The sequence below is a fragment of the Grampus griseus genome (genome assembly GCF_964374135.1).
Source record: "Grampus griseus genome assembly, chromosome: 16".
In the NCBI taxonomy this organism is placed as follows: Eukaryota; Metazoa; Chordata; class Mammalia; order Artiodactyla; family Delphinidae; genus Grampus; species Grampus griseus.
The window spans coordinates 28,690,085-28,761,310 of NC_139010.1; the positions used below are offsets into that span (position 1 = coordinate 28,690,085).

At 46.6% G+C, this 71,226-nt stretch overlaps 3 protein-coding genes across 14 annotated transcripts in view; 1 reads left to right on the plus strand and 2 right to left on the minus strand.

The window, feature by feature from the left end:
* KAT6B (lysine acetyltransferase 6B) overlaps positions 1 to 13,663 on the plus strand; it is a 226,720-nt gene extending 213,057 nt beyond the window's left edge. For all 4 annotated transcript variants that reach the window (XM_082673136.1, XM_082673134.1, XM_082673137.1 and 1 more), the window contains 5 exons: positions 2,747 to 2,978; positions 3,296 to 3,455; positions 4,051 to 4,380; positions 6,645 to 6,936; positions 9,609 to 13,663. In XM_082673136.1, the coding sequence (XP_082529262.1) occupies positions 2,747 to 2,978; positions 3,296 to 3,455; positions 4,051 to 4,380; positions 6,645 to 6,936; positions 9,609 to 12,133 (3,539 nt within the window). In that variant the 3' untranslated portion in view covers positions 12,134 to 13,663. The remainder of the gene's footprint in view (positions 1 to 2,746; positions 2,979 to 3,295; positions 3,456 to 4,050; positions 4,381 to 6,644; positions 6,937 to 9,608) is intronic.
* Positions 13,664 to 15,243: 1,580 nt separating this feature from the next.
* On the minus strand, positions 15,244 to 53,551 carry DUSP29 (dual specificity phosphatase 29; the record flags this gene model as incomplete). 3 transcript variants are annotated; one of them, XM_082673138.1, is made up of 4 exons in its annotated part: positions 15,244 to 19,100; positions 28,093 to 28,364; positions 42,121 to 42,354; positions 53,478 to 53,551. In XM_082673138.1, the coding sequence occupies 3 exons, from the start codon at positions 42,318 to 42,320 to the stop codon at positions 18,871 to 18,873; spliced, it is 702 nt and encodes a 233-aa protein (XP_082529264.1). In that variant the 3' UTR covers positions 15,244 to 18,870. The 3 variants fall into 3 exon arrangements, with proteins under 3 accessions (XP_082529264.1, XP_082529265.1, XP_082529266.1); XM_082673140.1 differs by lacking the exon at positions 15,244 to 19,100 and adding an exon at positions 24,695 to 24,895; XM_082673139.1 differs by lacking the exon at positions 53,478 to 53,551 and having other exon boundaries at positions 28,093 to 28,313; positions 42,121 to 42,362.
* A 15,842-nt stretch (positions 53,552 to 69,393) lies between these two features.
* Positions 69,394 to 71,226, minus strand: part of LOC309834823 (dual specificity protein phosphatase 13B) — a 16,419-nt gene continuing 14,586 nt past the window's right edge. For all 7 annotated transcript variants that reach the window (XM_082673927.1, XM_082673930.1, XM_082673929.1 and 4 more), the window contains one exon: positions 69,394 to 71,226. This exon is cut by the window's right edge and continues 2,215 nt beyond it. The gene's annotated coding sequence lies outside the window, so the exon portion shown is untranslated.

Sequence of the window (71,226 nt, forward strand, 5' to 3'; positions counted from 1 at the left end):
TTAAGTCATGTATTACATCAACCTTGTGCACAAATGGAGTAGAGGAGACATGGCACAACTTTTCCTGCTAAGCTACTGTACATATTTTAACATATTACCAGTGATTGCAGTTAATTCGTAGGGAACCAGAAATTTGTCCTTGGTCATTTTGGTTGTTGAAATGGATTCCATTTAAACCAAAAATTTCTCCTTCAGGAGGAGACTTCGTGGGCTTACAAATGGCTCTTAGCATAAGTTTAAGTTCCTTCCACTGGTGTAAGCTCCTTGAGGGGCTTGTGAGTCCGAGAGGAGAAGGAAAAACTAACTGCAGGCAGTGCAATGATGCCTTCGGACAGTGGTGTTGTGGGGTCTGTAATGTTGGTGCCCATCATCCCTGAAAACCTGCTTGATGTTTTCTGGCTGGAGTTTGGGTTTGCAGTTTTTTCTCTCCCGCATCCAGGAAAGTATCACTTCCTGGCAGGTGTTGGTAGCCTTTGCAGCCTTCGCTAGCACAGTACAGACGTGTTCGCTGTCAGTGTCCGGTGGGCTCGGTGGGGCTCAGTCATAGACCACAGACTGTGTCCAAGGGAGTGTCCCAGGAGACAGCCACTTAACACAGTGGGAGCAGCAGGTGCTGAAAGGTCCATGCCTAGATGCTCTCTCTCCACAGACTCCAGGTTGCCTGAGAGTTCCAGGGGCTAACCCATCTGGTCTCAGACCCTGAGAAGGTATATGCTATTACCTCAGGGTGCAAAAGCTTGCACTGTGTAAACTACCTTTGGGAGGGATTCTGGCTGCTTTCTCTTAGCCCAGTGTAGGGATTGTGGGAAGAGAAGACAGAACAAAGAAATACATGTGCTTCCTGCGTAAGGTTGCTCATCACAGTGGGGACAGAAGGTAGGGAGGGCACATACTACCTTCTGACCACTTTGGTTGTACAGAGATTTTTTTCTGCTGGGCTGGGGTGGTGGCAGGGGGTGCTTTCTGTCCCCAGCTGTGGGGTTCAGATAAGAACCAACGAGGGACTAGGGAATTTCACAGTCACTGCAGGAGACTTTTAATGGCGGGGTCTCTTGGACAAAAGTAGATAGTCCCACATCTGCGATACTGTGGCTCTTTTTCCCTCCCCTCCCCCCCACCCACTGCCCCAGAAGTACAGAGCTGGGACCTCCAGCCGACGGAGTAAATTTCTCAGCATGTGCCAGGCACTTAGGGGGCAGGTGACAGATGTGCCAATTATCTGTGTTCTGAAGTTTGGGCACACTTTGTACTCTGGTGACAGAGAGCTCTTCTTCACATTGACAGGGCACGATCTGGGCTGGATTCTGCACGGTGGCCGTCAGCGTTAGCATTCCTGACATACTGCTCTTGAAAGCCTTGGTGTGCAGCCGAATGACGTGTCCACAGTGGTGTGACTGTCAACTTTTGCGGCGCTTGTTTGCATTCAATCAAATACTTTGCACTTAAACATGAGTTAAAGAGACAAGTCAAAAAGACTTCAACAAAACCTAAAGTTAAATATATGCCTATCCTTTATAATAGTGTTCAGATTAAAACCATCAAAATGCAAAATGTTGTGGTTATGCCGCTCCAGGGTCAGAGTGAATTTCTTGTTCTATATTTTTGCATTTACAGTGATTCTGAGGCAGGAAAATGCATCAGAGGCATTGATTTCTTCTAACAAAAAATCCAAAATTGAGAAAATCCTTGAAAATGCGGCCATTTTGAAAATGTAGATAAAGAAGAAAAATGCTGAAGATTTGGGTGGTTTACAGAGCAGCATGATTTTGTAATTGCTGCCACCTACTGTATGTGGTTGATGTTTGTTTAAATTTAGGAAGTTCATGAAGGTGAGGCTGTTGAAATAGATAATTAGAGCAAGGTAGACATCATTAGTTTATAACATTTCTTCTCTACTCCATAAGTGGCTCTTAATTACCGAGACAGCCGCCAGCTTTCATTCATTACCTTCAAGTGGGTTTAAAGTTTTTCTCATTTTAAAGTTCCTTTGCCAAGGAACCTTCACAGCAATGCTGTCAAGTGCGCGTTCAGAAGCATACCGTGCTCAGGGCTTTCCTGAGCTCACATGAAACAGTGTGTCTTAAGGAGGTTGTTTTGCTTTAATTTGTAGGAGCAACGGTTGGATTATAAATTAATTTCCATGAAAGAGGTGAAAATAGAGCTAGTGGAGCTGATATGAGTTGCAGCAGTTGACTTAAAAGACATTCTTTTATTAGTCCTAAAACAAAGTTTCAGATCAGCCGCTAGTTAAATGTAACAAGCAATATAGGATCTCAGTCAACAGAGGCCCTTCTCTTTTATTAAGACCCAGCTGTCAAAGGGTCATTCGGTCCTTCCTGTGGAAAACAACTCGCCCATTAATGTTTGGGGTGGTCCCTCGACAGGATTTCTGAGTGAGTGCCTGACATTTAGTTCTTGAAAGGATCTAAAGCTGGGGAACTTGGACGTTGAAACTTATCAGAAGTAATGTGTTCAACCTAAGCTTCGTTAAATATGCCACAGTGTATGTTGAATGCTGCCACCAGCTACGTGCGTGAATTGACTTACAGGGCTGCTATAAAAGATTCAGGAGCATAAACTTCGTGGAGATCAAATCACTGTAGCTGGGAAGAGACTATACATAAAATTAATGCACTTCTCTGATGTGATGTTTTAACCTTGTTGCTACTTATATTATTTCAAGTGGCCCCTGTTCCAATGTCTGAAAACACCACAGTGAGGTCCGCTTTTGCTTTTTCTGCCCTAGGCTATTTGCTTTCTAGAAGAGAAGGCCAAGCAGGGTCTCCTGAAAAGCCACTCTCTGATCTGGGCCGTCTCTCCTACCTGGCCTACTGGAAGAGTGTCATCTTAGAATATCTCTACCACCACCATGAGCGGCACATCAGCATCAAGGCCATCAGCAGAGCTACGGGCATGTGCCCACATGACATCGCCACCACGCTGCAGCACCTCCACATGATTGACAAGAGGGACGGCAGGTGAGTACTGGTGCCCTGGGGCGAGCCGGCTGCCTCTTAAGCATCTTACATCAGAAAGGGTCCCTAAAGTGAGGTGGATTCATTCCAGTTAAAGACAAGAGGTTCCCCAACGGTATTATCAAAACCTTTCCCCTAAAAAGAAAACAGGAAATGACACTTTTTTGCTGCCCAGATTTTCAGTTTGCTGTACCCTTTCATTGCTGAGCTTTCTGGCTTTTCCTAAACAGATAATATTAGTGCTGGCCTACGTCAGTATGTGAAGGTGAAATGAAATTTCAGCTTTTGATTGCACTTTGTTCTGCCTCCTCACATTACAGGTTTGTCATCATTAGACGGGAAAAGTTGATATTGGGCCACATGGAAAAGTTGAAAACCTGTTCCCGGACTAATGAGCTTGATCCAGAGAGTCTGAGGTGGACCCCAATTTTAATTTCTAATGCTGCAGTTTCTGAAGAAGAACGAGAAGCTGAAAAAGAGGTAATTCGGCTTCATCAGCCTAAGTTGTGTAACTTCAATCTTGTAGCATTCTGAAGCTCAGAAAGTCATTAACGTCATTGTCAAAAGCTTGGTTATCTAGAGAGAGCTCGTGAAATGATAGGGCACTAATTTATCCTAACTGAGGTTGTGTGGTAAGACATGATAATTTTATTGAATTGAGTATGAAAAATGAAACATTTATCATTGATCACAAAGCAGCATTTTTCACTACTGACAGCATGTAATCAGATCAAATTTGGTGCTGAGCTCCAAGGCTGCAATGTCAATCGATTCTTTGTGTTTATGAACTTGCTTAAAGTGCTCCATGCCAGTGAGCATGTAATGTAGTGATAAAGGACTCAAACCAATTCGCTGCATCATTAATACTGCTAAATATCCCATGAAACCCAATCTTCTTTGATTTGTTATCCTAACTGATGCAAAAGAGTTCTGAGATGATGCAGCTGGAATGCTGCTTGGCTGGCTGACTATCCTGATCAGAAACGACTTAGAGATCCTTTGCCTTTGATCCTTAGAGGCTCTGGCTCTGTAACTGCCCTCTCACTGGCCCGCTATTTTTACCCTCCCCCCTTAGGCTGAGCGGCTAATGGAACAAGCTAGCTGCTGGGAAAAGGAGGAGCAAGAAATCCTGTCATCTAGAGCTAACAGTAGGCAATCACCTGCAAAAGTACAATCGAAGAACAAATATTTGCATTCCCCGGAGAGCCGGCCCGTGGCAGGGGAGCGAGGGCAGCTAATGGAGCTGTCTAAAGAGAGCAGTGAAGAGGAAGAGGAAGAGGAAGAGGAGGAGGAGGAGGAGGAAGAGGAGGAGGAGGAGGAGGAGGAAGAGGAGGAAGAAGAAGAAAATATTCAAAGCTCTCCTCCAAGGTTGACTAAACCACAGTCAGTTGCCATAAAGAGAAAGGTATGTGTCTGTTTAGATTTTCCGTCTGAGTCAGTTTCAATCACATCTTATTTGTCATTGCAAACATTCTATCTATTAGTATTTGTTTCACTCTCCATTCTTTAGATGTAATTTATTTGTATCCAGTCCCACTGATCATGTATCGTCATTGTTTATCTTACAGTTATGATTGTGTTTATTCTTTGTGGTTTGTTAGTGCTGTGACAGGAAACCAGGGACAGGCAGGCTTGCTAGTCTGGTAGTTACTGCCACCTGCTGGTTCATAGGACTGGAGTAAATCAGGCTATGCCAACAGAAAAGGGCCCAGGGGAGCACTTAAACCACCCTTCAGTGAATTTCGATGAAAACAGCAAGGCTGAGAGAGGATAGGAGACTTGTCCAAGGTCACACAACTCTTTAGAGATGGAGGCAGAACCAGATGAGTGCTCAGACTCCAAGCCCAGCACTCCTGATGCTATTTCTTGTTCTTGGCATAGAATTGTTAGAAGGTATTTTAAGCCCTTCAGTTTAATGCTATTTTGCATTTATGCAAGTACACATTACTGAAATGTCTCATATCTTAGTAGCCTGGTGGTTCCTCTAGATACACATACCCTGTGCAGAAAGTAAAAAATTGGTTTTGTCTTTAGGTAACTGCTTAACCCAGAGCTGATGTCTTTGTCTTTAGTATCTGTCTGTGACATAGAGAGGGACCAGACACTGCAGGATAGCCAAGACTAATAGTGACAGCCCAAGTTAAGGCTGTGCCCCAAGGCCACCCTACGTGGTGTCTGTCAAAGAACCTGCTGTTCTGACTCCCAGCTTGGTGTGCCTTCATCTAAGCCTGGCAATCTTCTAGTGGAAGGGCAGCTGTGGGGAGGTGCTAGAAAGGAGCATCCCATAGAGTGGACTTTAGGCTTATGAATAATATTTCGATTTCTTACAAGGAAAATGTATTCATGCATTATGTATACAACAAAAGAAATTTGTTTTAAAAACATCAAAAACCAGAATTATCCAAGGCATGATAAATGCCTACTGTCATATAAATGGACTCAACCTAAAGAAAACCAGTTCTGTATATTGGCTATATTTATGTTTGGGAAAATTCTAATGGATTAGGGAGAGAGCAGGCCAGCTGGGGGGATTAATAATTATAAGTGTTAAATTACAGAATGTGACTGTCAGGATTTATATGTGCACTTCAGTGAACATTCAGGCAGTTAAAAATGTGAGACACAATAATTCTTGGATACAGTTTACTTAGAGTTTGAGTTTTAACCAAGCATATTGAACCCTTCTTTGCAATGTATTTCCAATAATTTTTCAGACCCATTATTGACAGATTACATCTTAGCAGCAAATCTGCCTGTTCTTATATTTGAATTTTGTATCATTGAGTACTTTTTGCTTGGAAAAAAAAAAACATTTTATATTTGCAATTATGGAGAGTCATTTGTGCCAACCCGTAGTACAATTAGAAAAAATATATATATCTTATGTAAATAAGACACTTTCCACATGTCTTTAGATTTTCTTTAGATGCCATCTATGTTGAAATATTTTGGGGAATTCCCTGGCGGTCCAGTGGTTAGGACTGCACGCTTCCACTGCCAGGGGCTAAGATCCCACAAGCCTCGTGGAACGGCCAAAAAAAGAAAAAAAGTAAAATTATCAGTGATATCCCTGCAGCCACCAATATATGACTCTAACATTGTAAACAGACTAATTCTTTCTTCAAGTACCCTTTCTTCTTTTGCATCATTCCTGACGTCCTATGAAATGGGGAACAGGTAGGCTAGTCTTGTACACCATCATATATCTTACAGTGCTTTGCACAGAGTAGGTGCTCCTTGAACAGTTATCAAGTATTAAAATGAGTGACCCAGTGGCTAGTTGATTGTTGAAACATTTATAGAAACATTGGTGTCCATGATGACTTAATCACTATGGTATACAGGATTTTGAAGCCAGCAGGTACTACTGGAAAATACATGCTAGAAAAGCAAACCTTAGCTTTTAAAATCTACAGTTCAGCTGCTAGGATGTTCCCTCTCAAAGCATCTGCTTGAATAAACAATTGTTTTATTTGGAAAGCACTTGTCTCTGTAGTAGGAGCCCGAGAGGGATGTTAAACATCAAATGGAAGGTTAAGTACAAAGACATTACAGAAGTTTTTGCGTGTAAGAGTCTCAGACACGCGTTCAGTACATGTTTGCTGCATATCGACTCAACACTGTAATTTCTCATGAGCTCTGATGTATTACGTTTGGCATTAATTTCAGAGGCCTTTTGTGCTAAAGAAGAAAAGGGGTCGTAAACGCAGAAGGATCAACAGCAGTGTAACAACTGAGACCATTTCAGAGACGACAGAAGTACTGAACGAGCCCTTTGACAACTCAGACGAAGAGAGGCCAATGCCACAGCTGGAGCCTACCTGTGAGATTGAAGTAGAGGAGGATGGCGGGAAGCCAGTGCTGAGAAAAGCATTCCAACATCAGCCTGGGAAGAAAAGACAGACAGAGGAAGAGGAAGGAAAAGACAATCATTGCTTTAAGAATGCTGACCCTTGTAGAAGTAAGTGGAGGAATTATAAAAACCTTACCCTTGTGAATATCTGTCTATTATTGCCAAAAAGCAGGCAGCTGAATTCTACCCAAAGGCACTTCTGAGGCTGTACCGACCCACCAGAAATAAGTGCTCATCTGTCCTTTCTCATTCATAAAAGGTTCTATCCCTTCTTGGAATTGGATTTTTATGTTCAACAACTTTAGAAGTTTAACATAGTCCAGAACATCCCTCTAGGTGGGTTCATCTTACTTTCCAGAAATTGGCTTATCCTCCAAAATTTTGAAGTCTGTCAATAAGAAACACATTGCACTTCCTTGATTCTAATATGTACTTTTTTTCACATTTAACATTTCTGAAATCAGGGTATATATTATTATTGATGTGAGCATTGAATGCAGTAGTTTCTTTCTTCCTGAAAAACAAATATTAGTAAATTGATGATGTGTCCTATAATCAGTGGTGTCTTTGGATATGTTCTTATCAAGAATCATCTAAAACCTACACACACCATCACTATTAGCTTTGATAATATAGGATAATGTGGAAATCAGGAGATTATCCTTCCTTTCAAATTACTGTTTTACAGTTGCTATTGGCAGGGACACCCCACCCCATCTTCTAAAAAAAATATTAAACACCATTGACTCCTGTTTGATGCCCTATTTAAAAGAAACCATCCCTTGCCTGTCAGGCTGGGAACTTGAGCTCCCAGCTGAATCGTGAGGATTTGTGGGACAGTCTGTACTCTACAATGGAAATGACTCTATTTAAAACCTTACTTTATTTCAGTCTAGAGAACAGGCCATCTCACTTTCCTGGAAACCACAGGTTATCACTCCTGCCTTTGAAAAGCCACTGTTTTAAGAACATGAGCAAGCAGCTCCTTGACTTTCTTAATTAACAAGGATACTATTGCCACATACATACTTCGCTGAGGCAGTGACATTTCGCCCTGGGTATAGAGGAACCAAGCCTTGTTTGTTAGTTTCCTTAAACAAATAAACATACGAAACAACTGCAGAAAGAGGTCATTTTTTGGTCTGGAATTTGAGCCTTATTTCCACTTCTTAGCTGTCTTCTCGGGAGCCTGTACATGAATCATCACTGCCTTCATGCTCCACTTTGTGCCACTTGCCTTTAAAAATTCCAAGTTGCCATATTATACCTGATTCCTTTCAGGATCTTCTTTCTTAAAAAATAATTATTGGAAAGCTCATCTTCTGACTTAGAGGGGTTTCCTACAAATGCTGATAGGTCTAGTAGCACGTGGAATAAGAATGTGGAATCCAAGGTCATTGGCATGCCTGTTGCCTGTCCATACGTATAGACATATGAACTTAGTGAGATGTCTATTAACTGGAGATTGTACTTTGCACTTCGGAAGGAATCAGTCTACAGCACCGTATCTTTTCAGCTAACCAATTTGAATGTAATACATTCAGGTAAGTTTACATGTAATCCTTTTATTACATAAATGAGCTAAGAGCTTACCCTGTTCTGCACTGATAGGATTAGATATCCAATCTGGCAAAAGGGATCTCTGTTCCACACTGATTATTAGATCTTGTTTTTGTTCTCCAAAATAGTGTTTCTAATAAGGCTATTTCTCTTTGTGAAGCTTTTCCTTTAAATTGACCCCTCTAGGAGATTAGTATAATCTTTAATTTTATAAATATCTTAAGACTTGGGTGTTTTATGTTTGTATTTATTCATATATTTACTTGTTTGCTTGCTTATATTTATATAAATATACTTATAATATATAAATATATTTACATATTTATTTATATTCATATATGCATATAGGTACAGTAAAAATAAGATTAGCTGAGCTAAAATGAACTTGACAGTTATGGTTTGCTTCTTATTTAATATTCAAACCATACCATACATTTGCACATTGATCCAAAATGCAATGTGGATAGAATTAGTGATAAAAAGAATACCTGTATTTTAAATGTTCAATAATTTCATGGTAAATACATTATAGTTTGTGTCATCCAGAAATGATGATCCTGGAGTAGATTACAGATGTATTTATGTTCTGGTTATTTAGTTATTTATTCATTTGTTTCAGAGGTACATAGTTTATTTTTATGCCAGAGAGAACATTCACATCAAAGTAAATAATGTCATCTGAGATCATTTCAATCCAGTAAATGTCCACAAGCTGAAGTTCACTTTCTCAGGATAAATATGCAAGTTAGTTCTATTCATTTCTCCAGTACAGTGGTGATTGGGATCTGAGTTAACTTTAACCCTTTCCCCTGCATTTCCTAATTTGCAAATATTCAAATTGATTCTCTTTACATTGTGGAATTCCAGGCTTTTGTATCAGACAATGTCTTGTTTGTCGAACTCAAATACGTTTATTATAGTGGCCTGTATCCATGTGCTTCCTATAAAAAGCACAGCTTTCTGTTAAGAGTGGGTTGTGTGTGGAGGTGTGTGGTGTGTGTGCCATATATTGTTTTCCGGGCCTAGGTTATTTACTCCATTTATACCACAATATTATTCTGTATTAGGTTTGACTGTGTCGTTAGCATCAACTCTTAAAATGCTAAATTGAAAGCAGTATGTGCTAAATTGTTTAGAAGAATAAATTCAAGTTATTCATGGTGATGCTTTCTAAGATTTTATTTTCCTTCCTCTCTCTTTCTGTCTGTCTCCTCACTAAGACAATATGGATGATGATGCAAATAACTTGAAAGAAGCCAGTAGAGACAATCCTGAACCTCTAAAGTGCAAACAATGGCCAAAAGGAACAAAGCGTGGTCTATCTAAGTGGAGACCAAACAAAGAGAGGAAGACTGGATTTAAACTGAACTTGTACACCCCACCAGAAACACCCATGGAGCCCGATGACCAGGTAATAGTGGAAGAACAGAAGGAGACTCCAGCAGACAAAACCAGCCCCGCTCCCACCAGGACTGAGGAGGAGGTCAAGGAAGCCGTGGAACCCCTGCTGCCTGGGGACGAAAACAGAAGGGAGGAGACGTGTGCACCTGTAAGTCCAAATAAATCGCCAGGTGAAAAACCTGAAGACGATCTAATCAAACCCGAGGAGGACGAGGAAGAGGAGGAGGAGGAGGAGGAAGAGGAAGAAGAAGGAAATGTAGAAAAAGACCCCTGTGGTGCCCAAAGCCAGGAAAAAGAGGAGCCAGAAGTCTGCACGGACAAAGAAGACCCCGTGCGTTTGGATGACCATGAAGAGGAGGAGGAAGAGGATGAAGAGCCATCTCACAACGAGGGGCATGATGCAGACGATGAAGATGACAGTCACATGGAGTCTGCCGAATCGGAGAAGGAAGAACGCCCAAGAGAAGGCTTCAAAGCAGTGCTGGAAACCCAGGAGGCTTTTTTAGACCTTAGTGTGCAGCCTAGTCATTCAAACGCAGAGGTCCTAATGGACTGCGGCGTTGACCTTACAGCTTCGTGTAACAGTGAACCTAAGGAGCTTGCTGGAGCCACTGAAACCGCCCCTGAATCTGATGAGGAACCCGCAGGAGAACAGGCACAGGAGCAGGACCAAAAGAACAGTGAAGAAGTAGATTCTGAGTTCAAAGAGGGAAACACAGCAACCTTGGAAATCGACTCTGAGACCGTCCAAGCGGTTCAGTCCTTGACCCAGGAGAACAGTGAACAGGACGATACCTTTCAGGATTGTGCCGAGACTCAAGAGGCCTGTAGAAGCCTACAGAACTACACTCACGCAGACCAAAGCCCACAGATCGCCGCCAGTCTAGACGACTGCCAACAGTCAGACCACAGCAGCCCAGTTTCATCCGTCCATTCCCACCCCAGCCAGTCAGTACGTTCTGTCAACAGCCCAAGTGTCCCTGCCCTGGAAAACAGCTATGCCCAAATCAGCCCAGATCAAAATGCCATCTCAGTGCCATCTTTGCAGAACATGGAAACCAGTCCAATGATGGATGTCCCATCCGTTTCAGATCACTCACAGCAAGTCGTAGACAGCGGATTTAGTGACCTGGGCAGTATCGAGAGTACAACTGAGAACTACGAGAACCCAAGCAGCTATGATTCTACTATGGGTGGCAGCATTTGTGGAAACGGCTCTTCACAGAACAGCTGCTCCTATAGCAACCTCACCTCCAGCAATCTGACACAGAGCAGCTGTGCTGTCACCCAGCAGATGTCCAACATCAGTGGGAGCTGCAGCATGCTGCAGCAGACCAGCATCAGCTCTCCCCCGACCTGCAGTGTCAAGTCTCCTCAAGGCTGCGTGGTGGAGAGGCCCCCGAGCAGCAGCCAGCAGCTGGCTCAGTGTAGCATGGCTGCTAACTTCACGCCGCCCATGCAGCTGGCTGAGATCCCCGAGACCGGCAATACCAACCTTGGCTTATATGAACGAATGGGTCAGAGTGATTTTGGGGCTGGGCATTATCCACAGCCGTCAGCCACCTTCAGCCTTGCCAAACTACAGCAGTTAACTAATACACTTATTGATCATTCATTGCCTTACAGCCATTCCGCTGCTGTAACTTCCTATGCAAACAGTGCCTCTTTGTCCACACCATTAAGTAACACAGGGCTTGTTCAGCTTTCTCAGTCTCCACACTCCGTCCCTGGGGGACCCCAAGCACAAGCTACCATGACCCCACCCCCCAACCTGACTCCTCCTCCGATGAATCTGCCACCGCCTCTTTTGCAACGGAACATGGCTGCATCAAACATTGGCATCTCCCACAGCCAAAGACTGCAAACCCAGATTGCCAGCAAGGGCCACGTCTCCATGAGAACCAAATCGGCATCTCTGTCACCAGCCGCTGCCACCCATCAGTCGCAAATCTATGGGCGCTCCCAGACTGTAGCCATGCAGGGTCCTGCACGGACTTTAACGATGCAAAGAGGCATGAACATGAGTGTGAACTTGATGCCATCCCCAGCCTACAATGTCAACTCTGTGAACATGAACATGAACACTCTCAATGCCATGAATGGGTACAGCATGTCCCAGCCGATGATGAACAGTGGCTACCACAGCAATCATGGCTACATGAATCAAACGCCCCAATACCCTATGCAGATGCAGATGGGCATGATGGGAACCCAGCCATATGCCCAGCAGCCAATGCAGACCCCACCCCACAGTAACATGATGTACACGGCCCCCGGGCATCACGGCTACATGAACCCAGGCATGTCCAAACAGTCTCTCAATGGGTCCTACATGAGAAGGTAGGCAAAATGGGCAGTCACAAAACCCCTGGGCATCACTCTCGGATTGATCTGCACAAATACCTTCGAAGAGTACGATTTCAAAACCAGCAATTGGTGTGAATGCAAAAACATTTGTTGGCACCATTTATTTAAAAAAAAAAAAAAGCTGTATGCAGCAGAAAGCCTTATACAAGTTGTTTTTCTTTCTTCTTTTTTCTTTTTTTTTTTTTCCTTTTTCTTTTTTGGTACCTTTGTTTCTGTTCCTTTTATATGAAATTCTCTGCAAAGGAAGGCCTCTCTTTGGACTACAGTTTGGAGCCAGCCACTTGCTGTGCCTGCTTCCATTAAACAATGTGGATATCAAGCCCCATGCCCCAGCCCACCCCCAATTATCTGTTTTAATACTGAACCTAGAGTTTTTTTTTCTTCCCCGTCTACTCCATGTAAATGCCTTTAGCATTTCAGTTATTGTATATTTTGTTTGAGGTGACACTTCAGCATGCCGCTAATGTCTTTGTTAGTGACAGTGCATTTTGTAGTACTGTACAAGTGTTGTGCTAACGGTAAGCCATTTCTTAAGTTTTTTGCCTTGATTAGGGTGCCCTAATTTGAGGGTTTAAAAAAAAAACTATATTTTTGTTAATTATAAAACTGTAAAGAGCTATAAAAGCTATTCCCATTTGGTTAGTCAAAAGGGTTTTATTGCTAAATGTTTGGTGTAAAGTTGAGACCCTTTTCCATTTTGGTGACAGATTTCTTTGGGGAAAAAAAGGCAGCTTTCTGTTTTATAAATGCAGACTTCTGTTTATTGAATGAAGCATATCTCAGTGTTTATCTGTCAGGTTTTGAAACATTTCATATATGTCCAAATACTTGGCAGGATTTAAAAAAAAATAGTGAATTTGGTGTAAAGTTGCTATTTTATGGAAATGCCTCTAACTTTACATTTTCATTCCATCTGTAGATTTTTCTATCTTTATAAAATATTGGAGTTATTTTTTAAGGAAAAATAGAGAAGTAGCTTGTGAATAGCTCAAACTAAGCTTACAAATCGCATGTAAAAAAGCAAAAAAGTTATTTGTGTCTGTTTATATTGCTTCCTTTTTTGTAGCCTTTGTACCTGTACAGGGTGACTGTAAGGGCCAAGCAGGAGAGGCGTAATCCTTGTATAAAATAGGAGCCAGCGACACTCTTGTATTTATCTGTTCTCTTTTTAGTCAGTCACTTCAAGAAAAAAAAAACAAAAAAAACAAAAAAAGCTGTACATTTTAACATAAAATAAATTATGATGAGCCATTTTTAGCCTCTTGTGTCCTGTCATATTATGATTGATAGAGAATGACCAATTGAACTGTATCATGTGTCACATCTCAGAACACATACACATTTTGGGAAAATAAATTATTTAGTGTAAATCAGAGTTAAGAGGTTTTCTGATTTGTTTTGACTTTGTGGGAGGGGGTTGGCAATAAATAAGAGTAATATCTAATAAAACCATCACATATACCAAATACCTATTTAATAAATTAATTTATAATGGATTTTAATGCTTTTCATGAAAGTTTATTTTATGCTAGTGCATACCTTCTGTATGCCAATCATTGTCTTTAAAATAAAGTGAATTTGTTTTTTTCTTTTTGACTTTGATCTTCATTTGCAAAGGGATCCTGCCCAAATACCCAGCTGCCTCATTTATACAGTCTGTATAAACTCGCCTCAGGGCCTAGTCCAGTGGTAGCAAACTTCATTTTTTTAAAGATTAATACAAAAAACACCCAATTTGGACTTGTATGTTTGAAAAATCATTTTCTTGAAAAAGGCGTGAAAGTTTTGCTCTGTTGTGAATGAGTGATTGGATGTTATTTTTTAGAATCTAAAGTTTAGATTCTAAAAAAAAAAAGTTATTGTTCACAAACGTTATCTTACGGCATTCAGAGAAAGTTCTGTCTGACTGTTAAAACATTTACTTATTCAAGTGACAGGCCTTGAAATGAATGCTTGACTTGGCACCCATGTGGAAAGGAGGACAGTACATACAGCCCCGAATCATAGGTCCCAATGGAGGGAGGATGCCCGGCAGGGTTTTGCCTTCTGCACTCACCCTTATTATCTTTTCCCACAGTTACGAAGCAGTCTGGGCTTAGTGTCAAGATTTATCTTTTGGTCCCTTCTCCCCACAACTGCATAGCCAGTGGGGGGAGTATCTGTAGTGGCTGAGGAGGGCTTCCAAGAAGACGCGTCTGCAAGGGCTGTCATCACCACGAGGAGAAGAGAAGCTTTAAGGTGCTTTGCTGGTAGGAAAGGAAACCTCTCATCCCCCTCCAGAGTGGGAAGCGATGGTGTGCTGCCTGTTGGAATCAACTGCTGGCATCTGTGTGGGAGCTGCTGAGGATCTTAGCAGCCCAGTGGATCCACACCTCAGGCAAGAGGCTGCCCCAGCCTGGACGTGGGGGTGGGGGCGGGGCGGGGGTGAACCTGGTAACCAGCTGAAGAGAAACCACGCAGAACCTCCCACAGGGCCCACCTTGAAACCTTCTCATGGTTGGTCTCCTCTTGGGTTAAGTAAGGTTCTTTGGGAACTGAGATGGTCCTCTGTTCCATGTGTTGCAATGGCTTGTAACCACACACTTGTGGTCTGTGTGGGGCATCTGGGCTCCCCCCACTCTGCCTGCCTCATAGTCCTCCCGGGAACTTGAGGACAAGTCCCAGTCACTGCCCCAGACCTGCCGCACCATAATTTAAGAACAGTACTGGGGACTCCTTGTGTTTCACAGGCTCCCTAGGGATTGCGGCATAGCCAGAAAGGGGAGCCCCTCTGCTGGCCCAAAGTCCTAACGTTCATTGACAGAAGGGAAAGGCTTGGTGTAGGAGGGAAACTGCTGATCTGAGGTGGCCTCAGATCACCCTGCCCGCTGCTCTGCACTTCCTTACTCTCAGAGAAATCAGCTCGGCCTTAAATGTGACACCAACGATCTGGGAGAACAGGAGCTTGGATTCATCAGGACTGAAACAGAGTCACCATTAGGTGAGATTCATCAGCAGGCCCCATCTTGTAAACCCAGTAACGTGTTCTTTCATTTATAGGAGGCTTAACAAGTGGTTGTCAGTTGCAGCCTTTATTTTTTACCGGCACAAGTCGTGCCTACCCAGGTGTGAAGGCATCGGCTTTCCTCGCAAACATTACGTGTTAGAAACAATGGCTCACAAATAGTATCACAAAAATAATGACTCACAAACATCCACCCTATGTAGGAAATGGGGCAGTTTCTCCAATTTACACATGAGGGGATTGAGGCTCAAACAAGCTAACCTAATTGCCCAAACACACTCAGCTGACATCTGTGAGCAGAAACAAACTTGGTTCTCTCCAAATCGCAGCCCTTTGTCCTAGAACACTTCCCTCTGGGAAAAAGCCCTAACTTGTCATCTCTCTGAGTTAAAGGCATAGGTAACAAATACATGATGCTTTTAAAACTGTTAGGTGCTCTACATATATAGGTCACTTTGTTGTTACAAGCAGTCCTGGTTTACAGTACAAGTACTGTTATATTCTGAAGCAGGACCTTCAATTTCTCGGTACCCACACTCCTGGTCTTCCTTCCCCCTCCTCCATCTTCTTTCCTGGATCTGCCTCCCAACAAACAAACACTCAGGCCTGGGGCTCCCTCTCTGTTTTCTCTCATTATCTCACCCAGTACAATGACTTCCAACACCACCTCTATGCAGATAATGCCCAGGATTATGTCTCTAGTAGTGGACCTTCCTTTGAGCTCTCTCTAGATTCAAGGTGAAATGACATGGGACGCCTTTTGTATGCCTCAGACATGATATAACTGGTGATGTCCAACCCCCTACCCCCATTTCTGGCCCTGTCAACCCCATCTCAGTATTAAGGCACCACCAAGAAACCGAATCACTATCTTCTAATTCTCTCGCCCCTCCCAGCAGGTTCTGTGTATTCCCCAAGATAATTCCAAAATAATCTTGAATACTAGTCCCCTGGCACTAGCTTAGTCCAGACCATCTTCCTCCTTCCTGTCAACAGCTCCACAACCTCCTTACTGGTTGCCTCCTCCCTGCAGTCCATTCTCTCTACTTCAGTCAGGGTGATATTTTTTTCTTTCCAGAGTGATCTTCTTAAAACATAGATCAGACCATTCTGCTGCTTAAAATTCATCGGTGGTTCTTATTTGTACTTGGAATAAAGTCCAATCTCTCTACCCTTCTGCGTCCACCTGCCCTCTCACCCACAAGCTCCAGCTTCACGGATGGGCAGCTCCTGAAACACACCACCTCGGGTTAGAAACACATCTCTTTGCCACTTTGGTGCCACTTCACCTGTGCTGTTCCTCAGCCTAGAATGTTCCCTCCCCATTTTGCAGGTGCTCTCCTTCAAGTCTCACTCATCCCATCCGCTCAGGTCTTCTTCAACCACCTCGTCTAAAGTGGGTTTTTCCCCATCCCATCCCCATGCTTCTCCACCTCAGTACCTGCTTCCCTCATTCCACTTTATCACAGCATACATTTTTGCATTGGCCTCCTAACCCAAATTTTAGCATGTGGTAGGTTCTCAAATACTTGTTGACCAAAGGAATAGTTTATTTCTGAAGAATTTAAATGCTTTTGCAAAAACTGTTCCTTGGATTTCCCTGGTGGTTCAGTGGTTAAGAATCTGCCTGCCAATGCAGGGGACACGGGTTCGAGCCCTGGTCTGGGAAGATCCCACATGCCGCGGAGCAACTAAGCCCGTGCACCACAACTACTGAGCCTACGCTCTAGAGCCCGCAAGCCACAACTACTGAAGCCCATGCACCTAGAGCCTGTGCTCCACAACAAGAGAAGCAACTGAAATGAGAAGGCCATGCGCCGCAACGAAGAGTAGCCCCCACTCGCCGCAACTAGAGAAAGCCCACGTGCAGCAGCGAAGACCCAACACAGCCAAAAATAAATACATTTATTAAAAAAACAAAAAACTTCTGTTCCTCCTTTCCCCTACCCCTGGCTCCCATCTTAAAGAGACCAGACCTCCAACTTCTGCTTTCCTTAGCAGGACTTACAGCCCCACAAAGAGGTGGGAACGTGTGGGAAGGTTGGAGAGAGAACACCGAAAGAGCACTCCAGGAACACCAGCACTGGACCTGTCCTTCCCACATACGGATTCATTTAAATGTAAATACTTCATTATGATGGATAAAAGTTAACATTTTATTAAAATGGAAATCTTTCTTTCTGGATAAGTAATAGATCAGACCTAGGAGATAACTGAGTTTAGAGGGGGCTATTGGGATCCTACGATGGGAAGGTCTAGGTAGGGGCCACTAGAATCCCTTTTGGTCTACATCTCTTTCCCAAAAGCCTGTGTATATGGTTCCCCTTACACCCAAATCTGAGTCATTATAAGGACCCATTATGGGCCAAGGTGACCATCCCAGAGCAGATACTAGCAGTCCCAGGAAGCCCTACCAGCCACAGGGGCCCAGGCCACAGGTCCTCCTCTCTGGCACAAAAGCAGGGCAGCCGCCCTAAGGTTACAGGGTGACCCTCGGGTGGCTTTACAAAGCTGCTGAGCCCCTAGTGGGCCCCTTTTCCTGTTTTCCCCGTAGGCCTTTATCAGGCAGTTGTGATTTCTGGTCCTGGACTGCTGGCATCTCCATCAGCATCTCTCTCTGGGTTCTGTCTGGTTTCCAGCTCCTGGTTCTAGAAGCCAGCTCTCCCCGCTTGGTGCCAGCTGCTGTTTTCTCCTCGAGAATGAGAATCACGCCATCATGGTGAATGGCTTAGCTCTCAGGGGCGGGGGCATCTCCACACCTGAGCTCACCCCGCTGCCTGGTTCTCTCATTCCAGGGCAAACACATTTGCAAATACTTTCTTCGGGGACTGAAAACAAGCTCATGTTGCTTTGACTAGAATCAAAGCAAAAGAAGCTTCCCCAAGTTCCGGTCCCCCAAAGATTGTCTCCTTCCAAAATTATAAAGTCAAACTCTTGTTCAAATTTACCAGAATTTGTTGAATTTTTCTGGGTAGTGGCGCCTCTGGCTAAGATTCTGAACAGCCCTGGCTCCCTAAGGAAGGTAGGGGAGCCCAAAGCGGGCGGCCTCTGTGCAGGGGACCGCCACTCCCTACCCCTACCAGATGAATTGCTCTCTGCCTCTTCCACAGAGCAGCATCTATGGATGGTGACCTGAGCCTGGGGATTCCATCGAAAGGAAGATGCAGGAGCCGCCGGTAAGGAAATGCGCGTCCTCCCCATGCCCACCCCCTACCCCAGACAGCCGACTGACTAACAAGCGGTGCAAACTCTCCTGTAACAGCTCTCGCAGGCACTTTTCTGTGGTTAGAAAATAAAGTTATATTTTTAAATTATTTTTAAAGAATGTGACTTTCAGACAAAGCCAAATATTTAATCAGCACAATGTCTACGCACCTTTAAATCCTTTTCCGCATCCGTCTTACCAACAACAACAAAAACAAACAAAAAAAAAAAAACAGAAAAACGGCGCATGCGTGCTCACTTGTAGCCAGTGCCTCTGGGAAGCCCGTCTGCCCCATTTTGCTGTGAAGCCAAGTGCTGGCCTCCTACCGGAGGCCGCTATGAATTACCCGCTCTGTTCACCGGCCCCTGGGAAGTTTAAGATTGTTCGGAAGGAGTCAAGCTTTGGTTTCACGTCCCTTCTCTGTGACAAAGGAAGTCACAGGCCAGAGCTATTTTCAACCTTGCCCCTTCATTCCCGAGTATCCTGCTCACCCCGTGAGGGGGCCTTACAGCTCCACACCGTCCGCGCCGCGCCGGGCCTGTCGCCTCTGCTGCACCAGTTGCTTGTCCAGTTCCCGGAGCTGCTTCAGAAAGCCCCGGTTGGGTAGGACACAACGGTTCTTGGCCACTTGTTGGATGGCGTCCACCAGGGTCATGTTCCTGTGGATCATCAGGTAGGCCAGGACGAGAGTCGCCGACCGGCTGCGGCCCATGGCGCAGTGAACCAGGATCTTATCTGCAGTGGAGTGGGGAGAAGAAACACCTGCGTTGTAGGGGCAGGGTGGCCTGGAGGGTGGGGCATAGGTGTGAGGCTCACGCAGAGCCAGCTCAGATCCTGACTCTCCCACTATTGTAGGACCCTGGGCAGGTTACTGAGTGGCTGGGAGGCCCAGCTTCCCCATTTGTACAATGGGGATACTGTCAGTATCCTCTTCATTAGGGTCGGTGTGAAGGCAATTGGTGCAAAGCAACTTGGTACACTGCTTGGTGCATATTAAAGGTTCAATAAGTCACAGATGTTATAATTGTTGCCTCGGTGAGGAGGAGGTGGGATTGAAACTGATGCTTCCCACCTGCCAAAGCACCTCCAAGGGAGAGCCTTATGAGTTTTTTTTTTAACGCTCACTTTTAATTTATTATATTTATAATATATTCATATTATTTATTTACTTAATGCTTACTTAGTTTGAATAGGGCAGCCACTAGGGTTCGGATTTCAAAAGGTATAAAATGATGGCATTGAAAAGCCTCCCTCGCACCCACCTCCTCAGTTCCCCAAAGCAACAAGTATTACCAGTTTCTTCTAACGGAGAATTATCTGTGCATATACATAGCAAGAACATATTTTTTCTCTTCTTTTCTTGCCCAAAAGGTAGCAAGCTTTACAAACTTTTCTATCCCTTGCTTCTTCCATTTAACAATATATCTTGGAGACCTTTGTATATCAGTCTCTGAAGAGTTCTCTCTTTGTTATTTTTTTCTTGTGGCTGCACAGAGTTCCTCTGTATGGATGAACCATAATCCACTTTGAACAGGATGCATTCCATCCCGTCCACGGCTGCAGGTGGATTGTGGAGGAGTGCAGGCTTTCTGCACCATTTGCAGTGCTGCTGCATTTGACCTCGGATAAGGAGAGAGCACCCACAGTCCCAAAGGGCCCTTTGAGGGGCCGAGACAGAGGGTGCAGTCTGCTTGCCGTGGAGTCTATGAGCATTCACGTGGCCTCAGGAGCCTGCAGAGCTCTGGCCTTCTCTCTTGCAGTCCTGGGTTCGAGATCGGTTCTGCTACTAACCACCTGGGTGTGGGGTAAGCCACTCAGCCTGTGGCGCCTCTACTTCCTCAGCTGTCAAAAGGGGCAGCAACCTCAGATCAGCTGTGAGCAAAGCCAATTCAGTAAAAATCACACGGTCAGATTTTTTAAAAATTAGAATAGTTTTATTGTGTCATGTGGTATAACCAGGGGATGAATAGTCTTACAGCTTAGGTGACCAAATTGTCATCTAGATCAGCGGTTCTCTAAGCATGAGCCAAGACCCTGGGGGTTCCCAAGGTACTCTGAGGAGATCTGTGGAGTTAACATTATTTTCAAAATAGTACTGCGGCGATGTTTGTCTCTTCCACTGTTTTGACATTTGCACTGATGGTACAAAGGCAGTGGTGGGAAGAACTGCTGGTGCCTTAGCGTGAATTATGGCAGGGACACTGAACTGTAGTAGTAATCGTTGCATTCACCACCAAGCACTCTTGGGGAAAAAACAAGCCAATTTCCTTTAAGAATATCTTTGATGAAGCAGTAAAAATTAATTTTATCGAATTTCAGCCCTTGGTTACACTTCTTAATATTCTGTGTGATGAAATGGGACGTGTACATAAAGCACTCTGGCTGCATACCGAAGTACGATTGTTATCTCAAGGAAAAGCTTATGGGAGATTGAGTTGCAAGCTGAATTAGCCACTGTTTCATGAAACACCATTTTTACTTAAAAGAGTAAATGACAGAAAAACCATGGTAATTCAAACGGGTATTTGGCAGACTTTTTCTCGAAGGTGAACAAAGTGAGCCTGTCACATCAAAGAAAACAATTGAGAGTATCCGTTGCCAGTGATAAAATGCAAGCTTTCAAGCAAAAATTAGAATTTTGGAAAACTTGTATCTACTGTGAGATTGACAGTTTCACAATACTCTTAAGATTTTTCTGTTAAGATCGGCAGTCATATTAACAAATGTATCTTCTGACAATGTACAGTGAAAGTGTCAACATTTGGAAGATCTGCATAACTTAGTGAACAAGATTTTCCACATAACCAATGTGAGATATTACAAAATCATGTGTGGGTAAAAAATCCATTCAAAATGCAAGAGAGACCAATGGATTTTCATGTAACAGTACGAAGTTTATAGGTATGGTTTCAGATTCCACATCACAACTCACCTTTAAGACGCTATCACTTGTCAAGTTTTGGTGTAGTATCAAAGAGGAATATCCACAGTTTTCTGAAAAGGCTGTTAACATAGCCCTTCCTTCTCCAGCTATATATCTGAGTAAGGCTGGATTTTCTCCATATACTTCCACCAAAACACCATATCACAACAGACTGAATGCAGAAGCAGATATAAAAACCCACCTGGATTCTCATAAGCCTAACATCAAAGAGATTTGCAAAAATGTAAAATAATGCCGTGCTTCTCCATACTTTATTTTGGAAAATATAATTTTTTTCATAAAAATATGTTAATATGCAGTGGGTTCACTTTATTAGTTTTAAATAAATATTTTTACAATTTTCAGTTCTTATTTCTAATAGAGTAGATATTGATAGATCTACCCTACATAAATGCTCTTTGAGGCCTTCAGTAATTTTCAGGAGTGTGAAAGGGATCTGAGACCATAAAGTTTGAGAACTGGAAGATCTAGAAGCATCTCCACACTGGACTTCCCTGGTGGTCCAGTGGTTAAGAATCCCCCTGCCAGTGCAGGAGACATGGGTTTGAGCCCTGGTCTGGGAAGATCCCACATACCACAGGGCAACTAAGCCGGTGCACCACAACTACTGAGCCCATGCTCTAGAGCCCGTGAGCCACAACTACTGAAGCCCGTGCGCCTAGAGCCCGTGCTCCGCAACAAGAGAAGCCATCGCAGTGAGAAGCCCATGCACCACAACGAAGAGTAGCTCCCGCTCGCCACGACTACACAACTAGAGAAAGCCCTCCACAAGAAAAAAGCTCCCTTCCGCCACTATCATGGCAACAGCTGGGCCGAATGAGAAATCACCATGAGAAGCAGCTTTCCATCCTTCAGGCCTCCATTTGGTGGCACTCGAGCTCACAAAGCACCTCAACATGTTTTATCTCATTTCATCCTTAATACAACCATCAAGATTTCATCATCCGCATCCCTGCTTTACAGATGGGGAAAGAGTCGAGGCGAAATGACTGCTAGAGGTCACCCAGAAAGATGGTGCCATCTCCAGAAATAGTTCAAAGCAACTTGTTATTGAGACCCTACTGTGTGGTGGCTACTTGCTGCTGTGCTCTGGGGACAGAAAAAGTAATGAGATTAGCGTCTCTGGCTGTCCCCAGCACTGCCACCACTGCCATCCCAGTGGCGGCCCTCTCCTGTGGTTCTGGGATCCCTTTGCTGGGGTCAAGCTGGCTGGGGCACCTTGAGCTGTGTGACCCCAGTGCTGTCTCTGTTCCTGATTCTTATGCCTGAGGCCTGGAAGGATGACCAAGGAGACACTCACGGACATCACCGGGTTTATGGAGCACCAGCAGGAGATGAGCTTGGCAAAGAACACTTCTGAATGGACGTGGCTCCCCGTGTCCCTCTCACCTCCACTCCCCACCTGCCTCATGGGACCAAGCCCAGGACAGCGGTGATGGTCAGCAACCGTGGCAGCATGAGCCGTGCAGATGGGCCCGATACCAGGCACCAGGATTCTCTTTCCCCACCCACCCCAGCTGGAGAGGCCTGCACACCCTGCCCTATGGTAAGGACCCTGCTGGTGGCCTTTCCGCACACACAGTGCTGACACAGAAGGCGCCCATAAAGAACTGTTAATTTTATCACGATTCGTTTCCACGCATCTCCACAGGCTAACCATGCAGGCCTCCAATCCCCATCACTGAGCTGCAAGAGTGTGGCTGCCTTTTCCCCCCGTGCACCTGGGCCAGAAAGGCCAGAGGGCGAGAAGCAGGGCGGCTTCTTCAGTGCTGGGTGGGGTTTGGGGGCGGCTGGCCCAGCTCATGGACATGACTGTCCTCCTGGACTGGAACATCTACCTCTGGCATTCTAATCCCCACAGACTGTTCCAGAGGCTGCCTGGCCCCTTGCCAGCTCTGCTGATAACTAAAGCGTTTCTTCCTCCCCTGGCAAAAAGGGTAATTCTTTCTGTCATGACTAAAGACTTGAAACAGACGAAAGCTGTAGTTCATTAAGTCTTTAGGGAGCCTGAAGTCTGTTAAGTGGGAGGGGGAGGGGAGAGAGAGGGGGAAGGGGATGGGGGTCCTCCGCTCCAGCAGAAGGTCCTCCCGGCTGAACTTTGCTTTCACGACAGCAGCACTAATGCTGTCAGCCGTGTGAGCTTGGTGGGCCTCCTAGGGTAGAGGACCCGTCCCCAGACTCTCAGGGCACTGCTCCCTCTTTGCTGTGTGGCTCTGCTAAGCACCACCCTTTGGGGCCCAGCGTTGGATGGTGAGAAACTGCTCTCAGGAGAGTTCGGGAGACATGCAAGGAAGGCTGCATTCAGCCTGTTCACAGCATGGTCCATACCAGAGGAAGCCGAAGGGAGCATTGTCAGGCTTGGCATTTTCTAGGTCAGTGGCTTTCACACTTTTTTGTGTGACAACCGCCTCCCGCCCCCCGCAAATCATAAAATTCACAGCTAACAAGTACATGGGTTCAGCCTACCCCATATCTTCCAAGCACTTTATATGTTCGTTGTAGTCGGTCCTCAGAACAACCTGATGAGGTAGATGAAATTAGTATCCCTGTTTTATCGAGGAGGTAGCTGAAGTGCAGAGAAGCCATGTGTCTGAGTCACACAGCTGGGAAGTGGCAGGACTATGATTCAAGCCCAGGCCACTGAAGCCAGAGGACTTAGATGTTAAGGGGGCTTCACAGGTACGTGTGTATCAGACAAGACTTTCACAAACAATTTGTGCTTTTTTTACATGCAGTGTACACTGAGGTCTTCTATTCTTTCCTAATCTTTTCAATTTTTTTTTTAAAGAAATCCTAGTCAAAGCCACGAAATTGATTTTATAACCCACTGATAGGCCACAATTTATGTTTGAAAAATGATGGTTTCAATTAAATATTTCTCCTTTGGCCTTCACCAAAAGGTGAATTCCCACAATCTTATGAAGAAAAGCCAAATCCAGAACCTCTACTGTTTACCTAATGGCACGTTTTCACTGGCAACCAGAAGGTGGGCCTCTGTCACTCAAATCAGACGTATAGGCTAAGCCTGTTATCACCAACCACCCCCCTGACTTCCTTGGTTTGTGTGGGATGCCCTTTGTCTCCCACTCACTACCTTGGAACCTGCAAAAGCAGAGTTCCTACTTCTCCCAAAATAGTTCTGCACACATGGAAGTCCTCAGAAAAAGGATGCATGGCATGTTTTAGAACTGCCAGGGGGCAGGCTTGTATGTGCTGCAGTGGGTCAGGATACCCTTAAAATACCCTGAAAATCTGGTCTGATTAAAGCTCAGAAGCGCCGGAGAAACAGCCTCTTGCTCAAACACAGACTTCATTTATTTCTTCAAACCTACCGTATCCATAATAGATTGTAAGATGGCTTCCAAAGCAGCCTGTGGACTGTTTGTTCAAGTAAAAGAAAGAATAAAAGGAGAGTGGTGATACTAAAATCTGATCTTTAGAGCCGCATGGTATCCGCCCTGGGATTTCTTAGAAGATTTCATTAAATTAAAACCACAGTAACTCAGCTCTGAGGATGCTGTGCCAGGAGCAGTGAAGGCAGTCCAAATGGGGCTCCCGAGGCAGTATGTTGTCCGTACTTCTTTTTCTGATGAAGAAGGACAAGTTCAGTTGTTTTAGATCCTATAACCAGCTGGAATGTCTCACCTTCCATGATATTGGGTGACCTCTTATACAGCAAAGTCACCAGATGCTCAAAATAAGGACAAAGGACTCTTCCGTGAGACCTGAGTGACAGAAGCGATGCCCGTTGGCCCCTGATTAACTCTGTGACCCTCAGCACATCAGCTGGCTTCTCTGGGTCTCTGTTTCCCCAGCTCTCAGGGCAGAACACTGGACTAGATTATCTCTAAGATTTCTCAAGAGTGTCTGAGGTTGCCTGGGGAGTTCTTTCGGAAGGGTCAGATCAGGGTAGGGCAGACACAGGGGTGGGCCCCATGTGGCAGATTACAGACCACAGGTACAGCTCTGCAGCACCACAAGGGATGCTTTTCAAAAAGAGGGAACGAGACTGGCTGTGAGGAGCCGTGGTGGGAAACGCTATACACTAAGCTGAAGCTAGCCAAGGAAGAACAGGAAAGACAGAGCGAGGAAAAGGACATGTCTTTGCCTTTTGGCCAGACTGTCCATCAACACCTCTTACATCGAGAGTATAATAAGGAATATACGAGTGCGTCTGGCTCCTAAAATGCTACAGGAGTGTCCCGTGGTTTTCCAGGGAGTGACTAGACCCGTCCAGGCTGCCTACTGCCTGTGCCATACATGCTGAGCACACGCCATCTCCACGTATGGAGTCTCTGACAATGCTGACGAGCTTTTTATTTTGTTACTCTGACTACTCAGGGCACAGGTTACAAACTGATGGCCACTGGGTTTCTTTTGTCTGGGCTGTGCCGCGTTTTAAGAGATTTTCAATTTGTTGCCAACACTTAAAATTTGAGCAATTTTACGTTAAAATCCAGATTGGAGACTTTTCATGAAAAGTCAGATCTACCACATTGGCACTGATTCTCACAAGACAATCATTGGTTGGGACTGAGTAGCAGCTGTCCCCTTTGGAGGGGATATGGGGCTCTCAGCTCAGCCACAATCACCCTCTCCCCTCACCCCGCGGCCACACGCAGCCAGCGTCATCCATTTATGGCCTCTGCCTGGTCCTGAAGGGTTGGGGTTTGAGCCCTCAGCTTGAGGAATTCTTTAGATATGCAAATACAAAGGGCACAGAGAAGGGAGTCTGGCCTCCCACTGGCAACAGGGTCCTGTCCTGCTTCCCATCCCTAGCCAGCTGGGCGAGGCCCACACTCCCTGCATGTCCTCTGACCTGTGGATGTGCTTTTCCCTCTTGACTGTTTCTCGGCTAGGTGCTTGCGACCACCCGGTCTACCCGTCACGACCCACACCAGCCTGACATCTCCACATCGATGCTCTGAGATCTGTCCAGGCCTAAACATATGACCCCAAAGCCCATTCTTTCCTAATCCGGCAGTGGGGGCAGACTCTAAAATGGCATGCCAGGACCCCGGCAGGCTGTCCTCTGCGTGTATCATACCACTGTAGTTCAAAGTTGGAATGTCTTTTTTTCATTTTTTTTTTTACCCCCTCTGGGGGTTGGAAACTTTATTATGATGATGTGCACGTGCTGGTGTGGTTATGTGCTTCGTGGTGCGAGACCTCTCTTTATCAAACACATCTGACAGCCTGCTGTGCACCAGGTTCTAGGCTAAGTGCTTTTTGTGGGTTACTGCTGATCCTCATTATAACCTTTCAAGGTAAATATTTTCATCACCGGATGGAGAAATCAAGGCTTAGAAATCACATTGTTGTGCAGCGTGAATTTGAATGCAGCCTCGTCTTCTCCAAAGCCTTCCAGGCCCCTTGCATTAAGGGGATGGTTGAAGATATAGTAACGGCAAGTTGAGCACATTAAACAGAATCGGAAGGATCGTGCGGTGGTAGCTTTTTGTTTTTTCATGTCAAATATGTTTTCAGTTAACTTCAAATACTGTGAGGCGAATTTCACCTTATGGTGATGAGTCAGAGTCCAGTTGCTTTTTTGATCCTGCTTGGAAACCCAGAATGTGCCTAACTCAAAAGATGGTCCATAAATAGACTCATAAAAAGGATGACTTTGAAATGAGGTATCCCCTAAGACAAGAACTTCAGCTCTGTGGGGTTTTTTTTTTTTTTTTCCTTCCCTCTGTCATAGCCTTCTGAGCCAAAATAAAGACACACTCTGGGACTGTCCAGCAGACGTGGCCTAGGCCCAGCTGCAGGTTGCAGTTCCTGAAACAGGCCCGTTGGTCAGTCACTGAGTCTTGTAATCCCAACCACTTGTGGTAAGAAAGGCCTTTAGTAGCTGTATACCCTGAATTATGTGATGGCCCCATAAAAGGGTGTGACACGTGGGGCTGAAGTCAGAGCACAGATCAGGGAGTTGAAGTCCCTCTGGCCTCTGTGGAATGTCACTGAGATACATCCTGCGGTAATCACGGCATATTGGCTCAGCCAGATACATACCTACACTGTGCCCTTCTCTCCAGAGTAGCCTTGTAGACTTTACCTGGATTAGGGCCGCTAAAACTGCATTTTGGCTACGAGGACTAGTACTGTGATTTAAAAGACGGTTAATTAACTTTGGGAAACTTGGACATCATAAGTGTAAAACTCAGATTCTCAAATATAGTTTGCCACTTAGAAAGAATAGGTTGTCAGCTTTCTACAGGAGGGTTCACTAGACTGAATATGACTAGGGTGGGAGGATGAGGGAGGCAGGTATGAACTTGGTTGGCTGGCAGGAGAATCTGGAGTCTCCCCTAGATTCCCACTCAAGTCAGCTCCCGGAGGGTTTTCGAGCATCGAGGCCCTTGGCTATTAGTCTGGTCTGGACCCAGGTACAATTAGCACCTTGGCAGCATCCCACCGTTGAGGGCTCCCAACCACCCCTGGCGTTCAAAAGATGGCTGCTGTGCCTCAGGGAAGACAGATTCAGGCCAAAGGCCTCTCCTCTGAGCCCTCCTGATTCTGATTTCCCATAGCGGCACCTAAGGGCCAGACCCCAGCAGCAGCAAGCTCAGTGGTGCTCACAGCCTCCAGGGGAGCAGACATTTCCAGCAACCCTGGCAGGGTGGGATTTGCAAGGGGAGCTTACTTAAAGTGTGCAGATGCCTCTTCCCACCAGGCTGAGGGGCGGGGCCTCAGGCTGGGGGTGGGGCCTCGGGCTGGGGCGGGGCCTTGAGGTGGCCAAGGGCTGGGGGCGGGGCCGTGCGCAGGCCGAATGTCTCTTACTGTGATCGTAGCGGAGTGCAGCATCAATGAAAGCGGCCGCTGGGTAGAAGAAGACGCTGAGGTCGAAGGTGGGCAGGTCATCGGCCTCGACACCGTGGTACTCGATGGCCATGTCGCGGTAGTAGTCGGGCCCGGTGTCTACGTTCCAGCGGCCGTGGGCCGCGTTCAGCACGTGCGTGAAGCCTGCCTTCTGCAGGCTGTAGCGGTCCAGCGCCGTCGCCCTGGGTGCGAGGGAAAGAGGCTGGTCGGCTGCGCGGAGCCTTGGCCTGGATCTGGGGGAAAGTCGGGTGCAGCCCATGGGTTTCCACTCTCGATTCCGGCTTCCAAAATAAGGCCTAGCCGTTGAAATGAAGGACTTGCCTACTCCAAGCCCTGCTCTTACTGACCCCTTGGCCACTGTGCCCTATTCTTTTGTCCATTCATTCTTTCATTCACCAAATACAGAAGAGCTTGGTGCTGGAGACCCCAGTGGTCCGCGGGAGTGGACTGTCAGCTGCCAGATCCCCTCTAAGGCCATCAGAATAACCTGTTCATCAGGCAAAGCTGAATGTAAGGGAGAGGACCACCTTCATAGAGCCTCGGGGAGACCCTTTAAAGCCGGCCCCTCCTCTGAACCCTCTGGATGTTGACAGTGTTTGGAGGTTGGGGCTCGAATGAATGGTTTCAGATGGGTCATTCAGGGAATTCCCTGACGGTCCAGTAGTTAGGACTCCACCCTTCCACTGCAGGGGCCACTGGTTCGATCCCTGTGCAGAGGAACTAAGATCCCACAAGCCAGTGTGTTGTACCCTCCCCCCAAAAAAACAAAAACTTGAAAAAAAAAATAAGATGGGTCATTCAGTGTGATGGTTTGATTGGGATCTGGCAAAATTCTTAATCTTGATGTTCAAGAGATTGGTGAACACAGTGCAAAACCTTTGCTTTGATAAGTGAATCATTGTCTACTTGGGCAAAGCACTGTTCTGAAGAGGAGAGCTGTTTGAGCAGTCTGTTACTGGAATTGATTTTAGGAAGTTCTTGAAGCCAAGAATTTCCAGGAACAAAGAGTAAAAGTCATGTTAAAGTAGGTGGCTTTGGAACATGGGGCAAAGGAAGCAGGAGTTATTTCGGCCTAGAAGGGCCAAGGGATACTTTATTGGAGAGAGGGCTTTGAGCCTGCCTTCCTACAAGTGTCAACACTTGGTGATGGAGGGGAAGAGGGAGGCAAGGGCATGCCCAAGCCAAAGAAATAGCACAACCTAAGGGATGGAGGCTGGAGATAATGAAGGGCTTCCAGGAAATGTTTATTATTTCCTGTAACCAATCATTTATCCCCAATTTAATGATTTAGAATCTATTGCGTGCCGAGCACTGTCCTGGGTACTGATGATGCAGCAATAAGCAGGTTAGTCAAGGTCCCTTGGGAAGCTTAGATTCTGATGGGGAAAGCAAATAAGTGGATAAATAATTTCAGATAGCAGTAAGAGCTGTGTAGAGTGACCGTGGTCCTGTTTTTGGTAAGGTAGTCAGGGAAGGCCCCTGCGGGGAGGTGGCATTTAAGCTAAGACTGAGGGGTGATAAGGGCCTAGGCAGGGGAAGATTTGGAGGGAAAGTGTTTCCTCCAGGCAGAGGCAACAGCAGATGCTAAGAACAGAAGGGAGACTAGTGTGGCTGTAATAGCAAAGGTAGTAGTGGTACAAGGGGAAGCTGAAAAGGGGGGCTGGTTCACGGTGGGCCCTGTAGACCATAGGGAAGAGTTTGGATTTTACTCTGAGTAATGTGGTGTGCCACGTGCCACAGAGGAGTTTAAGGAAGGGCTGAGCATTGTTTGCTTTTTTAAAGATCAGTCTGGCTGATGCATGGAGATGGGTTGGAGAGGAACATAAAATAGAAGCGGGAGCTCTGTTGGAGGCTGTCACGGTTATACAGCCAAGAGAGGAAGGTGGCTGGAGTAAGTCACAGCAGACTTGCTGATGGATGGGGAATGGGGGCAGGGAGGAGGGGACTGGTTTGGCCAGAGCATAGCATATGAGAGGAGAGATGAGAAAGGTCTGGAGAGGGAGTGTGGGATTTAACCATGGCGTGCTTGGATGTCAGGATCTGCATTTGGGCGTCAGGGAGAGCTTTTGATGGTGTTTGAGGAGGGTGATCCCATCTGAGCTTCGAGATGACGTCTCCCTCAACAGCACGAAGCCCAGTTCTACAGCTCAGGGAAGAGGTGACAAGGGTCTGGAACTGTAACAGTAGGAGGCTAAAAGTGGCAATGCGCTCCAGCTGAGGACTCATCTCAAGGCCACTGGTAAAAGGACGTGGACAGAAGTGAGCATATTGGATGCCAATGTGGATCCACACCCTGAGCGGGGAGGCTCCATGCAGTAGAAACACAAGCCATGGTCCCTCGGCCAAGGGCCCCTTGGGTATCGCTGCTTTCCTGGGGCTTTTTATTGGTCATGAGAGGAACCACAGTGGAGTCCAGTGTTTGGAAGACCTGAACACAGGCCTTGAGCTTTTAGAAACATGTGCAAACAGCCCATGGGAACTGAGGCGTGGGGAGATGGGGAGTTCCACCAAGCCCTGCAGCTGGCTTTTAGGGCTGCCATCCTGACTACGAAACCCATTCTGCTTTCAATTTTTCCTCAGAAAGGTCTGTTTTTCATTTTTCTCCTCATCCCAAAGTATGTATACAACAAACATTATGCTTTGGGGACATAGATCTGCGCTCAATTAAAGCCTCCACTAATGCAGTCCATCTTGCTGAGTAGCAATCAACCTTACTTTGAGGTTGAGCTCAGTGGAAAAATTAAAATTAACTGTCCTTGACAGGAAGTTCCTACCCACCATAAAGACTGGTCTCGCTGGGTTCTGCAGCTGGGTTTCAACATAATCAACTGGTGGTAACAGTTTGCACTTTGCTGCTTTGGGGGTCAAGGATCAGGGTAGATATGCAACAAGACTCATTGCATGACACCTCTACATTCACCGCGCCGCCCCACCAGAGCTGGTTTTGACTGTGTCTGAGGGAGAGAAAGGGGCTCATGCGGAGGATTAGACCTGGTGGGTATCCTGAAGCCCATTGCAGGTTTTCGGGCTCTGTGGCTACCTGGGCCCGGAAGGGGAGGTGGCGTCCTCACACACCCCTCGGGAGATTTCCCCCAGCTTGGCTTACTTAGAGTCCAGTTGAGGGCTCTGGGTGGTATCCACGGCAGGATGGGGATTTGCAAATACACAGAGTGACTCTCAGTAGACAGTGGCTGTTTGGGAGGCAGATCCCCAGTTGGCCCAGACACCTAGCTCATCTATCACTGGGAGTGGGGTAGGGTCGAAGGGTGCTGCCTGGTGCTGCGTTGTTTAATTTTCTTAAATTTCAGGGCCACCTGCTCAGATATGTGGGAAAGACTAAGAAATGTGCCTCTGCTGAAGGAGAAAAGCTTAGAAGAAAAACAGGGTTAAGAAATTACTTCAAGGATTTAGGTGATTCAGGAGCCTAAACATCAGTTTCTGGTTGTTTAAGAAAAATCTTAGGTGTAAGTAATCTATTGAGGACATGGGGGCAGGAGAGGGTAAGCTGGGACGATGTGAGAGAGTGGCATGGACATATATACACTACCAAATGTAAAATAGTTAGCTAGTGGGAAGCAGCCACATAGCACAGGGAGATCAGATCGGTGCTTTGTGACCACCTAGAGGGGTGGGATAGGGAGGGTGGGAGGGAGACGCAAGAGGGAGGGGATATGGGGATATAAGTATACATATAGCTGATTCACTTTGTGAAACAGCAGAAACTAACACAACAATGTAAAGCAATTACACTCCAATAAAGATATTAAAGAATTAAAGTATGTCATTTAATTACAAAAATAACACACGTTCTATGCAGAATGTGGAAAACATATTCCCTCCCACACACACACGAAACACCTGTATTTCTACTCCCTAGAGATAAAGACTATTTGCCTTTTGATATAAGATCTTCCAGTTGTAAGCAGAAACTAACACACCATTGTAAAGCAATTATACTCCAATAAAGATGTTAAAAAAAAAAAAAGATCTTCCAGTTGTTTTTCCATGAATAGATTTGTATATTTTATATAAAGGTTGGGGTGGGGGTTACAATACTATATACAATACTATATATACAGTTTCCAAAACTTTGCATGGTGATATATTGTAAACTCTTTTTTTGGAAGCATTTTTTAAAGTTTATTTTATTTATTTATTTTTGGCTGCGTTGGGTCTTCGTTGTGCGCGCGGGCTTTCTCTAGTTGCGGTGAGCAGAGACTTCTTTTGTTGCAGAGCACGGGCTCTAGGCGCACGGGCTTCAGTAGTTGTGGTACACAAGCTCAGTAGTTGTGGCTCGCGGGCTCTAGAGCTCAGGCTCAGTAGCTGTGGTGCACAGGCTTAGTTGCTCCACAGTATGTGAGATCTTCCTGGACCAGGGCTCAAACCCATGACCCCTGCATTGGCAGGTGGATTCTTAACCACTGCGCAACCAGGGAAGTCCCTGTAAACATCTTGTTAGGTCAACATACAGCCTTCAATAACTGCATACTATTCCATTCCATAGGTAAATCTCAATTTTATCTCACCAAGCCCCTAGCTTTGGACATTTGTGTTCTCTCTCGTCTGTCTCTCTCGTCTGTCTCTCTCCTAGAGACAGAGTGATGGGTGTTACAATGAGAAACACTGTAAACAAACAACTTGCTGTGTTTCTTTGGGCACATCTCTGTGTCCTTAGGAGAGATTTTTTCGAAGTGGAATTGCTGGTCAACAGATATGAGCATTTTAAACACAGTTGATACTCGTTACTAAATTGTCTTCCAGAAAGTTTGCTCAAATTAACATTCCGATTTTTGTTCATTTCTAATTTCATAGACCAAAAAAATCTCATTTTCATTAATTTTAGCAATGAGGCTGAACATTTTCTCCCACATTTGTTGGACTTGTACGGTTTTACTTTTGCAGAACGTTGTCACATCCCTGTTTCTGACCCAGATCTCTTTAGCTCTTCTTCCTGCCTGTGAACCTCTGGCCTCGCTCTGGATTCTGAATCTGTGTTGGAGGGCCGAGAAAGGGACTTTCTTCCTCAGAGACCTTCCCTCCCTTCCCCCTTCTCCGGCCTGGACCAGCCTCCTTTCAGCCCCTCAGAGTTCCTCCAGGAAACTTGCTTTAACCAGCGTTGAGGAGTGGCAAGTAAGAGCAGTCTCCCTGGGCAGAGCTCTTGGCATTCCACTTTTTCGGACCTCTTGGGGCCCTCCTGATTCCTAGCCTACATACCTCAGCCCCTGCCCGGAAGTCTATTTCCCACAGATGTGTGCTGTCACAGAGAGGAGGAGGGACATGCAAGTACGCATCTGTACAAGCCATCCACCAGCTGTCTTGCAGTGGGGAACCAGCTGCTTCCATGTTGCCAGGATTCTGCACTGGGCATTGATGAAAGTCCACTAAAGCTTGGGCAGTTCTCCGTACCCTCACGTCTGTGAGGACCCACTGAGTTCCCGCACCTAATCATGGACTCCTGTTCGTCCACGGCCCACATCCTGTAATCTGGCACCTTATTTATTCTGATGTGTGTGACACTTGTGGTGGCACATCAGTTCGTGGGCATGACCCTGATGGTGACCTTCTCCTTCTCTGGAGTCTTGACCACACCTACTCCTTGCAAGTGAATTTTAAAACAGCAGGCACATTTCTAGCTTTTGATCTCCCTCAATTCACCTGATATGAAGGCAAAATTCACTAGCTGTCTGGTTTTTTGCGTGTTCTTGTTACTTGCTGATGATGAAGCTGTTTGTCTGTGAGGCTCTGCAGAAAACACAGGGCTCACAGGTGTAGTTTGTAAGCTTAAACTGCTGCATGAACCAAAACAATGACCCTCTGGGACCCTCAGTTTTCTTTATTTGTTAAATAGAACCAATTACATTGGCAGTACTTTCCTTACAAGATTCTTGTAAAGTTGAGTGATGCAATATTCAAGTTTCTTTAAAAGGTTAAAAGATAAATTCCTGGGTGGGGGGCAAACAATAGGAAGATGCACGACAAAATGTTATCAGTGGTTATCTCTGGGTAACAGAATTATAGGGAATTTTAATATTCTTTTTGTCTGTGCTTTGTAAATTTTCAGTAATGAACATAACGTATATTCACTTAGTGGGTAAATCTATACCATGATTTTTATTGATGTTCTATCCTTAGTTCTCAGGAGAGACTGTTGCAAAGACATAAGGTGGTCTCGGTGTTTTTAACTCCTTAGAAATCTCTTCATCATCTTCCCCACCCCCCTAGACTCTAGACCTCCAAGGATGGAGGCTAAGAGGGGAAAGACAATGCATGGGAAGCCTGGTTTCAAGAAATGGTGTTGTATTAATCACTAGACTAGGCATTTGGCTAACCACGAAAGGAAATGGTTGACATCGCTGGGTGAAAAGCTGTCACCCAGCATGAGAAGGCCCAGCCAGGCCAGGGCCACCGCGTCTCACCCTGGGCACCTTGCCCACGACTGGTGCCCAGTTGTACCTTAGTCGCCTTCGGTACCTGGAGGCTCAGAGTCCAGGTTTTCTAGTTCTTTCAGGTGACATTCAGCATGTTAAATTGTCAACCTTGGCTGTGTTTTTGCTGCCCACCCTGGACAAGCAGGTCAAGTTTTAGCTCTACTTGGTGCCTCAAGGCTGAATTAGTCCTTTCTTTTTTGGGGGGAGAGATTGCAGCTGTCCAGGTGCACCAGTGAGAGGTCCTCTCTTGAGCTGAGGACCGTCTCAGCCATTGATTTGCCTTCATCTCACTCTCCAGCCTCTTCGACTACAGGCCAGCCCCAGAGCTGCCACTGGCTTCAGAGGCTGTCGGTCTGGTTGGGAGCAGAAAAGCAGAAAGGGTGAGCTGGAGAGGCCCCTGGCAAGTGAGCTCAGGCTGGGTGGAGCTGGCCCAGGTATTTGAAGAGTCAGGCTTTATAGGGAGGGGCTGCTGGCTGTCGATGACCCCAAAAGCCAGACCTTGGAGGCAACTGTAGTTATAATAAAAATAGGGCTCCCACCATTCAGGCAGAGGCAGAGCAGCTTCGCAGAGCCTTGGTGTTGGCTTATAGGGCTGCCTCTATCGTGAGAGGGAAGAGAGATTTCTCAATTATCCTGTTGCAACCAAGCCTTACTATGGGGAGCCTGTCCTGCCTGGGACTTTACAATCTCTTTGATGGTAGCCAGGATATTTCCCCTCCTGCTGACTACTGGAGAGAAGCAAGACAGAAAGAAAAAAGAATTTGCTCAGAAAATGGAAGATGTGAGTGAGATTAAAGTGAGAATATTTAAATTACAGAAATTTAGTGCTTTCAAGCATCCTCAAGCACTTCTGAAGCACCCATTTAGGGACTGCTGATTGATAAGAGGTGATGAATTATTCTTATCTCATCATCAATGCCGGTCCCTGGCTCTCTGGAGGGCAACCCTTGGTTAACCTAATTTGAATCTAATTTGTATGACTTAAAAGTAGTAAAACAAGTACGTGCTTGAGCCTAATAAAGCCTAATTTATTTAATAAGACATTTCTTAAAGAATTTTACTTTAGAGCTGGAAGGGACGTTGGAAATCATCCCTTTATTTTACAAATAAAGAAACTGAGTCCCAGAACAATAAGATGTTTTGCCAAAGGCCACACGGAATGGCCACCCACACTGGAGGCTTGAACTCTCTGCCCCGAATCCTGCTGGAGGGCTTTCGCTCTACTCCACACTGTCCCCAAGGTTCCCACTTGCAGATTCAGACCGCCTACCAAGTTGTAGGAAATGGGTGGGAGAGGGTGGCTGTGCTTTGAGCCCTTGAGCAAGGAAGACTTCCCCACGAGGCCACCAAAAGGTAGCTGCCTGGCCTGCACTGACCCCCACCGCTGACCCAGCACATTTCACACCAGCCACATCCCTCTGTCAGTGGCCTCTTCTCGCCAGGCTGTGGTGATGGTGGAGTGGGTGGGAGGATGGGGGGGACATCTCTGCTCTCCTCAGGCTGGTAAGCAACAGACACTTGGAGTCACCAGGCATCCCATTTGGTGATCCCCTTGGAATAAGCTGAGATTGAGAAAATGCTTTAGACGTTCTGAAACCCACAAGCGTGTGAGGCTTTGATGTGGTACTGCCCCCTCAGGCCTTAGGCCACCCGGGTCCCTGGAAGGCCGGGACAGCATCCATGGAGGGAGTAGGCTGGAGAAGGCCCATTAAGAGGGACTTCCTTCCTTCCAAGCTGGCCTTGGGTTCATGATAGCATCTCCTGGGAGAAATTTGACCAGGGGTGTTTTCTGTCCCAAGGCTGCCCTTAGCAGAGGAACGCTGAGTGGCAAAGTGTAGTGACTGTTCTTTACCTCCGTCTCACACTGTGAGTTGGATTTCCAGAAGCTGCCTGATCTCTAATAGTTCACACACAGTGGGTGTGCCAGGAACTGTGCTGAGAATCAGATGTATTAACCCATTGAATCCACATCTTCTAGGTGAAGAAACTGAAGCTCCGAAAGCTTGAGTGACTTGCCCAAGGCCACGTGGGAACCAGTAATTTGACCCAGACGTTGTGGCTCCAGAGCAGATGCCCAGCCATTCTGTGCTTGAGGAGAGAGGAGTGGGGAAAGAGTGAGCTGCTTCTTGGGGGTCAGTCTGGTGCCCAGCAGGTCCCAGGCATCGTTGGTCTAGACTTCAGGAGCAGCCGGTGGCGCTAGCTGCCTCAGGACACCCATTCTCACTCCTGGATCCTAACCACCTTAACTTTCAGATCCTTGGCTTTTAAGGATCTTAGGCGCTTTTAGGGAAGGAAACACTCAACCTAAATGCAAATATCAAATTAAAACTGAGGCTTCGTGCATGAGGAGCCAGCTATGAGCATTTCACTGCTCTGGCCAATACCTACAAAGAGACGGAGAGACGCGGGCAGCTGTGCCTGCTTTCAGCCAGGCTGTAACCTTGGTGTGGTTGCGTTGATGGTGGAATTAACTTCTTTCTCAGTAAGCATCTGTGAGTCTCATTAACCTTGTTAAGTGGGTGTCAAGGAGGGACCCTGAGCAGAGATGGGGACAAGGTCAGGTGGGTGCTGACCTTGGTCCTCTCCTGGGCTGTGCACGCAGGTCACACACGCTGACTGTGGAGCCTGCCTAGACTGTGCGTGTGTGTTTGTTTGGGGGCTCAATTAGGCAGAGCTGGATTGAGTCAAAAGGGCAGTGACATTCCCTTGCTTGAAGGAAGCAAACTTATGGTCAGATGTCAAGGAAGTAAGCATATCTTATTGCGTCAAACCCTACTGTCTGTCACTCTATTACACTAGGCCATTTGTATCCTGCTCAGACACTCAGTGGCTTCCTGAATAAAGTCCCTTGGCCCTGACCTACCTTCCCAGGTTTCTTTCTCACTAAGTAGCAATAATAACAACATTTGCATTTGTCTGCTACTTCATAATTTACAAAATGCTTTCACATTCCATTATTTCTTTTAATCCTCTCAGTAACCATCTTTTGAGGCCCAGAAAGGTGAAAGGACCTACCCAAAGCCTCTGCACCTGGAGACGACTGTGGCTGTGGTACCTTGTGTGTTACCCTTTGGAATGTTTGCTGCCCATCCGGAGGGGTGTGTTACACTTTCCTGCCCCATTGTCATGAGGCTTTGGCATGGACTTGCTTTGGCCAGTGAAATGTGGGCATCAGTGTCTTGTGTCACTTCCAAGTCAGTCTGTGGTTTGCCATGTCTCTCTTTTCCCTCTGCCGGGAGCCTGACAATATCCCAGAGAGGGGCTGAGTCCTGAGTCCTGGAGTCGAGTGGAGAGACCATGGACATGTCACATGAGGGAGAAGTAAACCACTGTTCTGGTAGGCCAACAAGATGTTGGGGATACCCGTCATCACAGCATAGCTAAGTCTAAGCTGATCACACAGTAGTAAAACTTGGCTTAATCTCAGACCCTCTGGAAGCACATTCTCTACTGCATTCATCCCCAATGTTCCAGATGAATCACCCTGTTTGTTCACACCTCCATGCCTTTTCTCACCCTGTTCCCTCTGCCTAGAATTCTGTTGAAATCCTATCCATCTTCCAAAGCCAAGCTTAGAACTCACCACTCCTATGATGCTTTCTCAGATCCATAATACCAAGCAGTTACTGAGCATTTACTATGTGGCAGCTACTACTCTAGCACTTCACTTGTTTTAATTCATTTAATCTTCACCTGTGAGGTAAGCCTTGTTACTGTTGCCATAGAAGAGGAAGAGAGGTAAAATAACTTGTCCAAAATCACACACTGGTAAATGGCAGAGCCAAGACTCAACCCCATGCTCCTTCCAACCCACTACCTATTTCTCTTTCTATTCCCTGTTACATGTCTACACATCTCTTCTCCTCAACTGGAAAACAGCTTCTTTATCTGACTGACCACATTTTCTTGATCCTGGTTTGAGAATATATCCTGCCACTGCCTGGTGGTGTACCCTTGGGCTGGTCACTTAATTTCTCTGAACCTCAGTTTCCTCTTTGTATCCCCCAAAGCTCCTAGCAAGGTGCCCAGTAAATACTGACTGACTAAATGGATGAACTCCATGAGCCTTGGTTTGCTCATTTGTTAAATGGGAGAGATAATGGTACCTCCTTCATAGAGTTGTTAGGGGGGTTCAATGATGCCTAGCACAGGGCACGGCACATGGTAAGAATCCAATATAATTTGGCTATTGTTACTATTATAAGCTGTAGGGAAGGTAAATGTAGTATGTAATATACAGACAGAAAAAACTTACTTCTCACCATGGGGATTGGGAAAGCTAACTTCATGGCAGAAGTGATTTGAGTGGACTTTGAAGAATGCATAGAATCTGGACACGGAGATGAGGTGAAGGGAAGGGCATTTTAGGCAAAGGGAACAGCACAGAGAAAGACACAGAGACAGTGTAAATCTTTAAATCTTAATCCTCCTTCCCCTATTTATACCATTTGTAGGGTCAGATCTCAGGAAATAATCCTAAATATAAAAATAAGTTTATGAGTAAAGATGTCCACTGCAGCATTATTTATAAAAGTGAGAACGTGAAAGTGACCGATATGTCCAATAGTAGGGAAGGTGGTTAAATAAATGATCTTCTATCCATTTGATATAATACATATATAATTATAGTTACTATTATATTATAATGAAATATATGAGAAGTATATAGGAAGGGAAAAGTTTATGAATGACGCTATGTGGAAAAGAGACAAGATAAAATGAATAATCAATATTGTCACAACTATATAAAAAGAATTTAAAACCAAATGTATCATGTAGAAAGTGTAGGAGGAAATGTACTGCAGTCTTAGTAGGCTTGGCGTGATGGACTTGGGTGATTGTTTTGAGATATTTAAAAGTTTTCTTCCTTACATTAATCACTATTTTATTATTATAGCTAAACTTTTTCAGTGCTTACTCTGTACTAAGCACTGCACTAATATTTGACATATATTATCTCAATCCATACAATCCTATGAGGAAGGTTCTCTTGTTAACCTGTTACAAATAGGGAAGCTAAGAGGTCTATATTTATACAATGAGTTTACATTACTTTTAAAATAGGAAAACAATATAGTTACTACGTTTATGTAATATTTTATTATTAAAAGATAAGAGATTCAGATTTCCCCCCCTTTTTTGCTACTTCAAATAATGATAAACATTGTACATATTTCCTTGTGTATTGGTACTCTTATTTCTGTAAGTCACATTTCTGAAAGCGATATTTGAGGTCAAAGTGTATGCATGCCTTTTTTATTTTGAACTAATTTTAGACTTACAGAAAAGTTGCAAAAATAGTACAGAGATTATTTGGCAATAAAGAATAATAAAACACTGATACACACTACAGCTTGGATGAACCTTGAAAACAGTATGCTAAGTGTAAGAAGCCAGTCACAATTGGCCATTTATTATTATTCCATTTATATGAAATGTCCAGGATAGGTAAATACATAGAAACAGCAGATTGTTGGCTGCCTAAGGCTGGGGGAATATGGGGAATTGAGAGTGATTACTTAACGGGTTCAGGGTTTCCTTTTGAGGTGATGGAAATGCTTTGAAATTAGCTGGTGGTTGTACAGCTCTGTAAATATAATAAAACCACTGAATTGTACACTCTAAAAGGGTGAATTTTATGGAATGCAAGTTATATCTCAATAAAGCTATTGTTTTTTAAAAAGTAAACAATAGAGTCCCTATTTAGGGGAACCCACATTCTCCAATGTTCATAACTGAGAAATGATTGGATAAATTATGGTACAGCTATACTAAGGAATATTGAAAGTACAGAAGAGTATAATTCCTTTTTTCTGCTAAAAATTATTTAAAAGAAATAAAAATATTGGGCTTCCCTGGTGGCGCAGTGGTTGAGAGTCCACCTGCCGATGCAGGGGACACGGGTTCGTGCCCCAGTCCGGGAAGATCCCACATGCCGCGGAGCGGCTGAGCCCGTGAGCCATGGCCGCTGAGCCTGCGCGTCCGGAGCCTGTGCTCCGCAACGGGAGAGGCCACAACAGTGAGAGGCCTGCGTACCACACACACACACACACACACAAAAATCCTTTAAATGTATGCATATATTTCCTTATGTTTGCAATAACATACATAAAGTGAGCTTAATGCTGGTTACTCAGGGCAGAGTTAAGAGAGGACAAAGGGAGATTATGCAGTTTTTTATAACCCTCTATTTAGTTTAATTTAGTGTAAAAGGGCATAAAATTTTTGTAACTTTTTCCATTTGAAAATATTAAGAAAAAAAAAGAAAAGGGGTTCTGCCCCTGATTTCCCATGACTAGACAGTTATCTCTAGGTTTTTAAGCAGCAAGGTGTTTATTAAAAGTCACACATGCAGTGGTCCTGCACCATCTCAGAGAGATGAGCCATGAGCTGGAATCCTGGGGAATGGCGGGAGGAGCAGGAGTGCTGGTCAGGATGAAAGCTTCTGGGTTAGGCCAAACGGCATTTGAATCCCAGCTCTCAGCCATTTACTGAGCTGTGGACCTTGGGCCAGTTACTTAACTGCTCTGTGCCTCAGTTTCCTTGTCTTTAAAATGGGAGTAATTAGATGACCTCTCATTGGGCTGTAGTGAAAATAAAGTGAGGTCATGCATGCAAGATGCTTAGCACAGTGCCTGGCACATAGTATTCAATAAAGAATAAGTACAATTATTATTATTATTTACAGTAGGCAGTTCCTAATTGTTTGAAGAGTGGGGAATGGTGACTATAAAAATCTAGAGGGGACAGTGACCTCAACTTTGCTAGGTCTACCGTGCTTCCTGACACATATGGTGATGTGCTCTTATGCCACCCACCTGAGAACTGACTTTATTCTTGCTGGTCTTATACCCATCTAAAATAAAAGACTACATTTCCCAGCTTCCCTTGCAGCTAAGGGCAGGGGAAGTCTTGGGTGGGACTTCCCTTCAGGAAGATGTCCTTTTCCTCTTCCTTGCCTTCAGCCTTCCGGTGGTCTGGATCCTACAGTTGATGGCAGGGTCCCTGTTAGCAGTGTCAGACCTTGAAGCAACCCTGGAGGAAGAAACCACACCCTGGGGATGGTGGAGGCCGAGCCTGGGAGCCTGAGCCCCTGGTGACCCTGGAGTCACTACGCCAGCCCCAATTCGCCTTCCTCTGCACTTCTTTTATGTGAGAGAGAAACCAATCTCTATCTTGCTTAAGCCCCTTTTTTTTTTTTTTTTTTTTTGGCGGTACGCGGGCCTCTCACCGCTGTGGCCTCTCCCGTTGCGGAGCTCAGGCTCCGGATGCGCAGGCTCAGCGGCCATGGCCCACGGGCCCAGCCTCTCCGCGTCATGTGGGATCTTCCCGGACCGAGCACGAACCCGCGTCCCCTGCATCGGACTCTCAACCACTGCGCCACCAGGGAAGCCCAAGCCCGTTTTCTGAGTTTTCTGTGATAGGAAAATAAACCCAGCCCTAGCTAATAGAGTTCTCTCAGAACCAACCTAAAAAGCAAGAGCTCATGGCAGGAAGGTGGCGAGGGCTGTGCCCTGGGGAGGGCTGGCTACCAAAGGTGAGGCTGGGCCTCGCCACTTACTCATCGCCGATGTAGAGCTTGGGCCAGACCTCGTTGACATGCGTGTACTGGGGACTGCCCTTCCAGAAGAGACGCTCCAGCTCAAAGGCTCCGGGGGTACAGTAATCCTCAGCCTCCCCCTCCTCCTCCACCTTCGGCAGCAGCTTCTTGGCAGACGGGTAAGCATTCTTGAGGCTTGTCTTCGGTTCTCTGGATGTCATTTTGGAGCCAAGGGATTTTCTTTCCTTTCTGCAGCTGGTCATGAAAGAGGGTCAGGATTGCGGTTAGCAGGGACAGAGGTAGGGAATGGGCTTTACAAAAAAGAGGAGGGTATATAAGCTGGCATTTCCCCAGCCTGTTATGCTCCTGCTTCCTCATCCCAGGCCACAGAGGTCAATAGGGAAGGCCATGATAGCAGTTAAACAGCACTTCCCCAAGATTCCATTCTCCTGCAAAGCAAGCATGCTGGGCACCCTCTGAAGTGGGCATTTGCTGCAGACACAAACAGGCTTCAGGTCTAAGAAATCCCTGCAGGCTGCCTGTCCTTTAGATTTTAGATTTAACCCCTTTCTTTTAGATTTAACCCCTTTTTTGGTGCCTGTTCTTTCCTTTATGTGACCGGAGTCTGCTGGCTCAGGCCATTTAGAACCTGAATAAGAAGGCCCAGGAGGTCCCTGCCATTCCAGGCCTGTGGTATTCAGCGTCTGCAGAGAGCTGTCATCCAGTGGAAAGGGCACACCTGGAAATCCAGAGCCTGTGTGGTCTGGGCAGCCACACACATTCCGGGGCTTCGGAAGTCTTGGGGTGGAAGGAAACTTGGCTGTGTGAGGGTTTGTCAACTTGTTAGGAAGTTGAAGTCAACGCTGGCTGCCCTCACACTAGGAGGCTGGCAGTTTTGCTAGCTTACCAGGGGTTTGGAAGAGACATTCCAAGCTAGAAAGCTGTGTCTGCAGATTGGAACGTGTATTTGCAGAGCTTGTCAGGCTCTGCGGGTGGAATATGGGTGAAGAGTTTCTATTGTCCCCGAAGAAATGAATTCATTGAGGAATTGGGCACCATGTGTTCCGTGAGCTGAGTGACCGATACACTCAGGCAGCCTGGGAAGGGAGGTTATACTCGTTCTGCTGGGAGACTGGAGGGAAGGGGGAAAGGGTGGAGTGACTGAGAAATGTGAGTGCAGGTGAGTGATGGGGAGGGAACGTTACTCATTTATGTAACAAATATGTAGCACTTACTGTGTGCTAGGCACTGTTCCAAGTGCTTTGCAATTATTAACTCATTTAATCTTCTTAACAACCCTAAGAAACAGGCACCATGATTATCTCCATTTTGGAGATGAGGAAAACTGTAAATTGAGGATGCTTATAACACATGGTCTAAGTCTTCTGAGAAAAAAAAAAAAATTGCCCAGAGGGTAGGGGTTGGGGTGGAGGATGCAGGGTGGGGAGGGGCAGGCCAGGGACTTGAAGAATGTAATAAAGCCCCAGTAGCTTCAAAGACCATTAGGATCCTATCGAAAAGACCCAGAACACATCTTGAAGAGGCTCCCACTTATCAAAAATGGGACAATTTGAGCATGAATAATAAAAATAACTGCAGTTAGTAGAAACACATCAAACATTTAAATCATAATGATACTGAAAACAATTATTCACTTTTGGAAGATGCTAGAGAGTCAGCTCATTATGAAGACAGGCCAGTGGAAGGAAGGAATCTAGCATTTGTCATTCCTTTTGGATGCAAACTGTACTACTGGATAGATGAGGGAAATTTTCTTTTATAGAAGAACTTCAATAAAGAAGGAAGGAAGCACCATTTTACAATACCCGATGAGCTAATGGATGTAGGCACTGAGCACTGACTGCTGGCAGCATAAGAGACGTCAGACGTTACGGGCCTTCTGATGGAGGAACACACCACCGCTACCACGAAAGGAGCCTCGCCAAAGGAAGACCTGGATCTTTGAACAGAGTCCTCAGAGTCTAGATCTAGCAACCAATTTGCAGGAGATTCAGAAGACAGTTAAATTATACCTCAGGGCCTTATCTTTTGGAAATACGTAGTAAAATGTTCACAGATGAAATGATATAATGTCTGGGATTTGCTTCAAAAATAATACTATTGGAAAATACAATAATATATTGTGTCGGAGAGAGGGGTATAGGTGGAGGTATGATGAGGCAGGATTTGCCAAGGATGATGGCTGCAAGGTCATACTGTTCCTCTTTGTGTTTGAAATTGTCCATTAAATTTTTAAAAAAAGAACAGGAAAATGCTGAAACCACCGCTCTGGGAAATTTGATTCTCCCAAGTTCACAGGAGATGAATTAAAGGATCACTGGCTAGTAGTGTTTGGAGGGAAGCCTGGATCTGTGACTTTCTCCTGCAGAATCCTGAGTTGAGGTGTGGGGGGGCCATGGGCTACAGAGGCCACCCTTCTTTGGAGTCTGCCAAAGCATGATCTAAAGACCACCTCCCACAGAATCATCTGGCACTTGCTAAAAATACAGACTCCTGGGTTGCACCCTAGGCCAGAGTGGGGCCTAGGAGTCTGTATTTTAACAAGCTCCCAAGTGAGTCTGTTGCTCACTAAAGTTTGATAATAATTGCCCAAGAATGTGGTTCAAGAGTCAAGGAGCTGGGTTAACCCTGGTGGTCCAGTGGTAAAGAATCTGCCTTTCAATGCGGGGGACGCGGGTTCGATCCCTGGTCAGGGAACTAAGATCCCACATACCGCGGGGCAACTAAGCCCACACGCCATGACTACCAAGCTCGTGCACCTCAACTAGAGAGCCCGCGTGCCGCAAACTACAGAGCCCACGCGCCCTGGAGCCTGCGAGACACACCTAGAGAGAAGCCCACGCGCCTTAACCAAGAGCCCGCATACCTCAATGAAGATCCTGCGTGCCACAACTAAGACCCAACGCAGCCAAAAAAAAAAAGAAAAAAAAGAGTCAAGGAGCTGTTGAGTCAAGAGAAGGGTAGGAAGGGTGCTCAATATGCTTTCCATCTTCTCATTGACGTGCAGACCCAGGTATTTAGCCCAGAGTAAGGGTGTGGGACTGGGACGAGGGAAGGGCTGGACAGCCTTATTCCAAGGCTCCTTGAAGATGCTCTTTCATGTTGTTTTCAGCCTCGGTGTCTGACACATAAGAGGTGCTCAGAAGGTGAATGAGGGGATGGCCTAGTGAATGAATGGAAGGAGTGACTTGGGGTGAACGAGTAAGACTGGGGGGCCTGTGCTAGGGGCTCAGTTGGAGCTGATGAGGCAGGATGGAGCCTTGGGCTAATTTGGAGGCGGGGGAAGGTGAGCGAGGAACAGAGTACAGGATGGACAGCCCTCTGCAGCAGGGACTTGCTCAGACCCGAACTTCACTCTGGGGCCTGGCGGCTGGCATATCCAGTCACCAAAGGAGGTGTTATTTTAAGGGATGGTCTGAAACTTCTACAGCAGAGCCAGTCCAGACACCTCAGTCTCCTGAGAGTGGCCACGCCCTCCCCGCTGCAGGCCTGAGGCGCCTTGACTTTGAGAAGTCTGGAGTTCTGCCCGTCTGTGGCACCAGCTCTTCTTGTTTCCAAGGGAGTCAAAGCTGGGCACCATTTACCTAAATTTAGAGGTTTGGGCCATTTTGAACCCTGCCTGCCACCAAAGGAGGCTTCAGAAGAAGGGATTTTAGGGAGACACTGGAGTAACTGCATGCTGAACCTTCTGCCCGCCTCCTTGTATTACTGAAGCTGACCTCACCCTTGCGGAGGCTGGTCCTCCTTCATTATACTGTGGAAGGAGCCATCCCCATCCCCATCTCCGTGCTGAAAGCCTCGGCTGGATTTCCAGACAGAAGAGGAAGTGGTGTGGTCTACCCAGAGCGGCTTGGCACGCAGAGGGAGCTCTGGGATCTATTATCCTCCAGCATGCAGATTGGATGGGGTACGAGAACAAAGCACAGAGCCGTCCAGAAACCACAGACCTGTAATCTTTCCAAATCCTGAAGGCGGCTTGTGTGCATCCCTCTCTGCATGGCTCCCAGATCTTTGAATCTCAGAAAGGCCGGGAGTGTCTGTTTCCCAGATCACAGCCAAAATGGAAGGGGAAGACAAATCTGTTCTGTTTGGTTTCCATAGATTCGACCTAGAGATTAACTGCCAAGGTCTTGATGACACATACAATATCAATCACAGGCTAAATGTCATAATGAGAGCTGGGCAGGTTGTCAAGAGAGGCCTCCAGGTTCCTGTTACAGCTTCATATTTAAAGGTTTGGTCCCAGGAAACCACATGCCAACTTGAAGGCTATATGGCCTATATGTGCAGCAGCAGCCTGCCTCTTCCTCAAAGGATAGCAGACTCAGGCTCCTTCCTGGACGGGCCAGGCAGGTAACACAGAGGAGTTAAGTGCATTGGGTGTTAAAGAATAAAACAAACAAGCAAGAACCTAACTATTGGCCTCAGGTAGGAGGCATCAGGGAGTGGTGGGGACTGTGGCAGAGTAGAGAGCAAATGCCCCCACGGAAGGGGGTGGCAGCTTGCCATTCCATGTGGGAATGCAAGCCCAGATGGTCGGATGGTTTTATGAAAAGTCAGAAAGCCAGAGTTTTGTGGGAAATCTGCTGATTTTAAAATTTTAAGTCAGCAGGCAGCTGTAACAGGCTATCCTTGTCGTGTCACATTCCTCAGCTGAGATCACTGCGGTATAAGTGGACAGCTCCCTTACACAAAAGTCTTCCTCACACAAGCCCCTGTATTTCCCTGATTGAGGCTGTTTTCTGGTCTTTGTGCTGGTCATGGAGTTACCTGCTTCCTGGAACACCTCACAAACAATTTGTTCCCAAACTCTGGTCTCAGCGTCCACCTTTGAGGGAACCCAAACTAAGATACTGCTAATTTTAAAGCATTTAAAGACACTGTGATAACAGAGAATGCAGGGCCAAGTGTTACTTGACCCATAAGATCTGGAGTGCCATCTTCCTCTGTGAAACAGTGCCCTTGCCTTTGAGGAGCTATATCCAGGAATAATCAAAATAGGGATCCCTATCCTGACTCCATTTCAGACTTTTCAGTGGTACAGCTCGTGTTTGGTTAAAGGTTTCCCTTGCCCAGTGAGGAAAGACTTTAATCTGAATTCAAAAATATAGTTTTGACACCATGATTTGACTTTATATATTAAAAAAAAACCCTTATAGAATTTAGGATTAACACATACACACTACTATATATAAAATAGATAACCAACAAGGACCTACTGTATAGCACAGGGAACTGTACTCAATGTTTTGTAATAATCTATAAGGGAAAAGAATCTGAAAAAGAAAAAAACAAATATATATATATATATATATATATAGTATATAACTGAATCACTGTGCTGTACCCCTGAAACTAACACAACATTCTAAATCAACTATACTTCAATTAAGAAAAAAACTAACTTGTATATTTTTGTTCTTGTTTTTAACTAGAAAAAAAAAAACCCAGCAAAAGATCAATACTGTGGACAGTGGCAGGACTCAGGGAGATTTTTTTCCTGTCTTCTGTTTTGGAATTCTTTTAATAAATAATCCTATTTTATAATAAATAACCATGTCTATATTTTTTTAACTATGCTGGCCAAATAGAACAGTCTGGGCTGGAAGCTGCTTGTGACTTCTCACTCCATCTTACGTGTTCCCAGGACCTGGCTCTTTCCTGGGGCTCCTCTACCTCTCTGTCCCTCTCTCCCCACATTCACTGGCTTGTGGCTCTTCTCTGCTCTCAGAGCCCCAGCAGTCACTGAGGACTCAGATCTACACGTCTTATCCTCCCTGAGCTTCGCTTTCTTCTTTAATAAAATGGAGCTGTAACAAGAGAGGTAAAGGCGATTTTAAAAACAAACAAACAAAAACCCAACCTGAATTCTTTTGCTTTCTAAGGTGGAAGATGGGAGAAGCCCAGTGGAGAGATGCATCATTCATTTGAGTGGGCAACTTAAACCCCTAAGTGGACCCCTTGAGCCTGCAGAGACTGGCCGGGTAGCCATGCCCAGGAGTGTGAGCCACAGAACAGGCCTCCTGCTCAACAAAAAAAACACAATTTAAGGATCCTTTTCTTGGGGAAAAGGTAAGTCCTAAAGCGTGATTCAGAAAGTGATGGAGTGAACAAAGAGAGCTAAATTGTTCTGTGCAAGAAACCAAGGGGCGTTCCAAGCCTCTAGAACATCCCCAGAAGGGGTGTGAGGGACCCTGCTGTGGAGTGGCGAAGGGAGGGCTTGGGGCCAGAGACAGCCAGGTGAGAAGCATCCAGGGCACACAGCCACGGGACTCCTGAGAAAAGTGACCCTAATGCCTAACTTTGCGGCGCCCCCGGCAGCGTCAGCCCTCTCTTTGTCACCCCAAACCTTCAGTGAAATTGTTAGGACAGACAGCTGTGTTCGTGGTGGGTTTGAGAAATCAAAGGGGAAGAGGCTTGTGCTGGTAGAGAGAAGAGACCAGAAGTTTATGCAGCAGCGTGGACAGTCTGATTCCGTTCTTATAGAAAAATACATGTCACCAAAATATTAACACTGGCTCTATGTTTATTTTAGAATGATGAAAAATTATATGCGATTCTTTTTTTTTAAGGAACCATCTTCTCTATAAATCTCTGTGCTGAACATATATTACTTGAGTATATGGAGGGGGAAAAAGAGCCTGTGAAAGTTGTATTTGAGAACCGTTCTGGATGTAGCAGATGCCCACCCTAAACCTACGGGATGAGGCACGGGAAGGAGGCCTTCAGGACAAGGCCTAACCAGGTGTTCTTTACATCACATGTGGCACTGAGCGCCCTCCCAGTCAGTGTGAGCTCCCCAAAGGCGGGCCTGTGTCCTCCTTGAGCCCTCTGGTGGCAGAACCAGGCCTAGGTCGTGTCACAAAGTCGTTCTAATCCCTCAGTGCTTCCCGGGAAACCAGAAGGAAGTCAAGTTTTATGGCTCCTGAAATGTATACCATTTCTTTAAGAAAAAGAAAAACAAACAGGTGCAGGGCCTTAGAAGAGGCTGGTGCAAGGGGTTCTGAAGCTTTGGGGTAAATCTACCTCTGAAAGAAGATTCCTTCCCCTTTGACTGGAGGCAGACCTCAGATGAAGAGGGCAGCATCCCTCCCCATCCCTTGGGGCTCTTTGACTTTCCTGACCTTGGTCTTGGTTTAGGCTAAGTCAGCCAGCATCAGGGGTGCTCTGGTGGGTCATGAGTGGGCATGGGAAGTGGCCTTGTTTTGTTCGTTTGTTTGACCGTGCCACGTGTGCAGCCTGTGGGATCTTAGTTCCCCAACCAGGGATTGAACCCGAGTTGTCCGCAGTGAAAGCTCAGAGTCCTAACCACTGGACCCAGGAAATTCCCTTGTTGTTTTTTACTTCACCTCAGATGTTCGGCCTGGCCCTGCCTGCCCCCACATGCCTTCACATCCCTCTGTTCAGCACCAGGGATGGGCTGGGCCAGAAAGGTCTCTGCCTTCTTCAAGTTTTTGGTCTAGTAGAGCAGTTATAATCTAATCTTTTAAAAATGTGTCCTCTTCCTTTGAAGGTATTCTGTATCTGTGGATATCACATATTTACGTTCCTTAATGCGTTGGGCTCATGGGGGAAAGTTAGTGTGTGTTGCATGCATACCACATTTTTTCCATGACACCACCCAAGTTGGGTTTGGAATGTGCCTTGAAAGAAGAGGGAGGGTACAAATGTTATTGTGGTTGGGAAAATTACTCTATTAGGAGAGTAATACCTACTGCCAGGGTACGTGGAGGGGCAGAATTTGGCAGCAGTATACATATATACATATACATATTTTTAATTTACTGCAAGTCATGCTTGTCCTTACTCATCTTAAATCTACAAAAACGATCCCAACTAGGAAATAAAAGTTGTGGGGTTTTTAAAAAGTTAAAACCTGGCCGTAAAAACCCTAGGAATTTTTTGTTGCTATAGTTTAATTCCTAATGTATCAGACACAATCCAAGTTTAACAGATACTTTTTTCTTTTGGATTCTGGCAAGTATGTTAATAGGAGGCAATTATGTGAATTAATAGAAAACCCTTTTATTTAAAAAACAGAAATGACTTCATTTAAAGAGGTAATTTAATATTTCTTCTAAGATGGTGTTGATGTCATTAACTTGTTTGATTAACTCTTCAGATGGTTTCGAAATGCTTCGGGGTGGTAATTTATGAACTCCTAATTGATTTTTCCAATCTCAGTCTGGCAGAGTTGGGCCTCTTGGAAACTGTGAGGGGGCTGAATGCTCACATGTGGCTTCCTTCTTAGACAAGGCGGCCGACCGGGATGGACTTGATCTCTGTGGTCGGCCCAGTGGGGCTGAGGAAGCTCTGGGTCAGGAGACAAGAGGCCATGATGTCTGACCAGGCCAGCTGTGGTGGAAACACTGCAGGCAATTACACAGCTCATGAATTCAGGAACAGATGGCCTTTTAGCCCCGCTCTTTTGAGAATCACTGCCCACTCTGTGTCACCTCAGAACATTAGGCTTCCTTGTGTGGGAGAAAGATGGGGGGGTAGACTGGCGGGGTGCAGCCCTCACCATGGTCTCACCACCTCTCACTTCCTGTCCCCACCACTGTTACTCACTAGGCCGGTGTCTCAGTGCTGCACGGGGCAGGCTCTGGACCTTGGGAAGGCTGTAGGCCATGCTCCCACCTCTTAAAGATGCCACAAAAGCTCACTGAGAAACCCAGGCCCTGGCAGGACCCAGCGAAATGACCAGTATACTCGGTGACTCTTAACGTGTGCCTGGTGATTATCTACTCTCAAAACCTCCTCGATAGGGAATAGCTGCCCCCACTTTAGAGATGAGAAAAATGAGGGTCAGAGAGTTTAGTCACATGATACCAAGCTAGTAAGTGGTATGACTGGGCCTCAACCCAGGCAGCCAAGCATCCGCACCCAGGCCACTAGATAGGTCACTGTATCTTAGTCACAAGGTATACGTTCCTGAGGGCGGGCCTGGGCCTAGACCTCCCTCCCCACGTGAACCCCAGAGCAGTGGGAAGTTGTGGAAGAGCCCTCACCGGCCTTGGGGGCTCACGTACCCAGGCTTCAGCTTCCTCATCTGCAGAATGGGGATAACATCGGCGCCTCCCTGCTTGTTGGTTAAAGGGGATAACATGAGTCCTTAACACATGGACGTGGACTCGGAGAGCATGTCATGTAGGGGGACAGGAGCGGCGGGGGCGGGTGGGGAATTCCCAGCTGTGTTGGGAGCTAAGTGCTGAGCTTAGCACTTAGCTAAGGGAGAGTAAGGGAGCGGGGTAAAGCAGTTTGGCAGGGACCAAGGGTTTTTGTACTTGTGGCAAATGGGTCAGGGCGCTAATGAGTCTGAGCATCCTCCTCTGAGTGATGGGGCGCCTTTGCTCATGGGTGAAGTACAGGTAAGGCTTTTGGGAGGGGGAGTAAGGTCTCTCTCCAGCCTGTTGATACCTGGTGGCCATGCCAGGCTGTGATGAGACTTGATCCCCTGTTTACTGCGCAAGTGGTAGGCCCAGAACCATCAAGGCTCACCTGAAGCGAAAAGTCAAGCACCACGTGCGTGCCCTGGAGTCAGGCTGAAGAGGACTAACGCAGCTACCCCCCGCGCGGCCCCAGCCCGGCTTCCCCGGCACCGGGACCTGGAGAGGCCGCCCCCAGGCCCAGGTGGGAGTTCAGGCAGCGGGGGGAAGCGAGAGAGAGAGGCGTGCCCCCGCCCCCAGCTCACCCCACGGGAGGGACACCCAAGCTCAGTGGCTCTGCCGTCAGGCCCTGAGGCGCACTGGCCTCACTGCGGTCTGGGCTGTGTGATGTCGGGCAAAGCACTCCACGGCCTTGTGTCTCAGTTTCCTCATCTGAAGCGACGTCGACAAGGTACACCCCGCCCAGGGCTGCCGCAGTTCTGAGGAGTAAGTACATGAGCTGCTACTCAGAAGGGAAGCTCTCGGAACCGTGCCTGGCACACGGTCAGCCAGGGCCCCTTAACGATTCACGGGGTTGCACGGCGTCGGGGGAAGGCCAACCCTGGCTCCGTGGAGGTCAGGCTGCCCCCTCCCCAAGTGGACCCAGCTGGGCATCACCAGGGTTGCAGGGAACACTAACAGCCAAGCCCCCGGCCTCAGGGCCCCTCTCTGGTCCTTGTACCCCTCGAGTTTGTCAACAGCCACAGGAACTCCACCCTCCGTCAGGACTCAGTTCCCTCCAACCCAGTGCCACCCCAGGACCGAAAGGTCCACCGTGAGGGCTTCAGCTTATCAGATGGTAGAGGACCAATGTCCCCCCCTCACCCTCAGCCCAGATCTGCTTTTGCCCCCGAAGAGCCTCCGACCTCCCGTCACTCCTCAGACCCTCTCCCACGTCCCACTGCCCCCCCGCCCCGACAATACCCAAGGCTCTTCCCTTGTACGGGACTCAGTCAGAAGCCCTTCAGGTGTTATTTGCAAATGTCATTTGGTGGGAACAATCTGCTTGTGCCATGAAGAGAACAAGGAAGGGCAACAGAACAAACACTGAGTACCAGAGCCCCTCAGATGCTGGGATCGGAAGCGAGGAGACCCCGCCCCACATACACCCCATGCCCTGTCCCATCTTACTCAGCAGTTTTTCCCTTTGGAATGTTTTCAGCTTTTCTGAACAGTCAGAGCCCCCCACTCCTTGGGTTCCAGGCCCGTGAGGGGCCACTGGGGCCTCAGGACAAGGGCCCAGGATCTAATGGGAGAGCCCTGGTCTGAGACACAAGACATCTTCCCACCATCCTGCTTACACGCGCTGCTGTCTTGGTCCAGAGGCCAAGTCCCTCAGTGACCCAGTCTCCCCGTCTCTACCAGAGCAGTCATCCCCAACCCCATCCTCCCACCAGGACTGGGAAAAGCTTCAAAAATAGTCACTCTGTCCAAAGGATGCTCAGCGTTACCCAGGACACAGGAAGAGTTCTCATCCCCGGGGTTTGGAGTACTTAGTTGTAATTTGTGCTGCCCTATGCTTGATGTGAGTCACTACGGGTGTCTCCATTCCGCCCCCACCTCCCGCTGAGATTTTTTTCCCCTCTACTGGCTAAATGGATAAATGGAGAACCTTGCTGGAATATGATATGCGATACAATGCATCCAGGGCCTCAGAAGGGCCCAATGAGCTTTAACCTGCCCTATTATCCTTTAGAAATGGTCATTGAACTGGAAGCCTAGATTTAGAGGAAGGGAAGTGGAGAAAATTTCTTGGAGTCTCTAGGGAAAGACGGGGCAAGAAGAAGCCTGTCAAACAGAAAAGATGTCAGCTGTTCTCTGCCGCTCCAGAAACAGGGTGGAAAGGGGTCTTCTAATCCCCACACCCAGGCCCCCAAAGAACATTTGATTGGACCCAACAGGTGCCGGCCTCCCACCGAAGGGGCTCACCTTTGCGCACCAGGTCCTGGCCAGGTCGGTAGGTGCTGGTCCGTGGGGCGTGTGGCAGCAGCGCACCCAGCCACCCCGACTGGCATCCAAGAGCCTATTTTTAGGGTCAGATCTGCTGACGCTGACCTTGTGTGCTGCCCAGTCCGAGAAGAGACCCGTGGCATCTGCTCGCAAAATGATTTGCCAGTGTGACCTGAAACCCTTGACTTCGGGAGTTCTGTACCTGGAGCCCACACGCTTGTCCCTGGCCCGGCTACAGAGGCAGGACATGCAGGCACCAGGGCGGGGACAGGCAGGGGGAATTTCCCAGCTTTGCTTTCTTGGGATGGACGAGGCCAGGTGGCTGCTCAGCCCTGCCCAGGGCTCTGTCCTGGAACAGCTGGAACGGGGGAGGTTTGCCCACTGGCACAGAGCCTGTGGGAGGGTCGGGGGGCACCCAGCCTGGAGAACTCTTCACTCCAGTCTTTTCTGGGAGTTTGTGGAGCCGTCTCTGGAGAGTGGTTGGAATGAATGCCACATCGTGCAGGACGATCAGTGAAACACCTCCGCCTTCCAGAGAAACTCTGGAAGCTTGGGTTCATTTGCATTGTGTCACTTCCTGTGGGACCTCCAGCAAGTGTCCAATCTGTCTGGACTTCAGTGGGGAAAATAATCATAATGTTGCCCTCTTATGTTGTTATGAGGGTTAAATGAGATAAAGTTTGGAAAGTACTTAGCACAACGCCTGGCACATGCTAAACATTTAAAAAATGCTGGATGGTATTAGGGTGCCAAAAATATTCCCAATTCAACAGACATTCCCAGGTCTCTCTTCTTGGCGGTTCCTTCTCTCAACCTCCTTCCTCTTTGGCTCTAGCCTTCTTTGCTCCAGGATCCCCACCACCACCCCTACCACTGTGGTCCTCCGTTTTAGGGCTGAAGGGGGGTGGTCCTGTCCAGGCCTCTCTATTTTTCTAGTAAAATCTTTCCAGCGCTTCCTATAGGTCCTGTTAATGAATGACGTGGTTTTCCATCCTTCCCCATCCTTTCACTCTCTTTGGGCATCCTTCAATGTGTGAAGGATTAGGGGGAGTGGGAAGGGGGTCCCCAGTCTCTCCACATCCTTCACTTAATAGGGTCTTTTTATGTTGGAGTCATTATATTGGCCTCTGCAACTTTGTATTCAGCAAACCAAAGATCTTCCTCACAAGTTGCATGTTTAGCTTCTGGCGGTTTTATTTAGGGTGATTATTTCTTCTGGTATTTTTCATTGCGAAACTTCTGAAAAGACTCTGCTTCTGTTGATTTCTTGGTGCAGAGAATATTCACAAGGCAGAGTTCTCAGGATCTAAGTGTACAAGGAGGTCAAAATGTCAGGGTCCAAATGTCCTTGCTGTCAAGTGCTGGAGTGAGAGCAGCAGGGTCAAAGGCCCTTCTGCAATTACCCCAAGAACGAGAGGAGCCAGAGATGCTGGATCTGACAAAGACTGAAGAAAGATTTCCATCTAGCTGGGAGCCTGGGGGGCCGGTCCCAGCCCTAGCCCCAACCCCAGCCCAAGGTAAGGGCTAAGGAGGCAAGAGGAGCTGCTGAAGATATAAGTTGAGAGGGGGCAAAAAATCAAATATCTAAAGACATCTGAGATAGACAGATAGATAGGTTGATAGATAACCTGTAAGAGAGGGGGATAATACTCCACACTGTCTAGAAGGGTGGCCAAGTAAATAAGGCCAAGAAACGAATGAGGTGGGTTGCTGGATTATCACCTCCATTAGAGTAGCCCCTAAATGCTGTGACCAGAAGACTGGTGCCCCTCTCCCCATACCCCGCATGCCCCCAATCCTTCACACATTAAAGGATGCCCAAAAGAGAGTGACCAGGGTGGGGAAGGGTGGAAACATCATTATTTATGAGGAACTATAGGAAGCCCTGGGAAGAGGTTTTTAGAAAAGAGTGGTGCTAGCAGCAACAGACACCTGGTCCGTCTTCTAGCAGCTGAAGGGCTGACCTGTGAGAAACAACAGCCTTCTCTGCGCAGCTCTCAGGGCAGAGCTCAGGCCGTGGGTAGATACCCCAAGAGCTGCCTTGTGTGGACGCAGCAAACACACCATTATGCAAGGATGGGAGCAAGCCAGGTAACCATCAACTGGACTCAGAGATGTCTCCAACTGTTCAGGACTCCAGGCATAGTCCACCAGGATTCTGTGCAACAGCAAGCTGCCCTAGTGCAGATAAACTGTGATCTGTAGAAACAGCTGTTATTTTCATGGTAGCTTCTTAGGAACTTACATACGGCAACATTTGACATAGGTTTCTCCCCAACACCACCGCTTTCTCTGACCCATGTGATTTTCATTAACAAACGCCCTTCCCCCAGAATCTCCCTCTACTTTCTCCATTTTCACGTGTAGGTAGACATTGCTGTTTGTCCCAGCTTCTCTGGATCAGAATCCCACTTAGGCCCAGTGGCAAGGTGTGATAGGCAGAATACAGCTACCCCCACCCCACCCCCAAAGATGTCCACATCCTAATGCCTGGGACCTGTGAATAGGTTATGTTACAAGGCAAAGGGGAATGAAGGTTGCAGGTGGAATTAAGATTGCTAATCATCTGACCTTAAAATACGGAGAGTAGCCTGGATCACCCAGGTGGGCCCAATGCGATTAGAAAGGCTCTTAAAAGTGAAAGAGAGAGACCGAAGAAGAGGGTGGAGCGATGCCACATGAGAAGGACTGAACTCCCTGTTGCCGGCTTTGAAGATGGAGGAAGGGGCCCTAAGCCAAAGAAAAGCCTCGAGAAGGCAAGGAAACGGATTCTCCCCCAGAACCTGCAGAAGGACTACAGTCCTGCCAACACCTTGATTTAGCCCAGTGAGACCCACGTCAGGCTTCTGACCTACATAACTGTAAGAAGATAAGTGCTGCTTTAAGCCACAAAGTTTGAGGTGGTTTGTTACAGCTGCAGCAGGAAACGAATACGTGAGATTTAATAATACATGACTTTTCTGGGTTTAAAAATTCCAGAGGCTTCTAGTGCGCTGTGGACACCTGACTTTATGTGGAGGCTGAATCTAGCTAGAGCCCGGGGGCGAGGGTGCCCTCCCACCTCGGCTGCAGGTGTGTGTAGTCTGATGGCTATACGTCCTCTGCCCTCCAAGAAGTGTCTTTCTTCTTTCATATTAAGAAGAAAAGCAAACAGACTGAGGCCCATGTTCCGCAGGCCACCCAGGACCCTCCACAGCATCTTGAAGGACTGCTTTCCTCTGGGAGAAGTACAGGTAGGATGGCTCTCATTTCTCCTGAGTCAGTTTCCCTGTAGCCTTCTTGCCTCTCCACCTCACTGGCATCCGCCAGCCTCGCCCTCCTTCAACCTCACCCCAAGTGCGACACCACCCTCTTCTGTTCTTCCTCCAAAGCACCACCCACTCAGCGCCATTGTATGCGGCAGAGGGGACCACAGCCCAGAACAGGAGACAACTCCAAATTCAATGTCTGAGCTCCTTATTCTTAGAAAATTGTTGTCTGGGCCCCCTCTCCAGGGGATTTCTCCCTCTAGAGACGACCGTCCTTGTACCTGTCATGTTCACGAGACTCCCCTCCGTGTATACAATTGTCGCAGCTTTCCTTTTTCTCCATTCTGGGCCTCTTCCCCTCTTCTCTAGAGCTCCTTCAAAAGGCTCCAGATTCCTCCTCTCTGATGACTATGCCGAACAGGTCAGCTCCTTTAGTCTCAACCTCCCAAGCAGGCTAAGCTAGGGGCCTCCCTTTCTCATCAAAAAGCCCACCATGGCATTTTCCTAGAAGAGTTACCATCACCAATCCAAGAGGGGAATTTTTTGACTCCCTTAGACAATATCATCCACAGACCCTGGAAACAGGAGCCCTTTAGAGGTCCATGCATCTGTCTGTCTGTCTGTCTCTCTCTCTCTCTCTCTCTCGCACACACACACATACTGAGATGCTGCTAAGCACTCATTAGAATAGCTAAAACCAAACAAGAACTCAGCAATACCAAACCTGGGTAAGATTTTTTGGGGGTGGGGAAATGTTCTGTATCTTGGTCATAGCGGTGGTCACACAACTATACGCGTTTGTCAGTAAAACTAAGAAGAGTGAACTTTGCTGTGTTAAATTTAAAAATAAAAAGGATATGGGTGCCTCATTCACCTGGGATTTGGCTTTCGGCACAGGCAAAGAGTGACCTGTAACTCTATCCACTTTTGTGACGAACACCACGTAGGCCGCAGAGAGTGTGTTTCCCCTTCCCTTACTCTGTGTCCTCAAAACAAAAGGTGACCGGTCTGAATTCCTTGAAGGTGAAGGTCGGTGGGTTGTGTTGCTGCTAATCTGGGGTCCAGGGAGGATTGGAGCTGTGGAAGCCCATGGCTGATAGAACAGACAGCTTATCCGGCCGAACCTGGTAGCGCCAAGCATCCACTGTGCGTCTGTGTTCTGCTCCAGGGCTCTGAAGGTGACCTGGCGTTATTGTGGTATTCACAGCAGTCACACAACAGCTGAGGGATATTTTGGTGCATTAAACAACTCATAGGCTTCTCTAAAGCATATATATGTAGGTCTAGATGTAATAACTGTGAAGCAAAATGCCAGTTCTTTACATTGACTACTAGAATTGTCAATCATTTTATTTTTGTAACAGTCGTTTATAAGATTTAACAAAGGTTTCAAAGACGTGAGTTAAGATTTTGAGGTTTACTTAGATCATTTTGATTTAAAACTTTGATATTCAATAATTACATATTCCTTTTTACCTTTAATAGAAACTTTGAATATTTTAGAAAAAGAACTTTTGAAAATGTACATGGAAATGTTTTTCATGTTTTATTGTTTTCATTTAACTTACATTTTGATAAAAAATTTACCTTTGTTCACTTTGAATTCAATTACATTTTTTAATTTTATTTTTGGCTGCATTGGGTCTTCGTTGCTGCGTGCGGGCTTTCTTTAGTTGCAGCTAGCAGGGGCTACTGTTTGTTGCAGTGCATGGGCTTCTCATTGAGGTGGCTTCTCTTGTTGCGGAGCACGGGCTCTAGGCACGTGGGCTCAGTAGTTGTGGCTCATGGGCTCTAGAGTGCAGGCTCAGTAGTTGTGGTGCACGGGCTTAGTTGCTTCACAGCATGTGGGATCTTCCTGGACCAGGGATCGAACCTGTGTCTCCTGCATTGGCAGCCGGATTCTTAACGACTGTGCCACCAGGAAAGACCTCAATTACATTTAATTTTTGATCCTTCAGATCAGCACTGTCCAATAGATAATGCAAGCCATGTATGCAATTTAAAGTTTTCTAGTAGCCACATAGTGAAAAACAGGTGAAATTAATTTTCTAGGCAGAATTTTATTTATTTATCTATCTATTTATTTATTTATTTTTGGTCGTGCCTCACTGCATGTGGGATCTTAGTTCCCCAACCAGGGATTGAACCCCTTTCCCTGCAGTGGAAGCGCATAACCACTGGACCACCAGGGGAGTCCCCCAGCTGAAATTAATGTTAATAATATATTTTATTTAACTATGCCCCAAATATTATCATGTCAACATGTACTCAATACTCAATATGAAAATTATTGAGATACTTGATGTTCTTTTTTCCATGTGAAATCCGAGTATCCTACACTTGAAGCACATCTCAACTTGGACCAGCCACATCTGAAGTGCTCAATAGCCCCACGGGGCTGGGGGCTCCCATACTGGACAGCCAAGGTCTAGATCGCTGAGAGTGAGACAAGTCATTGTGCTAATGGGCGTCAGGATGGGGATTTCTGTTTGTCCTCTTGCCCAGACCTGACCTACCTCCTTCCAGCCTGGGTTGTCCCCCGTTCCTGAAGCCCACCATGTGGGTGCCTTGGAGGTTTCTGTGGCTCTCCAGGGAGTTTGCTGGCAGCCGGCAGGGGCACGTCTGTTGTGGAGCTGTCACTCTTGACTTTGATGGCCTAGCGATGTCAGGACTTCATGTTTGGAAAGAAAGCCTAGGGCCGAGGATGTTTCTCTGAAATCAGTACCTCTGTTTATCTCCCTGGCTGTCAAAACACTGGAGTGCCTCCTGCCAACCTCCTGCTGGAGGGCTCCGGAGCCCTTAGGACCCAGGGCATGGGCTGTGCGTCGTGGTCCTCCCAAACTCCCCCCTTTCCCAGGAGATTGCCGTTTGAGCCCTGCTCAAGTCTGTCAGTGATCTCAGCAAATGGGTAAATTGCATCTCTATTAGCACCTCTCTCTGCACGCCAGGACTTATTTATTTTACAGATAGATGGCTGTTTCCTTTTCACGGCCTGTTAGTGCATCAAAGTGACATTGATGAGGCTTGACAGTGTGATTATTCGTGTGTGGGAGGCAGGAGAGCAGGGGAGGGACGGGCATGTGCTTTCAAAACATCAAGACTTGGGTTCAAATTCTGCCCCTGCCACTTAGCTCTGGGCTGGTACAAGTCCCTTACCTTCCCTGAGCCTGTACATTGGGACTAATAACAGGATCTACCTATGGGGTTACCATGCAGATTAAATAATATCATGCACGTGAAGCTCTTGGCTTGGAAGAAGCATTGATGTTCTTCTCATTCTCCCTCAACTCTGGTTAATTGTTTTATCTCCCGTTGGACGGATTAAGAAATCCCTAAAGAGGATTAAATTAATAAACCATTAGGTTAGGAGCTGAAATCCCCCTGTGGTTTCAGCAGATGTTTATTGAAGTGATGCCCTACTCTGTGTCCAGGCCCTGTTGTAGAAGCAGGTGGTGGTACCAGAGGCAGGAAGTCAGGGCCTGCGTTGGGTGAACTCACCGTGCAGTGGGGAAACAGACGTCTAAGCACCCACCGGCAGCTCAGTGAGCAAGGGCTGTGTTGGGGGTGCATAAGGGGCCAGGGTTGCCCAGAAGAGCCCGGAAACTCAAAAATGTCTGAGAAGGGGCTTCCCTGGTGGCGCAGTGGTTGAGAGTCCGCCTGCTGATGCAGGGGATGCGGGTTCATGCCCCGGTCCGGGAAGATCCCACATGCCGCGGAGCGGCTGGGCCCGTGAGCCATGGCCGCTGAGGCTATACTTCCGGAGCCTGTGCTCTGCAACGGGAGAGGCCACAGCAGTGAGAGGCCCGCGAACCGCAAAAAAAAAAAAAAAAAAAAAAAAGTCTGAGAAGGCTAACTTTAGCAAAGTGGGAAGAAGGCTTGATGGGAGTATCCCGTGGTAATGTGCTGGTCATCCATGAACCCAGTAGGCACTCAACAAACTGTCATGGACATTTTTAGTTCAATCATTGGCATTAGCCAACCCATGATAGTTTAGTCATGACAGGTACCTTGAGCCAATTCTAGTTAGATCTGGGGGCATCGTCTGGGATGGGGAAAAACACACACATATACACATATACACTCACACGCATATATACACACACCCATACACACACCCCACACACCCATGTATATACACACACCCACATATATACAAATATATATACACATACCCATATGTATAGATACACCCATATATATAGAAATATATATACACACACATATATATATGGGCTGGACTGAGCTCAATTTTAGGAAGGGGTTGACTTTGACATTGTGTGCAGTGAACCCTTATCAGTCAGGGTCAAAAAGGGACAGAATTCACCAGGGATGGTTTAAATGAAAAGATATTGATGGCCTACATACAGAGTGTGAGCAGGGTTAAGGGAACAAACCCGGGATACCGAAGCACCCAGGAAGTAGCAACAGTGGAAAGCCAGGGGCTACCAATGTGGCTGTGACCCAGCTTCGACCAGGCAGACGAGGTCAACACTCTAGGGGATGGTAGAGCAGTGAGGTGGAAGGCACCTGGGTCCCTGCATGACCTCCTGGAGCTGGGTCCCCTCACCCGTCTGGACTGCCCTCCTACCTCTGTACAGTGACATGAGAGAGAAATAAGCAGCTGTCTGTTTAAGCCACTGTGTTTTGGAGTCTCGGTTACAGTAACCTAGCCTGGACCCTAATGCAGTCAAAGGCTAGTGTGGTTGCAACAGGGTGAAGGAGGGAGAAAATGTTGGCAGGTGAGGGCCTGTAATCGTGGGGCCTTGTGGCCATGGTAAGGAGTTTGGATTTTCTTCTAGGGAGGATGCTTACATGATTTGATTTGCATTTTAAGAAGAACATCTTGACTGGTATGTGGGGAATGGAATGTGGTGAACAAAAAGTGAACTAAGGAGGGGACTGCTCTGGTTGTCCAGGGAAGAGATGCTGGGGCCTTGGTCAAGGATGGCAGCAACAGAATTTGTGAGAAGGGAGTCACGTTCCAGATATGTTTTGATGGCAGATTATAAAGAATTAGCTGGTGACTTTGAGGTATTTGTTGTATGTTCAGGTATAAATGAAATAAAGTGCTTAACACAGACCTTAGCACACAGTATTATTGTTGTTTTAATAAAGGTTCTATGACTCTGATGAGGTAACTTTTTCCTGCACAAGATGCTGATGGATCTTAGGGAAGAAACTCATGTTTTATTAAGCGACTCACCACTTTGGTGTCTGTGCACATGGTCTCAGACTGTCCCTGAGGTCACTTCTCAGGGAGGGAGGTCAGGTGTGCCCAGGACCCGGGGAGACCCTCACTGCTGCAGTCAGTCTGGCTTGGAATGGGTGGAAAATTCACTCATTCTGCCCATTTCCCAGTAGAGCACCTGTCATGTGCTGGGCAGTGTTCTAGAAACGGAGGGAAAGACAACAAGCTATGCTATGTCACTGCCCTCATGTTGCTGTGATTCTTTTCACTGGGATGTACAAAGAAAGTGAGGTGTCTTTATTTTTCTTTAGCTCTTCTAATCTTTCCCACAAGCCCCTCCCTATCTGCTGGGAATGGCAGACACTTAAATTTGCTAAGTAATAATATCCCAGCCTCTTCCCATTTAAAAGCTCAAACTCTCAGAATCCTCTTCTGTTGCACAAGATGGATTGTGGATGTACATCAGGGTTTATTGCAAGAACCAAGGTGGGGAGGGAGCCTTGATGGCTGGGGGACCCCTTGAGCCTGGCTGCTGCTCGCCTTGGGCAAAATGGTCTCCTTCCAGAAGACTAAATAGGTAAAGAGCAAAGCACTCCCTGCACGTTTCACTCTGTCCCTGGGACGCTGTCTTAGAGAACAGAGGTCACCACCTCTAGGCCTCACTGCCACCTGCCCCCTCCTCTATGCCTTGTTCTCTTCAGTCATTCACTTTCTTTTACTTTCTTACCTGAACATCCTCTGGATTTGGCCTCTTTTTCCCATTTGTCAGGGGCTATAATAGTGAAGTGACTTTCAGGTAGGGTTGACTGATTTACAAATACATTTTTAGTATAAGTATGTCCTCTGCCATATTTGGGGCATATTTATACTAAAAAATTATTTGTTGCTTATCTGAAATTCAAATTTAACTGGTATCCTGTATTTTGTCTGGCAATCCTGCTTCTAGGGAACTTGATTATGGGGGAGAGGGATGAAAAACACAGCCATTTAGTATTTTCAAAATGTTATGCCTAATATAAGGCTTCGCTCCTGCTGGCCTCTTGGCTGGACAGATTTAGAGGCTTTCCGAAAGGAGGAGGCTGCCCCCCGCCACCCCCTCCCTAGCATGGGCTGTTCCCAGTTCCTCCGAGGAGTCCATTGTGTGTGTGTTGTATGGAGAGGGGCAGATGGTAAAGGAGCCAGCTTTGGCTTCCTGCCCTCCCCCCCACGCCCCACCCATCACACCAGGCAGGCCTCCCTGCGATGTGGGTAGACCCATCCTGCTGGCAAAGCTATTGCTTACCTAGAACTTTTATGAGGGCATTTTTATTGAACTGTAATTGAAAAGAAAAAAAAAAAAAACTCCAAGACATTCCAGATTTTTCTCATAAGCCTGCTTCAGGCATGTGTGTGTCTGTGTGTGTGTGTGTGTGTGTGTGTTTGTGTGTGTGTGTGACATTTAACTTTTCTCTCTTCTTCCCTAAGTTAAGGACCAGAATAAAGATAAACTGGCAGTCTGGAGAGCCTGTAAAACTCTTTTCATTAAGCAAATATTCTAGTGTTTGGAGAACCAGGGCTTTATGTAAGAGGGCTACATTTGTCATTACAGTCTAATATCCTAATGTAAGTTTACAACCATATCTAAGAAACCTGTGATAGAATGCAGAGCCTCTTATATGTGTAAAACTGCTTGGCAAAAGTTTATAAATCATATACATCTATTTAAAAGAATGTGAAAGTAAATCCAAATGACGGCCTTTGAGAAACAGGCTGATCGTGGCCACCCCATTGTGCCCCATTGCTGATCTGAGAAGCTGCAGAAAAAAATTGCGTCTTTCTTGGGGTCTGTGTGACCAGCCCTCCCCTCCCTCACCCAGGAAGGATGGAGATCCAGACCTTCCTTCCCAAGTCCCTGGCTTTCTCAGCAGGAAGGAAAGAAGCGCAAGCTTTTTTCGAGGGCCTGCTATGAGCCAGGCACTGGGGCTGCTTCTCTTGTTTCCATGCTTACAACAGCCCTGTGCAATGCTGGGATCCATCTCATTTTTACACTTGAGGGATGTGAGGCTCAGAGGAGCTAACCTGCCCAGGCTCACATAGCTGGTTAAAGGATGGAGTCTGAAAGAAAACCGGAGTCCATGTGTGTCCAGGGCTCCTGTCCTTCCTACCTCCCCTTTCCCACCCCAGGCCACTCAGCTCAGCGGTGGCGGTGTCTGTTGTGATCTCCTTGCCTAGAGACGTAGTGCCGCTTCTCAGGAGCCACAAAGCCAGACTGAGAGTGAGAGGGGTCTCAGGCCAGCCCCTTCTGTGTGGTGGCCGTTTCTGAGACAGGACTGCCTCCACTGACCCATTGTCCTGCCCAAGGGACACTTTCTCATCAGGGGATGCCTGTGGTCTTACAGAAGTTCAGGAGGTGAATAGATGAGCTTCTTTCGGGTGCCCAAAGATAAACTCACTCTCCAGTGACCCCAGGGATTCATTGTAAGAACACACTGGAAAGCAGTGAATCTCCTGGAGGATGGGAATATCTCCCAGGATACAGCACGGCTCCAGTGACCAGGTTCAGGTGGGGTCTCATCAGGTGTGGGCTGCTCCTCACTCCAGGGCTCTGGCTTTATGGGGACCTGGCCCCTCTGTTTGGCTTCTAGTATTGCTGTCACCACCAGCTGACTCCTTCTGCTTCTCCACTTTGTGATTTCTGCTGCCCATGGCTCCTGCTTCCTGATTTCAGGTACCCACCACCCATCCTGCTATCTCTAATTGCCTCCCACTTAGACTCCCCAGGAGAGAGGACCTCATTGGGTCTGTAGCCTTGCCCAGGACAGAACACCCATCAGTGACAGCCTCTTACATCAGACCAGTTTGGCTGCAAGTAACAGAGACTTGGAAAACAATGGTTTAAACAAGACAGACATTTCTTTCCCTCTCATGTAAAAGAAGTGTGGAGGCAGAGCAGTCCAGGGCTAGCAGGGAGCCCGGCCAATGCCATTCACACTCTAAGTGGCACCATGGAGGGGGGTGGGGGTGGGGGTCAAAGGACACACACTTTGCCCTTTAAGGAGACTTATCAGAAGTTCCACACAATAATTCCACTACATCCAGTTGGCTGGAACATAGTCACTTGGCCAAACTTACCTACAAGGGAGGTTGAGAGAGGTTCTACTTTGGCTGGTTGCATTGCCACCCAGCTAACAATTGAGGTTCTTCACCAAAGTAAAAGGGGAGGATGGATATGGAGAGCAAATAGAAGTCCATGCCCTGGGACCCATCCTGAGGCAGCCATCTATGGCTAGGACAGTAGAGCAGCAGAGTCATATGACAGAGTGTGTGACACCAGGAATCCCTCAGAAAGGGGTGCTGGCATGAGGGGGGCCTTGCATGGGCTGTACAGAGTGCTATCTGTGTGGTATGGTCTCTAAGGGACCATGAGAGCCCCTTCACCCACTCGCAAGTTTCCCCGTTGTAGTCCTGCCGGCAAGTTCAACATTCAAGTGAAGCAGTGCCTTACCTGCACCCTTTTTATTTTTTATTTTTTGTTTTTTACTGAAGTACAGTGGATTTACAGTGTTGTGCCCATCTCTGCTGTACAGCAAGGTGACTCAGTTATACACATAGAGACATTCTTTTTTTGTATTCTTTTCCATTACGGTTTGTCACAGGATATTGAATATAGTTCCCTGTGCTATATATTAGGACCTTGTTGTTTATCCATTCTAAACATAATAGTTTGCATCTACCAACCCCAAATTTCCGGTCCATCCCTCCCCCTCCCCCACCCTTGGAAACCACAAGTCTGTTATCTTTGTCTATGAGTCTGTTTCTGTTTGTAGATAGGTTCATTTGTGCCATATTTTAGATTCCACATATAAGTGATATCATATGGTATTTGTCTTTCTCTTTCTGACTTACTTCACTTAGTATGATAATCTCTAGTTGCATCCATGTTGCTGCAAATGGCATTATTTCATTCTTTTTAATGGCTGAGTCGTATTCCATTGTATATATGTGCCACATCTTCTTTATCCATTCATCTGCAGATGGACATTTAGATTGTTTCCATGTTTTGGCTATTGTGAACAGTGCTGCTATGAACATAGGGGGTGCATGTATCCTTTTGAATTATAGTTTTGTCTGGGTATATATGCACAGGAGTGGAATTGCTGGATCATATGGTAATTCTATTTTTAGTTTTCTGAGGAACCTCCATACTGTTTTCCGTAGTGGCTGTCCCAACTTACATTCCCATCAACAGTGTAAGAGGGTTCCCTTTTCTCCACATCCTCTCCGGCATTTGCTATTTGTAGACTTTTTAATGACGGCCATTCTGACTGGTATGAGGTGGTACCTCACTGTAGTTTCGATTTGCGTTTCTCTAATAATTAGCGATGTTGTGCATCTTTTCATGTGCCTACTGGCCATCTGCATGTCGTCTTTCCGGCACCCCTTTTAAAGTGTGCATGTGATCCTGGGGAAATTAACCTGTCCTCAATTCTTTATACTTGCATGTATATTTTCTCGTGTCTGCTTAATGAGTAAACCTCCGCCCCAGTTGCTACCAGGACCAGGAGGGCCTGAGCAGTCAACAGCACTAAGCCCTGAGAGGCTTGAAAACTAGTCTGATGGGGTCCCAGGAGTCCCATTGTGGGCCCGGAGGGTACAGGAGACCAAGTCTGAATACCTGTGCAGGACTGTGAAAGGGAAAGTGTTTCGAGGGATGGGCTTATGGAAGGCTCTGAAGTAGGAGCTGGGGTGCAGGAAATCTCAGAGGAGGGGAAATTCTAGCAAGGAGAGAAGGCCAGGCTGACCAGACATCAAATGGCTCAGGAAGCACAGATGAAGAGATTAGTGCAGAAACCTGGGAGCGTAACCTAAAAAGAGCTGAGTGATCGGGGAAAGGGAGAACACCGGTAGCCCATTCCTCCTGCTTACTAAGGAAGGCGGGACCTGGGTAGGTAGGGGTGGGGTGGGGTATTTGAGTTTTCCTCCAGCCAGGTTTCCCCAAGGCCCCAGTGGCTGCAGAGTTCATACTGCAGCTGCCTTCCCCAACCCCAGTGGGAGAAGAAATGGAGGAGGCAGGTGTCAAGGCCAGACTGTGAGCTAGAGGCCAGCAGACCCACAGGGGCCTCCTGGGGACCAGGAGTCTTGGACCACTCAGCAGGAGTCTGTTGGCCTGGAAGGTAGGGCGGCCAGAGCTTACGACAGAGCTTGGGAGAGCAGGGCGATGTTCCATTCCTGGCAACCTCCCCACCTTGCCCACCCCACAGCCTGTGCCACCACCATTCCCCTTGGGCCTCTAACCATCTTTGGTTTCCACTGGGGCTCTGGGCAGATAAAAGCCAGGGCTCTATTGTCATCTGTACTCCTCTGTAGCTGTGACATCATCTTCATGCACTTGGCATGGGGGTGGATTGATGTGGCTGCTCTGTCCTTTTCTCATTCACATATTCCTCCAGAGGCTGATTCAGTGATTAAAAACTGGGACTTTAGTTCAGACCCGGCTCCACTGTTGTTATCTACTGATACATAACAAACTACCCCAAATGTTAGTGACTTAGAACAAGAGCATTTTGTTTTAGCTCGTGATTTTGTGGGCCCTTAATTCAGGCAGGTTCAAGTGGACTGTTCTTCTGTTCTACGTGGCATTGACACCTATTGCAAGTGGTATTCAGCTGGCAGGTGTGCTGAGGTCACTGTAATGTCTAGGGTCTTGGCAGGGAGGCTAGAAGGCTGGACTCAGCAGGGCCTACACCAGTTCACCTACACAGGGCTTCTCCAACCTGGTGGCCTTCGGGGAGTCAGACTTCTTGCAAGGTGGCTCAGGGCTCCCAGAGAGTGTGTTCTGCCCCAGGCAGAAGTTTGCAAGGCATTTTATGACCCGTCCCAGAATGTTACTCCTTCCCGAAATTCTATTGGCAAGCAAGTTACTAAAGGCCAACCCAGAATGAAGGCTCAGGAAGTGTTTAAGAAAATAGGCTTGTTGACTGAGTTTGTAATATGGTTCTACAAGTGCTAGCTAAGTGACCTTGAGAAAGTTTACTTAAGCTCTCTTTGAACCTCAGTTTTCACATCTATAAGATGGGAATATTAATAATAGTATCTACTGCTATGGCTTATGAGAATTAAACGATTATATATATATATATATATATATATATATATATCTCTTAACAATGCCTGCTCTGGAAACACCTGCTCAAGAGCTCAAGATCACCAATATCTGCAGTTTCCTCTTCTTCCCGGGCGCCCTGCTAGACAACATTTCCCAGCTGCCTCTGCAGTTAGGTATGACCATGTGACTGAGTTCTCGCCCTGGAAACTAGAGGCGAAGTAATATATCTGGCCTCTACATCCTCCATGCTTGCTCCCCCGTGCACCCATCAACTTGTGTTGTGAAAGAGAAATAAAGCTTTGTCAGAGCCACAAGCCTGACTAACCCTCAGGTACATAAGCTCTCAAAGTTAGCTGCTATCTGGCTTAACCTCTCTCCACCTGTGTTCTTGTCTGTAAAATGGGGTGATAATGGGACCTATCCCATAGGGTTGTGAGGATTAAATGAAATGTACAGTTGACCTTTGAACAACGAGGGGGTTCGGGGCACAGACCCTTCTACAGAGTTGAAAATTCATGTGTATAACTTATAGTTGGCTCTCCTTACACATGGTTCCTCCATATCCACGGTGCCTCTGGATTGTATCAGTGATTCACATTGGTGGATTCAACCAACTATATATCGTGTAGTACAACAATATTTCCTTTTTTTTTTTTTTTTTTTTTTTGCGGTACGCGGGCCTCTCACTGTTGTGGCCTCTCCCGTTGCAGAGCACAGGCTCTGGATGCGCAGGCTCAGCGGCCATGGCTCATGGGCCCAGCCGCTCCGCGGCATGTGGGATCTTCCCGGATTGGGGCACAAACCTGTGTCCCCTGCATCGGCAGGCGGACTCTCAACCACTGCGCCACCAGGGAAGCCCTACAGTATTTACTATTGCAAACAATCTGTGTATAAATAGACCTGCACAGGTTTAACTGAACCTTGAACCTTCGTTGTTCAAGGGTCAACTGTATAGTTTGACTTACTGGCCTAGCTTCCCTTTGATCACAGTTATTTCATCTAAACTCTATAAACTGGTTATCATTACCTTTTTCTTGAAGCAAGATTATCCATAATCAAGCCTCTTGAAGGTTTTAAAAGGATAACATGAATTTGCAGTATTTTAGGCCTAAAGCCAATAATAATGGCACCATTTTAATTCAGAATAGTTCCTAAAACCCATTTGCTGATGGCTTTCAAAACCTAAATATAGAGAATAGAATGTTTCTAATTTTAAAAGTCAGTCAATTTATTTTTGACTTTTTAAATTAGGAAATATTTTAAGAATACAAAAAAAATAACAGACACCTATATTCCCAAAGCTCAATATGGTCAAATCTTAACATTTTGCTGTATTTGATTTGTGTTTTTTCTAAAGAAATAAAACATCACGAATGAAACTCAATATATATATATATATATATATATATGACGTATCTAAACCATTTAGCATAGTACCTGGCATATGCAAAGCAGTCAGTAATTGTCAACAAATTTTTAAAACGTTTTACTTTGAACTAATTTTAGATTTACAGAAGAGTTATAAAGATAGCAGAGACATTTCTTAGACGCTCTTCACCCAGCTTCCTTTAATGTTAACTTCTTATATAACCATGGTCCATTTATCAAAGACATTAAAATTGGTGTAACACTATTAACTAAACCACAGAATTTTTTCAGATTTCACCAGTTTTTCTGCTTAAGTCTTTTGCTGTGCTCAAATCCAATCCGGGGTACCATGTTGCATTTAGGTCAGCTAATTTTTAATCATTCATTCATTCAATTCACTGAGAGTGCTGCCAGCCTTTAGTCCAAGACTGGGAGTTCCTGTGCAGCAGGTGATGCCAGGGGCCCCCGTACTACGTACCATGACAATAGTCAGAGCTCTCATTTTTGAGAGCTTGCCACATGTTGTACAACACATTTTCTATGTGCCCCACTTTATCCTTACAACAATCCTGTATGTTGGCTATTATTACTCCCATGTTACAGATGGGGGAAACTGAGGTATGGAGAGGTTAACTGAGTTTACACACCTGGTAAAGGGCAGAGGTAGAAGTTGAACCTAGGCAATCTGGCTCCAAATTCACAGTCTTAACAATACCTCACTCCTTTCACGAGGCTGCTCTATAGAACAGGAAGAGTAGATGCACCATCGCAGACTTCCTGGGCCAAGTGTGGCAGGCAGGAAGGGTTCCCGGTGGAGGTGTCAGTCTGGAGCTCAACCTCTGTTTCCTTGTGTGCTCTGGGGAATGTGTGGCTTTCCCTGCCTCTTCTCCCCATAGCCCCAGAATCTGAGCCCAACCCTCGGAGCCCGAAGAAGGTAACCTGCTGAAACTCAAGCCGCAGGCCCAGGGTGTGGCTCTGTCCCAGGTTCAGGGCACTCTACCCCAGCCAGCAAGGGCAGGCTGCCCACAGTCATAGACCCGGATGTTGATTTAGAGACTGGCTTCTGGAGCCACTATTTTGGATCCTGCTGACCATGCATAAGCAAGAGATAGCAACAAGGGCTGAGTTGTCAGGCTGAGTGGGGGGACCCAAGGGAATTGGGGGTGTGCAGACTACTGACGGGACTAGCTTTGTCTGCTCTGGAAAATTATAGGCCCCACCAACCTGAGGATGAACTGAGAAGTTTTCCATCCTGCCTGGTTGGGCACAGCAGCACCAGCCCTCCTGCCAAACTCCAGCTAGGACATGTGTTTACCCTTTGGAAAAGGCCCAGAGAGCACCTTAGGTAGCCAACAACCAGCTGGGATTAGGACCAAGCACTGCAGGCAGCAGAGCAGGGGATCTGCTGGGCAGTACCTGCCCTTTGAGGCCAGAGCCTGGAGATCCTGGATCCAGGAGGCAACATCCAGCCTCATTTTAGCTTCTCTGAGCATCAGTTTGTTCATCTGTAAAATGGGGATATTAATCCCTATGGCCCAGAGAGGGCTGTCTACATTTGTGCAGTTTATAAATTGAAGGAGGAGTAAATGGGGCCTAAAACCCAGCCTGTGCTCAGCTCACTGAGTTGGGCACCATAACTTGGAACTACATCTACTTGGGAGGAAGGGACACCTTTTTCTTCACCAAACTGTTTGCCCAGGAGTGCTCCTGCCTAAAAGGCTGGTTTGGTCAGAGGGTGCCCCTTTTTGGATTTGCACAAAGGAAAAGCACTTGCCCTCTGGAAAGAGAGCAGATGGTGGAGAAGGGCAAAGGGCCCTTAAGTTCCCAGGAGAAGGCAGG